The 62,627-nt window shown below is 41.0% G+C and overlaps 1 protein-coding gene across 1 annotated transcript; it reads left to right on the forward strand.

Annotated features, from left to right (window-relative positions):
- The first annotated feature begins 9,548 nt into the window (after nucleotides 1-9,548).
- LOC139467391 (uncharacterized) lies at nucleotides 9,549-45,096 on the forward strand. The gene is made up of 29 exons (XM_071248932.1): nucleotides 9,549-9,644; nucleotides 10,895-10,960; nucleotides 11,798-12,025; nucleotides 12,507-12,621; nucleotides 12,836-12,983; nucleotides 14,378-14,498; nucleotides 15,130-15,322; nucleotides 15,493-15,637; nucleotides 15,830-16,055; nucleotides 16,412-16,573; nucleotides 17,816-17,958; nucleotides 19,286-19,402; nucleotides 22,668-22,737; nucleotides 23,260-23,315; nucleotides 23,443-23,592; nucleotides 27,838-27,946; nucleotides 30,047-30,100; nucleotides 31,824-32,371; nucleotides 32,843-33,020; nucleotides 33,344-33,484; nucleotides 33,789-34,717; nucleotides 35,063-35,281; nucleotides 35,999-36,078; nucleotides 38,099-38,204; nucleotides 39,066-39,219; nucleotides 39,762-39,977; nucleotides 40,973-41,120; nucleotides 42,620-42,820; nucleotides 43,232-45,096. The coding sequence occupies exons 1-29, from the start codon at nucleotides 9,549-9,551 to the stop codon at nucleotides 45,094-45,096; spliced, it is 6,984 nt and encodes a 2,327-aa protein (XP_071105033.1).
- The last annotated feature ends 17,531 nt before the right edge of the window (nucleotides 45,097-62,627 follow it).

Raw genomic sequence — 62,627 nt, forward strand, 5'->3', positions numbered from 1 at the left:
GCGTCATTGTGATATAATTATATTTTCAATGATTTGTGAACATAGTCAGTTTGACTAAGACTTTAATTATAGAAATGTAAACGAACCACTACCCGTGCTTGCCGTCATGTATATAATTTTGACACAATTGACAGATGGTTTTTTAAAGTATTGCATCGCTTGAAACACACACTGAAAAATATCCTCTTAACCTGTCTGATTGATCGTCGTCGATTTTGTGCGACATGAAACACAGTTGTGATCTCCGTAACAATCACTGAACGATGTATAACATATTCTGAATACTTCTGTTTACACCAGGCCTAACCTTGAGGTACCAAATGAAATGGGTGTTTCTACGTAGAAACAAAACGGTTTCAGTAAAAATAAAGATACAACTTTCAAATATGTATGGTTCATCATCCAATATATCGAAATGTACAATTAAGTGTGTATTGAACACTCTGCGCCAAGTTTAGATAATTGATTTTACTAACGTACTGACCAAGCACGACCTGGATAATTTCGGGTTAAAATGCCCCCTACAAATGTTGAAAATGGCTGTAAAACAAACTCATCTACTCACTCATGACAATTTGTTCATTGTTCACGATTCATACACGCCATTTTAAATAACAGGTATTATAATTACACAAGCAAATGAAATAGTTGTGGAGAGAAACAACCGCCTTGGAGAACACCATGTTAGGAATCGCTATAAATTTATATTGTGTTGTTACGGAGTATCTTCCCATTGTTGTGTCAGCGCCCCTGGTCATTCTATAACATTGATTGAGTCAACAAGTGCAAACTGTGTTTATTGGAAATCGGGCCGACATAAAGCGTCAATATATGTCCAATGATGTTTAGTATACACTCCGTACGAGGAAACAAGCTGACACAATATTTCGTAAAGCTACCTTTGTGCCCTGTTTCGTGTCAACTCAACATTTACAGTAGTCTCCCCTAATCGCGAATGTGATTCCTATCGAAAACCAAACCTACGGTCCCAAACGTGTCCTTAAATCAGTGTCATCACATTACTCGAGATTCACATTCAAACGATATGTCGAACCCAGAAATGGGTCCCAGTACACTTGAGTACTTTATACTTTGTTTTCTTGTCTTAAACCTCAATCAACATATTTTGAATGATTCACACATTTCTCATTGTACGAACAACAATTACCGAAATCACATTAATAATGAGATCAACAACCTTTGATAAACATACACATTTAATATTTGTCTTTGATGATTCTGTGAACGGTCGTCAAGCAGTTATGATCGGTCTTAACATGGATCACATGTATGTATACGGTATATTTCATTAATGTTGACTATTTGGTGATATGTCTAATATTTTCCGATAGTGCGAATAACATCCTGCGACCCGCTCTTCCACAATTAAGCAATAAACATACAAAGACATCTTTAATGAAATTTTGAATATATGTACTTCCACAATAACAATATCCAGATACCAGGGGAAATCAATACACAACATTCGTAATTAATTTGTTAGGCGTGACGTCATATTAACCTTTGACACTAATATATATGAAGCGCATGAGCGGTATCTTTTATGTAGGGCTAGGATAATCGATTACGCGATATTATGCAATATACCGGTATGAGTGCGCCACCAGGTTCAGATTGATTTATTACAAATCAGGATAACTGCTATTACATTTGATAGCAGATTTGTTACTCGTTGATATGTTTCTATTGTGTCACAGTTATGGTCGTTGTGTTTGTTAGGTATACACAGATTCAAACAAGGATGTACAGGGTTTAGTCAAAGATAATGAGAAAATTCTTTTAGAATTTTATCATGTCCTACTATTTGTGCCATGGCTCATTCATGTGCAACTAACCATTCAAACAAGGGCATGTTACTAGTCTTGCCATAAGACTGGCAGTTCTGATTGTTTTATTGTTGCCTTTGTTATTGTTTTCTCCCGTGAGTACCCGTATGATATAGCAGAAATCTAGACTAGTTCGCGACTTGTGCTGCGCCATTCGTAAGAGCATTTATCGCTCTTATTGAAAGTATACGGGCGTATTTATCAACAACATGAACTACTGTTTAGTCTTGAAAATAATAAGGAAATGTAGACATCTTTGTGGGTGGCATCGGTAATGGTGACGAAGTTTTGATAAGTCACTTGCTTGGTATTGTGCGATTTTCGTTTACGCTATTTTTACTTGCAACACAAAGTAAATATTTCACCTGAGCATTGCTTATTCTATCGTGTGCATATTTGTTTAGTCAAAATGTGTAAAACTTTCACTTAGGCAGTTTATTAAACGCCTAAATATTTCGTTATTTTACAAATTGACTTAAAAATCTGTCCTTATCATGATAACGAATTCCAAACATTATTAAATAATAATTTCATCACCCAGTGATAGGATTAAAAGAAAACGAAATTCATAGTACATGTCTATAGTTTGGGCTTCTAATCCTAGTATAATTCGTCTATTGTGATGTTTTAAGCCCCTTTGAACCTCTTAATAATTGTTAGTCAATCTGGACAGGTGTTTCAATCAATTTGTAAATTACTGAAATATTTAGACATTTTATAAATTGCCTGAGTGAATCACATTTTACACATTGACTGTAACATATACACGCCTACAAACGAAAAGGTTCGTGAAAACAACGTCTGTCTCGCATCGAAGAACTTCCCAACGAAAACGTAGAACAAGAATGATTCTATTCAATGCAACAGCAAATAAATGAAAACAAAATGCAAATATCATAATTTCACCCTATCAAAGTTATATGTATAAATTTAGGTAGCTAGTTTGTTCGAAGAATGTATCCTTGAAAATCCACATAAAGGAACAATGGCCCATACGTCTGCAGCTGTACAAATAAACGTATTCGATGTCACGAGGCTCTGTAAGAATCAAATACTTTAAAATATATATAGCGTTTCTGGATATTATAACCTTTGTTCTGATTGTGTTTAAATGACTTCCAGAATCTCCCAGTTGTGTGATATCTTTAGTTGTATAAGAGCGCTGGTATATGTGCTGCAGGGTATATACATAATCAAAGCTTACGATCAGTTCGCCTATAAAATGATAGCAAATGCATACTGTGATTTTGTTGTTTCTGAGAACGACACAGGATGAATAGAATAAATATTCAGCCATAACACAGTGCCAAATGCAATAACATTTCGGTGACAGACAACTTTAAACATAAGAAAACGCTGGCTATATCGAAATGCCAGATATGGCGTTGTCGAAGAAGCGAAATGTGGATATTAGCACGCTGTATTTTCAATGTATTGCTGCGTTGCCTGTACGTTCGATTGCTCTAGATGGAATTTGGAACCGAACGTGTGTCCTGATGTTTTACATCCTGATTTTAGACGCCTTTGTAAGATATAGATCCGGCAAAGCGCCAGATTTCAAGCAATGTGTCAGCTGAAGTCAGAGGTTTCAATCAGAAGTGGTCATTGTGGTTTGAAACCTCTTATTGACCAATGAGAATCGAGTATTTTCCAAAGTCAGGGTAGAATGTCGGATAAACGGTACTCGAATCCTAATGTGATTCCTTAAAGTTCTCATCATAAATAGGCCAACAAGGGCTCACACTTACACCAGTGCAACTCGGCCAGGGCTGTTTCTCCACATTTATCTAATGCATGAGCAGATAGCGATATTGCAACTTGTCGAATAATTACGATCTCTTACTGTTTTGATTATGTACGAATCTGCTGACAATGAATATTTAAATATCACACACACACACGCACGCACGCACGCACGCACGCACGCACACATAAACACACACACACACACACACACACACACAAACACACAAAACTCATTACTTAATCGTTTTATGCACTCTCTGGGATGAATGACAAATAACAAAAGAATCAAATATGTATACAGCAATAATAGCTCTAATAAAACTATTCCGAAGGAATTATATTTGAATTTGAATCATTAATGCATTCGCTTCTGTCCTAATCTGGGTTCTACACTCCCTCACTCCCACACTTCACATCGCTTGGTCGAACTGGGCGCTTGACTTCCTTAAGCTTGTTACAGTACTTAAACAGGATGCATCTTTTTAAAGATTGCGATGTGTCATTCAGTTTGGTGAGAAAATTGATAGTTAAAGATAAATATTTTAAGACCAACTGTGTAGAAGTTGAACATATCCTCCTCAAGCTGTCCTGCGGGATATAACAAACGGGTTGTATCAGTGTATACTGGGTGCAGAAGGACACAATCAGATAAGGACATGCATCTGCTCAGTTTCAGGGAGGATTTGTCTTGATGTTAGAGGCAAAGCCATGTAATTCTATTTCTTTGTGGATTTGCATCTTTCAACGAAAGCTACGGTAAGAGTAATGTTCTGCGAATACGCCACGTACACAACAACGCACAGTACCTGTACATTTTGTAACAATTCACATGCCTATATAAATCAGATGTAAAACCAAAAACACATTATGCGTTGTTGTGATGACTACATTTCTTGACATTTTTTTTAATAATTCATTTACATTTTTATTATTTTTGTTTATATATTAATTACTTCTTATAATTTTCATGGTATAACAATGACAGTGAGTAAATAAAGTGAGAGGGAATCTTGAACCCGGTGTTTACATCTTGTCATCAGTCATTCGTTTCCACATACAATCATCAATGGACACGGCCTTTGACCCCCGTGAACCAAGTAACTAGTAAGGATCAACAACATGACGAGTATGTGTTCACATGCATCACTGTCAATTGAGGTCATCGAGTTTCTGGCCTGGGAATCTAGCTGACCGATGGTGGTCATCTGGTTCATGTGTTTACACCGGAGAGAACATGCCGGTGGAACATCTCAGCATAAGAAATGGCATTAGCGAAATAGAAAATGGAACAAATACAGTACAAGATACATTAATTTGGGCAAAACCTTCTGAAGAGTAATCGTCCTTCTGAATAAACTTACAGATCGTAATAAACTAACATCCAAGGCCTCAGCAAAGCTTTCAAAAAACATTGTGGAGGACATCCAGATTTGACGTGTCAGTGACAAAGGTGAGGTCCGATGCAATTCCTTATATGACTTGTACCATATGTTACCCATTTTTTTTTCAAGTGAACAATTGACTTGCCTTTGCATGTATTTGTTACGGGTTGTCAGGACTAACAGGGTTTTACTGTATGTGTGTCAGTGAATTGGCTATGTCAAAGCAATTGTATGAATACACACTACCATTTAGAAAGTGGTCAAATGTAACAACTTAATGTTTGAGATAACACTTCCTAGTAAAGCACAAATTATAGTACTTGTTTTACTCCAATCAGGGATTCGACCCCGCACTCTCAGAGTGAGGCACCTAATCGCCAGCACACATAGTCAGCGTTCTAAACCACTCAGCCACCAAGGCGTCCACAAAAATGAAAGTCTGACAACTGGTAGCCAAGATTATGTACTTTGTGTACCCCTCTGATAAATGTAAGTTGACATGGCCGAAATCTATGATTAGAAAGTTGGATTAGAAAGTTGTCAAATGTAACAAATGTTATATTTGGGATAACACTTCTTAAGTAAAGCACAGTTTGGTACACCACTCTGATAGTGGTGGTTGGAATCCCGGACGGGACTCAACCCCAACAGTACTGGAATTTGTACTTTACTAAGACAGTGCATATGTATTGGATGACCATCCGATAAATACCCCATAAACTGAAATGTATGTGCGTAACTCGGCTAGTTGTGCATGGTGTTCACTAAGCAGGAACAATGATTTACTTAATTATGATAATCGCCGGGCTGACTGGTCTGACAACACACATTTGTTCATCTATGTCACCTCAGACGGTGTTCTGATTGTCGATCCTATTTCTAGGAAAACATAAGGAAGAGAATCGATCATACCCTGAAAAGTTGAATCAAATTATCTCCCGAGATATCATGGTTCAACTTGTGAGATTGGAAGAAAACATATTTTATAAAAATAAGTTTTGAGTGAACATTATTTGATTTGATTTACCCTTGTATACTAACAACATTACGTGCACTCTTCCATCATAACGAGATCAGAAATACCTTGGCATTTAGGGGTGTATTTTCAGTGCCACTTTTATATGTAATCAGATACTGAAGCTGACAATTACGTTGTCATGGCTCCTTAGGATAGGAAAGAAAATTCGTGGTTTTCTAAGATCAAATCTGGTTTGTTTCCGTTTATTCCCCACCTGTATGTAACTCTGTGTGTATTAACGCGAGTACGTCAGTATGTACAGATAGATATGACGACAAGGCGGCAAATCGGTAGAAGATGGCCTTTCTACTGAGACAGCTTCAGTTGGCAGATTTATGACTCTATAAAAGTATGCTATATGAGAAGTGGCATAATGCAAAAACTTGTTATTTGTGTAATTTTGTTTTCGAACCCACCTTACATTCTTTGTGCTGTTTTGGTTAGTTTATATGGTCTTTCTTTTTGAATACTGGAAACATTAAATGGAAAACAATTAGCAAGCAACATAGTTTCTTGTGTCGATATCAGACAACGTACGTGACGCTACTTCATGCAGATTCCGAAGAGGTAAGTAGTTTTTGACGGTTTCACTAATAGTGAACGTACATCAATCATTACTTCTTGACATGTGTCCCTTCGTGTGAAGTAATTTGTCATCATTATTTGTCGTAATCACAGTCACAACACATATCACCGAAAACCTCCCCGAGTGTCTGAATTAGCTTGCTTAGAAGGACTAAATATGTTTTTTCCTCACACATTATCAAAGAAAGATGTAGTATATTTATCTGATTTCGACTGCAATTTCTACTACCACGAAGTTTATATACAGACAATGCTGTCAAATAGAAATTGATATTGCACAATAATCAAGTTTGGAACTTCAAATTCGAGTACGAGATTGACCTTATCTTAAACAATAAATTAGATGACCCTTCCATCAGCCTGGCAAAATAGATGTCAGTCGAACAATTGTCTAGAACTGACATAGCACTCACATAATTACCACAAATTGAACTGTATATCCTTGTTACATTTCACTTAACCAGTTACAAAATAAATAGTCGTCGACAGTCTGACGAAATGTCAGATGTCAATCATACCTTGGCAGTCGAACATCAGTCTACCACTGTTACAAGACGCAGAAATAATTTCCACTAACTCTAATGTATATCAGTGGTAGATGACACTAAAACAATAGCCACAAACTGAAGTGAATTAAATAATTGTTAGATGATACTGAAACTATAACCACAACTGAAGTGAATATATGTTAGATGGCACTGAAACAATAACCACAAACTGAACTGAATATAATTGTTTGATCACACTTAAACAAGTATGACAATCAGACATTTACTAAAACCTGCAATTTACACAACTTTACATGATATTCATACAGCAGGTACAAACTCAAAAGTAACATTGTTTCATTGCACTTAATCTGTTACCACAAACTGAAATATTCATCATTGTTTATGGATGCAGCGACAAAAAAAATTGTTCTGTCTGATAATACTTTTGCAACTTTCGAAAAGGAATTAATTGTTATTCAACCATATATACGTATTAGGAAGCGTATACTAGTCCTTCAAACACATCCTGGTGTTTTCGCATTTTATGATAAAACAAAAATACATATATCTATGATAACATTGTTCATTATTTCAGCGATATGTTTTGACGTGATGACTCATATGTCATATAATGACAAATTATTCTGTCTTAAACAAAAACGATCGATCGTCATGTGAAAGTCTTCAGCAATTCCAGACAATCCCATAGATGTTCAAAACGCCATGTAACTTATATAAACCTCTGTGCTTCCGCATAACTCGGCATGTAGTGGCCTCTCTATTGACGTCTGACGTCACGCTCCTGGGAGGCAACAGACAGGGACTGGCGCTGCAATGACGCGTGGTTTTAGGCGAACCTGGGAAAAAATAGAAAACAATTATAAATCATAAATAAAATCTTTGTATTAGCATATTTTAAACATGTACCAGGATGTCTGTCATAAGTTTGAACGTGGATGGTATTTATTAACACATTAACATGGAATATGTCTAACTGTATCTAAATCTGTACGTGTGTGTGTGCACGCATCAAACATGTTAGTCATTCCTCTTATCCTGACGCATTTCCAGTAAAACACTTTATTTTAAATATTTATAGTTTGCATACTATATTTCTCGACGTATAAAAAGCTTCGTTCTCAGTTATTCTCTTTAAATAGAAACTCGTCCAGGTTACAATGGTAGAAGTAATTCCAAGAAGACAAAAATAATTTGTTGATAGGGCGTTTGACGTGTTATGACATACATAATATAGTAACTGTATGACAACATATACGAAAAATGACATGAGATGTCTCAATGTTCGTATACTTTCAGAAGCGGCGTTAAACCCAATTCATCCACTCGCTTACTCACTCGTATACTTTAAGACAAGTTTCAAGGAAAGGGTGAACTATTTGACAAGTTTTTTTTTTAGTTTGATGGATTGGCGGTCAGTGTATTTGCTGAGGTTACAAAGTGCATACCGTCAGATGCAACTGACTGAACGTCTCGACACACGCGCCTAAGCGGATACACAACATCTGATACGTACATCGGTTAAATAGGATGGACAAAGCAAAGACATATATGATGTCATTAACATTGTGACGTCACAATTTTGATAGATCATGCGATTGCTGCACAACCCAAACACACGCCTACATGTATAAATTAATTGACATTCCATTTGAACAATACTAACCTTATTCCTTAAGTCGCGATCGTTGTGTTCATTCATGGTTTAATTTTGCTTTCATTTTTTACAATATGTTATTAATATACTTATTTAAGGCCAAAAAAGGTTGTTTAAAGAACCGCTTCAATTACAAATGCAAACGAAGAACAAAAACACAAGTAGTAGTAAACCCGCATCTCGTCGACAGCCCTTACTTGCCCCATGGAGCAGTTCAAAGTTCGATTTAGTTAAAACTAATTCTGTCAGTTTTTAGTCTCCACTCCACCCCGTCCCTATACACACATATTGTTAAAGCTAACTGTGAACATGTTTACGTCCTCAAAAAGATGTTTTTGTGAAGCCATTCCATGTTCGCAATCATTTATATAGGTGGTGATGCGGCAGAGCCTTGGAGTATGATTGCTTCTTCACTCGTTATTATACCTAAGACGATGGAGAAGATGTTTATAAGAACTGTTACTTATTAAAGTAAACTGTAAATGGCCTCAAAGTATATTTTCGGATAAAAAAAATGGTGACAGGCTAATCCACCCACTCTATCCCAAACTTACGAAATTAGTTTTTTCACTCCACATTGAACTTATCAGCACGAAATAAAGTTTTTCGTAACAATTGTTTCTTTTTACTGACTGTCTTTGAAGAAACATATTGTATATCATCAAACTGACATGCATATTAAAAGACTTATATTATTTATGTATGCCATACAAATATTATTACGTAATGGCAGACAATACTTATCCTCTATCAACAGTTTTTAATAATGACATGTCTACTATTTCAGCCCGATGACCTAGTAATATGCCCTACACAGATGACCTCTGCTCCTTGGAGGTACTAGATGAAGAAACGATTCTTGAAACCCTCAGACACAGATATGAAAAGGATAGATACTATGTAAGTAAAATGTAGTTTGCATTTTAATGATTAGAAGTCCTCTCATGTAACGATATAGGAGAATAAGGATCAATACTGCCAAACACCATAAAGAAAGATAGTCATTATTTGCGTAATGAAGGCACTTCTACTTACAAAATGCATTACATTCTAAGACTTATGGACCAACCATTTGATATTCTGGTGGGAGGAATGGGATTTTATCCAAAAAAATAAATTGTCCCCGAAAATGCCTGAAAAACATAATTATGCTTCAGACGGCTAAAAAAAGAAAAGAAATTGCCTGCCACAAAAATACATAGTCGAAAGGGGTTTTTCTTTAAAAAATCATGCTCAAAGTTTTAAAAATAATATATCTGGTCTAGTTACTGAAGCTGAAAAAAATATCCAATCTCGATACAACAATCCTAGCCCCTCCGCCTTCCCCCATATCAAATTGTCGGTCCCTTTGAGGCGAGGGACTAATCTCCCATCGCTTCTTTATGCTCTAGCCTCGTGTGCCTCAGCATGTGTATTCTCTTATCTTGTGAATGAACCTGTTTTTGGAGATAACTGCTCGAGCGTCTGTCAGATACCATTTATCTAACGAGCTGTAAGATAAATGGCATTTGACAAGCACTAATGCAGTAATGTATCTCACACACCTAAAACAGCCCCATTTTAGCATCGAATCGATGCCTATTTTGTATATTCTCATGATCACAGTGGCGTATTAATACATTATACAACTGATGTCATCCGGCTTACTGCTTACTAACCGTAGTGTGACCCTCCACACGAAAAACGTTTCAGCAATATCTGTGGATTATCAAGGCTATTAGATCAAAGGACATTTATCAAACATTGCGAAACCATATCGTTTCAAAACAGACGTAAGTGAATTCGACTGAGAAAATTATCAACGAATTTCAATCAGGAACGTAGCCCGTCATAATCTGGTGTTAGGTCATCACCATGGTGTAGCCAATCACGGACCTGGAAATCGATCTCACACATGTTTGATACTAGTTACTTTATAATCACTCACAAGATGTGTAAGAAGGTTTTAGGTGGGAGTCATGTCCAGAAACACACAGGTCGTAGATGTTGAACACTTTGGTAATACCCACACCACCCAGGGATCATAACCGAGGGGAATATGTGAGTCTGTCCTTGACAATCCGTATAACACATCTAAATAACGAGTTATTATGTTGTCTTTCCTATCACACATATTCGCATTCAGTAGCTTCTTTTTTGTTCATTTCCAGACATACATCGGGGATATTCTTATTGCCTTCAACCCTTGCAAGCCTCTGAATGTATTCAGCGAAAAGGTAATTATTCTCCACGAGAGTGTAACAAGTACGCCCTTGACACGAAAACACAACATTCTTATTTTTGTTGATGTTTTATGTCCATGGTTTATGAATAAAGTTGACAAATATAAATGTTGTCACAGAGACGTTTTCAGTTTGAAGACATCAGAGAGGAAATGACAAACATTTGTGTGATGTTTAAAGGGGCATTCCTCATGTGTGGACTATATGTATAGCGGCGTTAAACAACAAACAAACAAACAAAACTGTGTATATTTACGGTACGGATAATCAGTTCGGTGAGTAAATCGTGCGTGACATCGCCAATGTTCATGTTAAGCTCAGGACTCCCAGAGACTCCATCATGCCATTGACTTTGAGGACCAATGTGACGTCATCAGTTACCATCACGTCACAATGAAATGATTTCATTAACCTCTCTGCCATTGAAGCTGGTTAGCTATACTTTGTACACTCAAGAACCTGCTTATTACAGTTTATGAACTGAAAATGATTGATTGAAAGATTGATTTTGGAGGATAAATAGAATCTCACCGTCATGTCTTCATGTCTCAACACGAGTCGATAAGTTGGTTCCTGAGGAGTTCAAAACTTTTATCGTCTCGTGTTGATCTATTTGATATCAAAGACACGAGGGTAAGTTTCTACTATAAAGACTGTGAAGTCCTTCTGTTTAAGAACATGAAACCCTATAGTTCTCTACTGAATCCTTTTCGACAGTGGGAGCACATATCTGCACACCACTTGTTTCGAAGTATGGACAACAAGTGGAGAATTAGTATTTGACTCTTTGTGTATTATGCCCAGACTAACACACCATTCCTTTCTCAACAGCACCACAATAACTACAAAAATGTTCTGTCATGCATGTCCAAACCACCTCACCTGTTCTGGGTGGCTGACCGGGCCTACAGAAACATGGTGGACTCTGGTCAAAACCAGTGCATCCTGGTCAGTGGGGAGTCCGGTGCTGGGAAGACGGAGTCCACTAAATACGTCATCCGGCACCTGATGCACGTCAGCCCAAGTGTAGACAAACAACTCCTGGACAAGATAGTGAAGGTTTGTATAACACTCATTACCATTACTAGCATTGCAAGAAACCAGAAGTTGATATCCATAACGTCGTAAGCTTTCTTACAGTTTCTTACATGCGAAGAAAGTAAAACGAGGTCCGTGTTTAACACCCAGAAAAACCCTTGGATCTTGTGTCTGTGAAGGGAATGTAACAATGCGCTTATGAACCCATTAACCATCGACACTTTCATCAAAGCCTTTGTATGTGACAGATACAAGAATACTAGTAGCACATCAGAACTCCCAGCAAAACTACCAATATATTTTTGGGTATAACGCCGCTTTTATCGGTGTTCCAGTTACATCACGGCGTGACAGGTTTATGTGCCAGCATTACTTAGAAACAACCGTTTAATGTGAATATGACAATATCGGTTTGTTATTTTCTTATATATCGGAATAATGCTCCTTTTATTAAAGTTCTGTCTAGATTATATATGTGACCAGATCTTGACCACAATTGCAGGTGAATCCACTTCTGGAGGCTTTTGGGAACGCTGCCACAAAGATGAACAACAACTCCAGCCGCTTCGGGAAATTCATCGAGCTGCATTACAATGATCATGGAACTCTACTCGGAGGTAAATTGTACAACCTCGGGATCATACGGTTGGCCCAGTGGTCTATGCGCAGTGTTATCGTCACCGGCCAGGATTTTTTGTTGTAAACGTCTACAATCCTGCTCCCGTCTCTCCTTCATGGCTAGAGTACCAACATGTCGACCAAATGTGTCTTTCACTATTGAACTTCACTAGCTTTGGAATGTCTGACATCGCTATCGTTATTTTTTCCCAGCTAAAATAGATGACTACATTCTGGAGAAGTCCCGAGTTGTACACCGCTCTGCGGGTGAGAAGAACTTCCACATCTTCTACGCTCTGTTTGCCGGGATGTCCCGGGACCGCCTCCTGTACTACTTCCTGGAGGATCCAGACTCCCACAGGTGACCACACCCAGTCCTACATCACACCTACACCCACACAGGTGACCACACCCAGTCCTACATCACACCCACACCCACACAGGTGACCACACCCAGTCCTACATCACACCCACACTCACACAAGTGACCACACCCAGTCCTACATCACACCCACACCCACACAGGTGACCACACCCAGTCCTACATCACACCCACACTCACACAAGTGACCACACCCAGTCCTACATCACACCCACACTCACCCAGGTGACCACACCCAGTCCTACATCACACCCACACTCACACAGGTGACCACACCCAGTCCAACATCACACCAACACTCACACAGGTGACCACACCCAGTCCTACAGCATACCCACACTCACACAGGTGACCACACCCAGTCCTACATCACACCCACACTCACACAGGTGACCACACCCAGTCCTACATCACACCAACACTCACACAGGTGATCACACCCAGTGACCACACCCAATCCTACATCACACCCAGCTCAAACATATTTAATATATTTCATTATTCCGAGATATAGTTCTCCGCATGAGTACCTAAGGTTATATTCTTCATTACACAAATCACACACTTCACGATATAAATACTTTCTTTGAAATCCAAGAAAGAATCATGACCTTACATTTCGCATTGCCTCTACACATTACACCATACACGTACATGTGCCCGAATAACTAAATAATGCATGGTACTTTCATACTGACATTTTAGAAAATATATTTACTTCGAAAGAAAGAATTATAATATTTGTCACTATTGTTTCTGAATATGCCACCGCATGTGCCTAAATCACTTGATAATGCATGATACCTAAAGGTTGACTTCCATACAATTTAACCCGTGAAGATCCGGGGTAGAATATGTCTTAAGCTACCCATACTTGCCATAAAAGGCGACTGCCCTTGTCGTAAGAGGCGAGTAACGGGATCGGGTGGTCAGACTCACAGACTTGATTGATGCATGTCATCGTATCCCAATTGCATGGATCGATGCTTATGATATCAATCACTGGATTGTCTGGTCCTGACTCGATTATTAACAGACCGCAGTCATATATCTGGAATATTGCTGAGTGCAGCGTTAAACAACAAACAAACAAACAAACAAACCATACAATTTACCTCGTAGCAAGCATAATAATACTTGATACAATTGATTTAATTGAAATTGTCCGGATAAATTACTGAATGATACATGAGGCTTACTTATTTTACCATACACCTTCATTGGCATTCACACAAATGATCCTAAACACTATGTTCTCGTTGAGTATATTATCGTTCACGGTTACAAGGAAACCCACCTTCACTTGTTGTGCCTTGTGATTGACACAATGTATGATGAACAGAGTAAACCAGTTCCACCTTCTTGACCTCCAGAATCATGCGAGACGCTGACCCCACCAAGAGTGTGTACGAGACTCCCGAGGAGTTCCAGCACTACCAGAGGATGTTCGGGGATCTCACCTGCCTCATGTTCCAGATCGGATTCACAGAAGAGGTAGAGACATTCAGTTGTTTTGTCGCACGCATTGTCAAATCAACAAACCAATCAATGCTTATGATGCTCTTATACTTCAACGGCAAATGTGGATTTTGTTTGCTGGGAACAGTCGGTGGTATAGTCTAGTCAAGCGGAAATATCTGCTCCTCTAAATGGTATAACTTGTTTATTCTTCGTTTCCTACGTCGTAATAGGGCGGTCGGGTAGCCTACTGGTTAAAGCGTTCGCTCGTCACTCCGAAGACCCGAGTTCAATTCCCAACATGTGTACAATGTGTGAAGCTCATTTCTGGTGTCCCTCGCCGTGATATTGCTGGAATATTGCTGAAAGCGGCGTAACACCATACCAACTCACCCACACACTCAGTCGTAATATTGCTGTAATGTTGCGAAAAGCTAAAAGTAGTGAACGTCCACAAAACAACATTTTAGAACACAGAGAGTTTTGTTGGTGTATTTGATACTGATTCCAAGGCAAAACACGAAACCCTACGGTAGTCTTTCAAGGTGACGTGCTTGATGCTTCATGTGACAAACGTTACACGATTAGTCCCTTGATGTGTGTCGAAAAGGATCAAATTGGGATTATTCGATTCAATAAAACATTTTGAAATTCTAATCTGTGACAGCATTTGACGGTGATCTACATCATCCTGGCTTCCATCTTGCACTTGGCCAACATCGTCTTCCTTCCCTGTGAGGACACGGATGGCGTAACAGTAGCGGATGAGTACCCACTTGCGGCAGTCGTAAAACTACTCGGCATCGAAAACGAAATGTCCCTCACTGAAGCTCTTATCTCTAACGTCAACACCATCAAAGGTAATTTCCAGTTTCTTGTTTCGATTAAGTGTGTATGGGGAGAGAGGGTGTCTGTTATTCCAACGAACATATATTGACCTATCAACAAGATGTGTTTATTTGATAAATGTTTCTTTTTTGTGGTCATGTCGACCTAGACCGTTTTTAACACTTACAGTCCTGGTTTCCAGGCGAAAGAATCCAAAGCTGGAAAACTCTGAGGGAAGCTAACGACGGGCGGGATGCACTTTCCAAGGAATTGTATGCCAGGCTGTTTGGCTGGATTGTCGGTCAAGTCAACAGGAATCTGTGGCCAGAAGACTCGGAAGAACTAAAGTAAGTTACTTAATGAAATCATATTTTGCATTTACAATTGGACATTAAACGTATATCAAGTAACTTCATGCATATTGAAACAAAATATCTATACTTACGTATCATTACCCCTGAATGCACGTTTTACATATAGCAATGCCATTTTCATACTTACAGTTTGAACAACGTGCTATAAATGTGTATCACTTTCAGACTTGTCCGTGGGCCCTCCATCGGTCTGCTAGACATGTCAGGGTTTGAGAACTTCCACAGTAACTGTTTCGACCAGTTCCTCATCAACATCTCCAACGAGCGTCTGCAGCAGTACTTCATGGACTACATCTTCCCCCGTGAACAGAAGGAGTATGAGCTGGAGGGCGTGGAGTGGGCAGACATAAACTACAGGTCCAACGATGGGGTGCTGGACCTCGTCTTTTCGGTACGTGCCTTCTACATGCTGCTCTCAACTCTCTGAGTACTGAACTATACCCATACAAAACGAACATGTGTTGGTTCAAAATTTGTTATTAGCTATCACTGTCCCTTATCGTTACATGTCATTTAGAAGCTGTAGTGCCAATGAAGACACAGTTGACATCAATGCATTCAGTACAGATGATGGTACCTTTATCAATCAGGTCACTGGCACTTGTACCGAAACGGGACTTTGTTCTTGTCTCGATAAGGAACGTAACCAACACTCATTGATGTTTGTATATGGTCTCTGCAGCTCTGAACTTAAATCATCAAACCATCTAAGCTCTTCTGTTCATACTTTCTACTATTCATTTACAGCGCCCTCATGGCATTTTGTCTCTACTGGACGAGGAGTCGCACTTCCCCCAGTCAACAGACTCAACGTTTGTCCACAAACTCAACAAGTACTGCTCCAAGAGTGACCGCTACCTACCCTTAAGGTCACAAGTTGGGTTCAGTATACAGCATTACGCAGAGAAGGTACATTCATGTGATAGTGTGTAGTTGTATTACCGTGATATGCCATTGGACTGTAATATGATGCTTTGTTTAGAGACTGTACGATCGCACGGATGGGCTGATCGAATCCTCAGTGGCATCTTATATTTGACATAATAAAAGCATAAACTTCACAAAATAAGAGTAAAAAATTCACAGAACTCATTCACCGCACCAGGGCCTCGTTTCATTATTTACAAAAGCAATCACAGCAACTTAAAATCCGATAGTTTAACGCAGGACAGTCGTAACGCTACGATCGGTCTATGAAACATGGCCCAAATGTGAAGTCATATTCATATATATCTCATTTGAAGAATAAACATAATCTAAACTACACGGGCAATTTACAGAAATGTCGAATAATGTAAACGTAAAAGTTAACAACAGGTGTTCTTTATACGGACAATGATGTCCTGCCTCACAGGTAGCGTCTTAAAGAACCGCCAACGTCACACAACAGTATTTGACAATTGAGCAGATTTTGATGTGTCACGTGCTATCTCATAAATACCACATGCTTTCTTCCGTTTTAGTATTTGCTTCACGTATAATTTTCACATAGCTTTCATTTCAGGACATAAAATTGTTTTTAAAAGTAGGTTAACGCCCTAATGCAAACGTTTATCCACGGCTTCAGCAGGGTATGTTCTATATACCTGAAGCAACCATTTTGTTGTTGCTGTTGTGGATACATAAGACAGCCTCGGTCAGCACTCTTACAATTTGGTCATCTTTGCTTTACAACTTTGCTTTAAATTCGTTGTTTTTAAAAAAAATGTTCATTACATTGCTTATGTTACACAGAGAACACAAACGTCGAGAATCCTCAGTTGGTTGTTGTGCACTATTCAGGAAAATTGTTTTTATTCGTTATTAATTTTGCGTACATAATCATTTTCTATTCCAAGTAGGATTGACGTTTGAAGAACTAAGATTAACGGGATAGCATGTTTACTGACGACATTCATGTAGTTTATGTGGAAACTATTTTGTCATGCGGAAACTTTTTCTTGCTCATTTGAAACATTTTATGTTTCTGACCAGAGCACCATGTCATAATTGGACTACAAGATACTGTCATCTAACACTATCTATGTAGAGGTTTTACGTAATTGTTTTCATCGAAATCGTGTTTTCAGGTGGTATGAATAGTAACTTCTTTTATCTATGTTGTATTTTCAGGTAGTAAAATAATAACTGGTTTCATCTGTGTATTTCCAGGTGATGTACGACGCAAATGGTTTTCTTGAACGTAACCGTGACAACCTAAGCCAGGACCTGATGCTGTGCCTTCAGCAGAGCAACAACGACTTTGTCAAGGACCTCTTCATGGCGTCTCTCTCTGCCACAGGGACCATCTCACAGTAAGATACAGTATACATAATGTCTTTCCTGTCAGGGACCGTCTCACAGTAAGATACAGTATACATAATGTCTTATCTGTCAGGGACCGTCTCACAGTAAGATACAGTATACATAATGTCTTCCCTGTCAGGGACCGTCTCTAAATAAGTTACATTTTACATAATGTCTTTCCTGTCAGGGACCGTCTCAGAGTAAGCCACATTTTACATAATGTCTTTCCCGTTAGGGACCATCTCAGAGTAAGCCACATTATACATAATGTCTTTCCTGTAAGGGACCCTCTCTAAATAAGTTACAGTGTACATAATGTCTTCCCCGTCAGGGACCATCCCAGAGTCAGCCACAGTATACATAATGTCTTCCCTGTCAGGAACCGTCTCTAAATAAGTTACATTTTACATAATATCTTTCATGTCAGGGACCGTCTCAGAGTAAGCCACATTATACATAATGTCTTTTCCGTCAGGGACCGTCTCAGAGTAAGCCACATTGCACATACTGTCTTCCCTGTCAGGGACCGTCTCTAAATAAGTTACATTTTACATAATGTCTTTCCTGTCAGGGACCGTCTCACAGTAAACTACAGTATACATAATGTCTTCCCTGTCAGAGACCGTCTCTAAATAAGTTACATTTTACATAATATCTTTCCTGTCAGGGACCGTCTCAGAGTAAGCCACATTACACATACTGTCTTTCCCGTCAGGGACCATCTGAGGGTAGATTACAATCTACACACTGTCTTTCCTGTCAGAGACCATCTCAGAGAAAGTTACAAAAAATGTAGGCGTTATATAATTTATATGTCATATTTTGGTTTTCTGGTTTTTATAAATCACACATTGTATTCACCACGTGTTGTGAACATAACGACAGGCAAGTATGCCAGGTGCCCGCTTGATTCGTACCCAGATGTCCCTCCTCAAGACAAAGAGAAGATCATGGTGCTGCAATTAAAACGTTTCAATACATCATCCACGGCGACTGAGCTCCTACTGACACATTTCCACATTCGACTGCTGTACTCGGCCATAAAACTGTCACGCCAGGGCGGGGAGACAGTGGCAGCCTCGAGACTGCTCGCCTGACTGCCGGACTAACATACACCCCAAGGGATTAGAATTATAGATGAATATCAAAATGACTTTAATATTTTCACACATATCACGTACACTGATCTAGGTCCTTGTACCAAGGAGAACTCGGGGGAAATGCTCGGTCTCTTATGGAGGTCTATATAATGTGGCATTTAGTCCCTGGCTGTTTCAAGTTTATAACGCCTTTATATCATCATCATAATACGCTTATGATTTCATGTCTTATTAGTTTCGCCAGCAAGTACTCTGGTCGTCCAAAACTGCCTTTAGCATGGCCCGTGATGATCGAGGCAGATCGACTGAAGGTCAAACTATCAAGAGAGGCCTCTCTCAAAATAAAAAGAAGGTATGAACTATTTTTAAACTGTAAGTAAACTGTTCGATTTGTAACATACATATACAGTTCATGTAATATGAGGTCCTGTGTGCGAGGAATCAGTCACCACACAGCATAGAGCTCCCATGTCCTGAGACTACATTTGCATGAAAGGAGTGTTTCAATCTACAGCTGCCTGTTTCTGTACCAACTGGTGTCAGTTATGTCAGGTGGCTCCGTAGAATCCTGTCATTATTATAAAAGTCTTTGTAACAAAACTAGGACAAGAATATTTACAAGCAGTTATTCTGAGAATAAGCACCCATAACGTCCCTTATCAGGTACGTGATTCTTATAATGATATCGCCATGAATATATTACCTTCAAGAACAAACGGTCCTTAACCTGAGACAAGAATGAGCCGACTTATTCCATATATTTCCATGACTGTACCTAGTCATAGTGATGCTGACTTGACTATTATTGGTTCAACTTCCTATGGTATTCTGGACATGGATGTCCAGTAGTTCTGGGTAGCACTACTGCTAAGATAGGTGGCACTACTGCTAGGATAGGTGGCACTACTGCTAGGATGGGTGGCACTACTGCTAGGATAGGTGGCACTACTGCTAGGATGGGTGGCACTACTGCTAGGATGGGTGGCACTACTGCTAGGATAGGTGGCACTACTGCTAGGATGGGTGGCACTACTGCTAGGATGGGTGGCACTACTGCTAGGATGGGTGGCACTACTGCTAGGATAGGTAGCACTACTGCTAGGATGGGTGGCACTACTGCTAGGATGGGTGGCACTACTGCTAGGATAGGTGGCACTACTGCTAGGATGGGTTGCACTACTGCTAGGATGGGTGGCACTACTGCTAGGATAGGTGGCACTACTGCTAGGATGGGTGGCACTACTGCTAGGATGGGTGGCACTACTGCTAGGATGGGTGGCACTACTGCTAGGATGGGATGGGTGGCACTACTGCTAGATGGGTAGGACTACTGCTAGGATGTGTAGCATTACTGCTAGGATGGGTGTCACTACTGCTGGGATGGGTGGCACTTCTGCTAGGATGGGTGGCACTACTGCTAGGATGGGATGGGTGGCACTACTGCTAGGATGGGTGTCACTACTGCTAGGACGGGTACACTACTGCCAGGATGGGTAGCACTACTGCTAGGATGGGATGGGTGGCACTACTGCTAGGATGGGATGGGTGGCACTGCTGCTTGGATGGGATGGGTGGCACTACTGCTAGGATGGGATGGGTGGCACTACTGCTAGGATGGGTAGCACTACTGCTAGGATGGGATGGGTGGCACTACTGCTGGGATGGGATGATTGGCACTACTGCTAGGATGGGTGGCACTACTGCTAGGATGGGATGGGTGGAACTACTGCTGGGATGGGATGATTGGCACTACTGCTAGGATGGGTGGCACTACTGCTAGGACGGGTGTCACTATTGCTAGGATGGGTAGCACTACTGCTAGGATGGATGACACTACTGCTAGGATGGGTGTCACTACTACTAGGATGGGTAGCACTACTGCCAGGATGGGTGGCACTACTGCTGGGTTGGGTGTCACTACTGCTAGGATGGGTGTCACTACTGCTGTGATGGGTGGCACTTCTGCTAGGATGGGTGGCACTACTGCTAGGATGGGATGGGTGGCACTACTGCTGGGATGGGATGATTGGCACTACTGCTAGGATGGGTGGCACTACTGCTAGGACGGGTGTCACTATTGCTAGGATGGGTAGCACTACTGCTAGGATGGATGACACTACTGCTAGGATGGATGACACTACTGCTAGGATGGGTAGCACTACTGCCAGGATGGGTGGCACTACTGCTGGGTTGGGTGGCACTACTGCTAGGATGGGTGTCACTACTGCTAGGATGGCTGACACTACTGCTAGGATGGATGACACTACTGCTAGGATGGGTGGCACTACTGCTAGGATGGGTGGCATTACTGCTAGGATGGATGACACTACTGCTAGGATGGATGACACTACTGCTAGGATGGGTAGCACTACTGCTAGGATGGATGACACTACTGCTAGGATGGATGACACTACTGCTAGGATGGATGACACTACTGCTAGGATGGGTGGCACTACTGCTAGGATGGATGACACTACTGCTAGGATGGGTGGCATTACTGCTAGGATGGCTGGCACTACTGCCAAGATGGATGACACTACTGCTAGGATGGATGACACTACTGCTAGGATGGATGACACTACTGCTAGGATGGATGACACTACTGCTAGGATGGGTGGCATTACTGCTAGGATGGGTGGCACTACTGCTAGGATGGATGACACTACTGCTAGGATGGATGACACTACTGCTAGGATGGATGACACTACTGCTAGGATGGGTGGCATTACTGCTAGGATGGATGACACTACTGCTAGGATGGATGACACTACTGCTAGGATGGATGACACTACTGCTAGGATGGATGACACTACTGCTAGGATGGGTGGCACTACTGCTAGGATGGGTGGCACTACTGCTAGGATGGATGACACTACTGCTAGGATGGGTGGCATTACTGCTAGGATGGCTGGCACTACTGCCAGGATGGGTGGCATTACTGCTAGGATGGGTGGCACTACTGCTAGGATGGATGACACTACTGCTAGGATGGATGACACTACTGCTAGGATGGGTGTCACTACTACTAGGATGGGTAGCACTACTGCTAGAATGGGTGGCACTACTGCTGGGATGGGTGGCACTACTGCTAGGATGGATGTCACTACTGCTGTGATGGGTGGCACTTCTGCTAAGATGGGTGGCACTAAGATCTACTTTGAGGGTGGGTCCGAATCCAAGAAGTATGATCTTGCAACACGAGGCAAAAATGGTTGAAACGATGTCTCTGAGAAATGCTGTAATAACCCGACTGGAAGTTAATCAGAGGTTTCAATTCATTGATTGGTCGACCGTTTACTTTGTATGCAGATATTTATCTTTTGTTGCGTTTTCACCGTCACTCATTTTTAAAGCTGTATTTGAGAAAAAAAGATCAGAATTACACACCGTGGGTTTCAAATACAGTTTAACACTTTCAAATATATCGGTAATGTAGCTTGCTACAGTTGGATTATCTCCATATTTCACATTTACTTATACTGTTGCCGCAATAATTTTGTACATCAAATTTTGTCACAAACTGTATTTTCTGCATAGGTTGTATATATAGCATCATTAGAAGCTGATTTGAAGAATATATGTATTTATCCCAGTTGTGCTTGTGTCTTCTAATTCAGAGGTCTGTCCGGCGACAGTTTTCCAAGTATGTCATGCCGAGCGTCTCCAACAGTCAACAAACATCTCAAGGTCGGTTACTCAAGTTTCATGGAAATCTGTGTCTTTTGATTAGTGCTTGTGGGAGGGCATTCAGCTGTTAAAGCTTTCATTTGTCACCCCGAGGGCGGGCTTTAATTCTCTTCATGGACAGTGTGGAAAGCTCAGTTATAATCTGTACTCATTTTAACTTGAAGTAAAATGGAAACTGGAATGTTGGTTGGTTTGTTTGTTGTTTTTCACCGCACTCAGCAATATTCCAGCTCCATGGACCAGATAATCCAGTGATTGAAATCATGAGCATCGATCCACGCAATTAGGATCGACGACATGCTTCAGCCAAGTCAGCGAGCTTTACCACCCTATCCCGTTAGTCTCCTCTTACGACAAGTATAGTCGCCTTTTACCGCAAGCATGGAATTATGACCAAAAACATCCAGAAATGGATTTTTATTATGTTGTGACAACTGATGTGATAGTTAATTATATGTGCATGTATACTTTATATATTAATATCGTATCAAATGAAATGTCATTTATTACTTCTATTTGCAGAGGTCCTTGTCAGATTTGATGGCTAAACTGTCTCAAGCCCAGCCGCTGTTTGTCAGGTAAAACATAACTAGTTGCATATTTTCTGAAAATACCCTTTTTAATAAACTTCAATAGACGTATGTACCGTCGCATGACATGCATTGTGTGACATACAAACCATTAAATTAAATGTTAAATCTACAGATGCCTCAAGCCCAACAAAAACCTCTCTCCAGCCAAGTTTGACATAACACTGGTCCGTAGACAGTTGCTATGCAACGGTTTGATGGAGATTGCACAGCTTCGTAGGGACGGCTATCCAATCAGAGTTCGATATGAGGATTTCGCCGAAAGGTAAGTGTCATTTATTCTAACAAAGATTCATTGTAATGGATGTACATAGGATGTCATCAACCTTCACTAACTTCATGACCTTCACAAATGTCATACACATATACACACAACAACACATCACACGGAAGATCCGGGTTAGAACTGGTCTTCAGCAACCCACGCTTGTCATTAAAGGCGACTAACGGGATTGGGTGATCAGACTCACTGACTTGGTTGACCCATGTTAACCATTCCCAATTGCGAGGACAGATATGCTCATGATATCAATCACTGGATTATCTGGTCTATACACTAGTATTTACATCGGTTTCTGATGTGTACCTGCATATTATCTTAGTATAGTTCAGCGTCTTCTTTCTTTTCTAAATGAAGTATCTTATATGTGAATGAGAACGCAGTCCTTGAAATACATCCGATATTAGTTATTTATATGAATGTAATATCAATGTTAAAGCCATTTTGTAATTGACCGTGTTCTATAATATATATCACGGTATCAAACTTTTTTGTATTCGAAGTTGAAACAAAACTTAATTCAGGGTCAGAGGTTTAAACAAATGTACGAAATGTTCCGTGTAAACGTCAGTCACCCAAAGCTATTTATCTTATGCTTTGGATGAATAATTGCATTGGGATTGACTAAGTGACGAATGAATTTGTTCATGCATAAAAATGTGTGGAATATATTACATGCCCACATTTACATGAAGATCTTACGGAAGCTTAGTAGGGCCACGGTGAAATGTTTTTTGTCTAATTATCTTCTACGTAGGACTTAGTATCTCCTACTTAGATCTTACTAACTCCTACGTAGGACTTAGTATCTCCTACGTAGGACTTAGTATCTCCTACGAAGGACTTACCATGTCCTGCGTAGGATTTACTATCTCCTACGTAGGACTTAGAATCTCCAACGTAGGAGATAGGCAGTTTTAAGTGGGAGATAATAAGTCCTACGTAGGAGATACTAAGTCGTACGTAGGAGATAGTGATTCTAGGGCCATACTAAGTCCTACGTAAGAGATAGTAAGTCCTAAGTATGAGATAGTAAGTCCTAAGTACGAGATAGCAAGTCCTAAGTATGAGATAGTAAGTCCTACGTAGGAGATAATAGGTCCTACGTAGGAGATAGTAAGTCCTACGTAGGAGATAATAAGTCCTACGTAGGAGATACTTACCCAAAAAAAATCACCGTGGCCCCTTTTTCGCTTCCGTAAGATCTTGCCCTGGAAGATTGTCTGGAAATGTTTAAGTTAAAGACCCCTATTCCCCGACTTCTGTTCAGTTTCATCATAACCAGCTGGTGCATGTCACATTTGACTAAAGGGTTGTTCAAATTTAATCTAAATATTAGTATTACAATCATCACAATCATGCTTGTAAATGTAAATTCTCTATTGAATGTATCGCATCTTCAAAACTCACCGATACACAATTATTATTATTAATACATTTATACATACAAACGTTATACGTTTAAGTTATGTGCTGCTATGCAAATGAGAATATGACCAAAATAACTTTAACGTTTGTACAGGGAAACAACGTAACATATTTGTTGATTTGTGTGAGTCACTCTACAATTGTGTGGGTTGGAAAATCTGAAATGTCCTGTACTGGACGTAAGGTATAGTCGGATGATGATGTAGCTGGTCCTCATATCCGTAAAGGATACAATGAGGGTTTAAATAGTACCCCCGGGGCGGCCCAGGCACTAGGCGTGTGTGGTCTGTCACATACACGGACACAGGGACGTGATTCATGGAGTGTCCACAAAACAAAAGTAACAAACCATTATTTAAGTGAGTATTCATATGTGGAGGGTGTTGGCATCGTGCTGAATATCTTGTTATCCGTTATTTTTATAGTCAGTGAAGTTTCACTTTATAGATGTCATAGTTTTCTGAAAATGGTTTAACACGCGACCTAATTCCAATCAAATATTAAGAAATAATGTATGCTTAAGTTGCGCTCATCTCATTAAAAATACAATAAACTACGTTTATAACGAACACGCCTATAACGAACTGAGTCTTTTTGCCCTATCCATTTGCTGTTTATATGCTGTGTGTATGCATATAACGAACTACGAATATAACGAACTAAAATTAGTGGTCCCTTTGAGTTCGTTATAACCGTAGTTTACTGTATATTGATAAGAGAAACATTTGTAACATTCTCTGGACAAAGATCTCAACTGATTATCGCAGGCTTACCTGTAGCACCTTTTGTTAAATATATTAGCAGATATTTATATATGTACGGTACTAAAGCACCGAGAAAAAGAAAGTAGACACCCGTGTTTGATGGTGGCTAAAATGACACAAACAAGAAATATTTATTCGGTGGTGATGTATCTGATACGGGTATCATAGTTGTGTTTTGGACTTGCAGTGTTTCAGCGTGTAGTCTGCAGCCACGACGCATATCGATATAACGCAACGTACCTCGAGTACTTAAGATCACATCAAAAAGACGAAGCTGATAGTTCATTTAAAATATTCACATAAAGCATGGAATTAATGCAATACTGCAATATAAATAAGGCATTTTGATCAAGCACATGTTCATAAGTTTCTGCCAAGTATTGTCAGAAAGTTTTTCGTTTTTTTCTGAAGTCATATCTAGATCTGTATCAAATACCGTAACGTGTTTACGTCCAAAATGAACCAAAACGCCCTTTGTTTATATTTGGTCAACATACATTTAAATGTATATCCTAATGTAAAACGTAAACGTTTCGCTCGTCTTAATATATTATAAACCCAAAATGTGTAAAACTATGACGTGTAACAAGATAATCGTGGGTAACCTACGTCATAACGGCCCATCTGGACACTGACCCACCACAGACGTCACGTGACGCGCCTAACCATAGCTACAGATGGCGAAAAGTGTACATCTTTCACCATTTTTGTCTGTTATCGTTTATCAACAAAAAGCGTGACTCTCGCTACAAGACACCCACGGTAACAGGGCGCATGGTCGCTCCCATGTGTTAAAGAAAATAAATACTACTCTTTTGAGTGACGATGTCCTAGCATTGTTCTTTGTAGCGGTGAGTTTATTGGCGGATATTAAGGATCGTACACATTCCGGTAGATGAGTCATACAAAACGAAACACTCAACATTTGCACTCATGTTCTAGGCAATATGTTTATATGTTTATATATAACTGGCGGGGGTGGTGTTAGGACATGTTACCTCACCTTAGAATACCTTTGGTAAAATCTTTTTGTGTCTGTATGACGTCGAGTGGGCGATGAACAATGATCGTCACTGCTGATATAATGCTCTTACATATGGTACGACTATCATATACAGCATATGTCGCCGGTAGCAGTATATAACAGCTCACTGAGAGGTAAAGCCATTGATCCAATATGATTCTATCTTGATAGTGCAGACAAACTGACTGACCCCGATAACTGGACCTCGCTAACCCGGACTTTCTGCCTTCCGGGCGATGACTGTCGTGATCATTTACATGTACGACAAGGAACATTGCTCTGTTAATCCGTGATTTGTCAATACGGACAAATTCAGTTGAACGATACGGTCCGGGTAATCGAGGTTTCAGAGTATATTACAAGTATGGTCAGACGTATTAATTAAACAATCCATAGTGAGTGAGTATGGTTTTACGCCGCTTTTAGCAATATTCCAGCAATATCACGGCGGGGGACACCAGAAATGGGCTTCACACATTGTACCCATGTCGGGAATCGAACCCGGGTCTTCGGCGTGACGAGCGAACGCTTTAACCACTAGGCTACCCGACCGCCCCAAACAATCCATAATCTAGATGTATAACAGGTGACGATAAATATACAAAGCAAAGATATATTACATTAAATAATAATCATATTATTTTCTCAACTTAAATGCCACCATCCCTCTGTAGGCGTGGGTGCTCTCGATATTTTATATTTAGTTCTATTTTACACAATTTGACAATATAATGTATGTTAACTACACCAAGTCTTCATGTCAAACCTCATTTAGCACTGAATAAATCATGAAACGCTGACTACATATTTAGGTATTGGTTGTTGGCATATGTCTGACGTGGAACAGTCAATGTTCTCCATGACAGAATTTGGCCACTTGACTAATTGTAATTTAAGGGAGTAGTCAGATAACCACCATGTACATATCAGTATAAGTAGACCACTCCGCTGTCTGTGCGGGTAGTAGTTGTATGCATGTCTCTGATGGAAGGTGTACATTTCGCTGCATGACAGGTTCTCTGGTATATGTGATGAAGTGAACTACGATGCTGATTTCCCATCTCGCTGTAAGGACATACTGAGAGCCGTGCATGTGCGTGACTACAGACAAGGAAGGTCGAAGGTAGGTACGGCCAATTTGGCGTTCCTACTTTGTTTCATGTGACAGAGAAACAGAGTATAATTACCTTGAAGGTAAAGTAAATAGTTTTCATTAGTAACCTGTGTGTGATCCATTCAAATAATTTTCACCACTATTTTTCCTTTTACCCCCAAAGGAATCTGTTTGGGCGGATAATCGATAATGGTTTATCTCTGGAGGTGCGGTTTTATATTTAATAAGCCCCGATTCATATATTTATAAAGTTCTACAGTTGGGGAGTAAACGTTAACGTCGACGTCACATTGGCAATGTCACACAGTGCAAACATTGAGTTGACTATGCAAGCGGTTACTTTATGTATATTTCACACTCGTGAATATTGAATATTGGAAGAGTTCGATTTAAGTTAAATTAGTTAATCATTATTAAAAAGTCGAATATAAGTAAAATTGTTATAAATACGGCTCACTTTAATTTGAATTGCTACATATTTATGGTACATGTAATAACTGGTGTGTAAATGTTTTAGGACTGTTTTTAGACATAGCCACGTATTAAATGTGGACATTATTTGTAAACAGCAATTACATACTTTACCTGCAATTAGTTTCTCTTAAATATGTAATGTATAAAAATACGCTCAGAGCATTTTACATAGTCTTCTTTTTAAATAATGGGACAATTCAAATATATAAATTTGATAAACTTGAAATAATCGATTCTGATTTAGTTCATAATTGTTACGCTACAAAAGCCCTCTTCAATATATTTGAAAAAAATCCTTAACTGCTATGTTTCATCTGTGGTGACAAATATTCAGTTTCATTTCTAAACACACACTGAAAGGTACATATCTTTTATTAAATGTCTCCGTTCAGTTTCTATATGCTTATTCCTCTCATTTTATGACACATGATTCTACACATTTGTTAAATACGCACACAATTTTAAGTGGCCCTTATATGTGATCACGTTTCTTGGTTTGTCAGCACCATACTCGTGGTTGATGGTTTCACCTAAGCGGTAAACATTTAAACATGCACCACTTCGGACTGACACACCGTGACATAATACATGGTTGGAACTGGAGACAAGATTGACATGGAGTTCAAAGTATATTTTTTTTCTTATTGCAACGGTTTGGTACATGTACAAGTACCTTTAGGATACCCTGCTTGAATGATGTACTTGTGTCTGTACCGTCAGGCATTTCATTGACCAACTTTTTGTCAATGAAAACATTTCTTCAAAATAATTATATTTGTTTTCTTCGAAAGAACCATTCCTCTTCTTCTGTTGTGGAATCAAGGAAACTAGACTTGGTTTAGTTTGATCTAGACTTGATAAATAAATTCCACACTGATGGCACAGGACACGGCATTTCAGTACTCATTAAACATTCAGATATGATGGTTCACGGGTACATGTACATTCCGAGACAGACATCGGCTTGAGCCACTGTCCATTATCAATTAGTGGTGCACCGAGACGGAACGGACATGTTAATGACTCGAGTGTATGACTGATCATCCTACATACTACCACTGGACATAAACATGGACTGACCTGACATCCCGGTCAAACCGACTGACCCAGTCTTTGATGACATCATACAATCAGAACATTACGTATTATATAGTGTAGCCACAAGTCTCGGAACCCACTCGTTATGCCTTGATGCAATGACAATTGTTATTAGGTAAATGGATTTGTCCGAAGATCAGAGAATGATACGTAACTGAATTAGTAGAAGTATCCCATTAACGTGTGTAATCATTTATCATTGAACATGATTATGATCACTGAAAGTTCTAATCATCGTATATATGAATGTCATTATTGTGATGTCTTAAATGGGTTTGGTGTTTACATGCCTACATGAATATAAAACGTCAACGCCAGAGACTAACCAATCTCGATTATCCGATGAAACAGATTCCTAGATAACAGATAACTATATGAATGGATCACTGAAAATCAGTGATGACACAAGCTGTTTCCGAAAAGCACTAAATCAGTATCTTGTTATGATCAGAACCATTCACAACCGAGACACGGGTAAAGGTTATAGGATGGAAGGATGCTTTTCCAAAAGCTTCAGTTGTCTTTTATTTCTTGCAGCTTTTCCTGAAAATGTGGCATAAGGAACAGCTTGAGGCTGCTCTCAAGGAAAAGGTAGGTCACGTGGGGTAATTCATTACTGTCAGTTGTCTGCAACACTTACAAGTTTTCACAAACTTTTTTATGCATCAGCGTCGTTAAATTGCCATGAAACCTTCACGTCACTGTTAAATCAAAAAGGACTGAAGGTGTAAACGGACTTCCTTATCACGTTGATGTATATTTCAGAATATTTCTTAAGGTATGTAATTTGTTTTATCCTTAATTAATATTAATTGACAATTCGTTTAGCTCTATGTGGGTAAATTTTCGATTTTAACACCTATGACAATATTTTTTCTTATGCCTATCTTGGACATAGTTTCACTTTTTCAGTTTCAGGAATATAAAATGAAAACCGTTTATTGGTTTGTTAGCCAATGAGATACAGTATACCCATTATTTTACTTTTTGAAAAGTATTGTTAAACGTCAAATTAAGTTTACTAAAAATGACATTATTTAACCTACAGCTATTATATTTAATATAAACAGTTGTAACACATTGTTACAGTACGTATTGTTTAACCAATAGAGAGCCACAACGAATGTGGTAATATATAGCTGTCGCAGCCAATCACACTCATACCCCCTAGATATATAAGGGAATGTAGACTTCAGCACCATGTATTCGTCATTTGATTTATGCTCGCTTCGTGTCAACATAACCCGCGAATTTCCGTGATTTCCATGACGCATTACTTTCTATCTTATTTCATATACAGAAATAATTTTGACACCCTTACAATGAGAAAATCAGAGTAATCAAACATCGTTAAACGATAGACAATAATTGTACAGTATTTGTAACATTGTCATATTGTCATGACATTGCACGCCATCTATAGGTGTGCCCCTTGCTCATATATATGGGTTATTCGTGTAGCGCTTATGGCTAAATACATTTGACTACGACAGAATGCATGGTTTCTTTCCATCGCCTGGGGGACATATCAGTCAGGACTAACTTTTGTCCATAAAATCCACATCGACAAATACTTTTTCTCTGAATGTGTTGCCGAGAGGAGTGAAATGTATCACGGAGTTTACATGAGAATTTGGGCCCTGCGTTTCGTTGAACCATAGTAAGTAAAGGGTTATTTAATTCCGCTTATTTCTGCAGTGCGATGGGGAATATTCTTTGTGTTAGTGGCATACAATGGATGTAATCATATTGATGACCCGTACCAAGTGTGTACGTTTACTGCGTGGAGTAACATGAGTAGGTCTTTTAACAGTATTCCAGTTATAACACGGCGTGTCAGCTTAATGTGGGAGGAACGCCCGAAGTGATGCAGGTCTCAGACGTTTACCACTTCTGTGAAACCCACGAGCACGGGTATGGTGCTAACAAACCTAGAAACATAATCGTGGCGAACCGGGATTCGAACCAGCAATCGTAGGTTTCTGGCGTACCCAAGAGACGCAACTCTTCACAGCGAATCGCGGCGCCTTAGACGACTGGGCCACCCGGGCACCCTTGGAGTATCATGGTTACAGATGTTGTTCCCTTCATAACCTTTCCCAGTATGTGTCTATTGGCTGGCTGGGTGACGAGCGGAGTATAATCATAGGGGTAATAATACATGGCGGGTCCAGGTTTAAATACGATACGATTTTTGATTGATCAAACCGAATGTGACGAGGAGTTATTAAGCGGAAATAAGTGCCACTCGAGTTCATTTTAATTAATCTTCATCTTACTGGATACAACATAATTTTGTTTTTGGATTCACCAGATCAAAGAGCGAGAGTTTCGCCGACAGTCCCAAGCATCCTTGCTGACGGTGATGAGCGAAGGCACAACCGAGCCAGACTACTATCACTCCACCCTCGGCTCGTTGGACAGCGGTAATGCCTCCTCGGACACCATTCACACCATCATGGAGGCTAACCGAGGGAAGAGGATGTCCGTTCCAAATCTTCTCAATGTTTATCCCACTCCGGAATTCTCCAAACGGAGGATGACAATGGCCAACATCTCGGGAGATCTCGTTGGGGGCTCCCTAGACCGTAAATTGTTCCCCGACAATCTGTCTGCATGTGACACAGACAGTAGACGACTCTCTGTGACCGAGACCCTGGAACAGGAGCTGAGTGAAAGCGTGTCCATGGTGGGGACGGATGCGCAGAGTCTGTACAACAGTATCGGGGAGGTGAAGAGTGCAACTGATGGGGAACACAGGATCGGGGAAGATGGGAACGCCAAGGAACCTCTCCCTGACCCAGAGGTTACATGTGAAGACGAGTCTGTGGAGTCTGAAAAGGAGGACGAGGATGATCTCTGGTGAGACTCTGATCTTGTTGTTGTTAGCGTGTATCTGATTGGATTACATACTGTGGTCAGCACTGCCCAACGGGTACTGCCACGAACCCGGGTGAACCTAAACGTGGGGAAACCCAAGGACCCGTGCATTATTTGGAGCTTGGGCCCTTCTCGCTGTCCCGAGTGATCTCAGGGGCAAATGTACCAACGTTGGTCACAGAAACTGACCATAATGGAATCGAGTGTCCGCTGGTTATGGGTCAAAGTGACCCGACGGCGTGGATCGTTGCGCATTCTGTTGTTCAGTTTGCTGATCCGGCATTATATCCGAATATTGCTGACTGTGGCGTAAAACAACATTCTCACTCAATCTATATTCACCATGATGAAAACATGAAAATTAAGAAGTAGTGGTACTTTCGCGCGGTCTTTTTATACAGATGACATATATATGTTCCCGATATTTATTGTCCTCTTACGTTTCCACTTCAGGCGACCGTATGACGTCTTCCAGGTATCAGAACGAGATTTCGAGGACAATGACTCCATATTCAATAACATCCTGAAGGTGATCCGGTTATTCCTGTACCTCCTTCTGGTGACATGCATCCTGGGAGGGACAGTGTCCAGTAGATTGTCCCTGCTCCTCATCACATCCGGCATCAGAGATGTAGGTCACCTGGCAACTGTCGCTCCATTCTGTAGTTATAACATAAACCGCATCATCTACCTAAAGTGGTGCATTTGATGATATTAAATTGCCTATTGTTCCTCGGCGGATGGTTTTCAAGAAGAAACATTTCACACTGCCAGTCTCATGATATATTGGTTTATGTAGAAGTTACAAACCGTGTGAAATAGGTTTCAAAAATGAATTTAATCAAACTTTAAGAAAGCGTTTAATGGTAAATGAAGCTTATTATGATATCTAAAATCTGAAATGCGTTGAACTATCTGCGTTGATGTTTACAAATATATGGCGTGTGTTCACAGAAAGACATGGATCGGCGAGGGGAAAGCATGGTCATCCTCCTCTTCTGCATGTGTGTTCCTATAGCCTGGAACTGGTTCATGGCGTTCATGAAGATACTTTTTGGAGGAAAGGACTGGCCCTCGATAAAAACTGTCTTCATTGTAAGTCAGCATCTGCTTTATGGATTTGAGAGTTGTCACAAGCCACTGAAGTCCAATTGCAACTAACTGATATAAAGAAAGTGAAGAAGTCACTCTGTAATTTAATTTGAAAATTTTGATTGAATCTTCTTTGAATTAAGCCATTGTTCGAGTTGGTGTTTCCAGTTTGTTTGGATTCTTTTTCACTCGTTTCGTTTGGCAGAAATGAATGGTCGAAAATCTTGACATTTAATTATGGAAGTTTAGGACATAATGAAGACTTTCTGTGTTAATGGTTTCATCATAACATATTTTTTATTTTAAGGTCACAATACTAGAGCTTCTACAGACCTATGGCTACAGCTTGTTTGTGTTCAAAGTACTTCCCAACACAAACTTCTTTTGGGGGATTATCCTGACGTTCGCCATGTTCCAGATTCCGAGTCTTCTTAATGTCATAATAACAGAGAAAAAACTCAAGCCTGAAGTATGGGACTGTCTGAAAATTTTCTGTGCCGTAATAGCCTTTGTGACACAATTCGGAGCAGTGTGTTTCTTCACGATGACTACCTTTATAAACGATGGCAAAAACATTGAAATAAACGGCGATAATGATGAAGACAGCAAACAAACTGAGGTCATATTCACACAATTTGACTGGCAACTTCCTGTGAGCCTCGTGTTGGTGTCAATTGGATGGTGGGAAAACTTTCTTTGTGGTGACTGGTCAATATTTGGAAAGGTCAAGGTCTCCTTCAAACAATGGCGATCTGTGCTTCATGAGGTTCGTGAGACAACCTATTTCCTTGTGGGCCCTCTGAAGATCGGTCTCGCTATTCTTCTGGCTAGATTCCTAACGAAAGGCAACTTTGTTCTCCCAATAACTGAAGAGGATGTGGAGGACAAATCTATTCACCACCTGACTTCCTACAGCTTGATGTATCTTCAGATTGGTTCTGGCATCGTCGTCACGTATCTGGCTGGGATGGCGTGCAAGTTGCACATGCAGAAGACGGCGTTCGCTCTTCCTCTTCTTCTCTCGACGCCTATAAGCCTGATGCTAGTGTATCTCCAGTACCGCTTTCACTTCCTCCCAAGTAACTGGCACGTTGGCGCGTGGTGTTTCCCGGAGGAGTTTAAGGACATGGCACTTTACATTCCTTTAGGATGTGCAGGACTACTGTGGATTTCCTACTGTTTCATCGTCTCTCATGTCTGGTTCCCCGAATGTGAAAGAATGGCTAAGATTGAAAAGTAAGTACGTGTGAGTTGTGATTTACGCTTTGAGGAATATTTCAGTCACATCACGGCGTGTCAGCTTGATGTTGGAATAAAGGCCGAAGTTATGCGGGATTAAGGTGTTTACCAACTTGGTGAAACCTAGAAACTGGCACGCCTAAGGGAAACAACTCTGCACAGAAAATTGCTGTGCACGTGTTTCCAAGTAATCACTGTGCTTACGGTTTAACATATGTGTATGCATGTTGCAGTGTAGTAAGAATTCATGATGCAGCATGACAATGGCGAATATACATAAAAGTAGTGATGTACATGTATTTTACTAAATAGAACGTGATGTTTTGCATTCTTTTATGACAGGCTCTTTGTTACACCCCACTACGACGGAATTTTCCCCGATTTCAACCTCACGATGCGACGACGCTGCAACGACAAAGAGGTTCGCAGCAGTCAGCGTCTTGCAGGGGAGGGTGGGAAGGTGGACGTGGACGACTACGTTACGCCGATGGTGTATGTCTGTGCTACGATGTGGCATGAGACGCGACAGGAGATGACCCAGCTGCTGAAATCTCTGTTTCGGTAGGTGTAGTGTTGAACCCCAGCATGTGAGGCAGTATGGTTTTACGCCGCTTTTAGCAATATCACGGAGGAGGACACTAGTAATAGGCTTCACATATCATACCCATCTGGGGAATCGAAGCCAGGTCTTCGGCACCGCCCAGCACTTCATGACAAAAAACAGGGTCACTTATATTATGTTGGCCTTTTTATCTGGAATTCTATATAAACAATGACTTTCGAGGCCTCGATGATAGAATGAATTTGTTTCATTATCGAAGTGTCGTTATATCCGACTTCGCATTAACTATGCAACATCAGAATTAATGTTGAGTTTGTGAGAGTTCTTATGTTAAGGATTGAGCGTGGGTGAGTGGAGAATAATGCTTAATGCAGCATTAAAACGTATATCGGTAACGGTAACATCAAAGTACCTTTTAGTAGACTTTTACCACTTTGATCAAACCTAAGGACGCGGGGAAGGTGCTGACAGGCCAAGGGTCAATATCTTGGACTCGAACACACGTCCAGCTGATGCTGGCAGCCACAGCGTGTTACGGTGCTTTGGCTACATGTAACCCTTTTAGATGGTCAGATCTTTAATCGCCCTGCTGGTTTTAATTATGTATGTTATGATTCTGGATATTCATTGGCAGTGCTGACACTAATATTCACGTATGTGTTCCAGACTTGACTACATGCACTGTGCTGACACTAATATTCACGTATGTCTTCCAGACTTGACTACATGCACTGTGCCAGCAAACTCGCCCAGCAACAGTTCCATATTCGAGACCCGGATTACTTCGACCTCGAGAGTGAGTAGAAAGTAGTTCGGCTTCCGACGTACATACAATACCCCGAGCAGAACGCAGTTGTGATATATAATTACACAGCGTTCCCTACACCGCCAGATCATGCCGCACGTTGTGACATGGCGGCCAATTTTGAAAATGTCTTTCGTACTCTCATTGGAGAAAAAATGGAAACCTTTTTCCACGTCTTTTACGATAGTTTACCAGACCAAGTATTGCTTCCTCTGTGTATGGATCTGAGAGCATCTGGAGGATTGAGGCGAGTGTAGATCTTTTGTGGGTAACTGACACGACATGTCCAGCGCTCTGTAGTGGAAAAAACCGTGAAAATATATGTGAAAATAATTATTTGAGTGAGTAGGATTCTCCACCGCTCTAAACAGGATTCTAGAAATATCTCGTCGCGATATAAAGTGGTTATCTTTGCATCTTACATCCATAGTTGAACGAACACATCGATACAATTGGACGGGTGAACCCAGCAGCCTTCAAAACTGAAATATTTGCTGTCAACAGTAATTCTGTAATACTTCACCGTTGCTCTCTTTTAACTAAGAATCACAGAATAATTTGACCGTGAGTCGTGCTTAATTCTTCACAAAGTTGTATGACGGGCGACTAAAACTAATAACTAACTAGGTTTGTGTTCAGCCAGCTTGATACTGACTTCGCCCTTGCTATCTCCTATGGATATAAATAGCTCATAACAAGGCTGTAGTTAACTTTAACAAATATTTGTACAAGTATCACTTGTCCCCAACTTGTATTTTCATGATTCAAATAAAGCTGTCATCTATTAACCCCCCCCCCCCCCCCCCCCCACACACACACACACACACACCACCCGCCCGGCTGGCTACGGCACTGAATAACCATTATATTCTTAAGTGCCTAATAGCGTGCAGGATCTTGGTATACTCTATGTAAATGGCTTTATATATAAACTGATTTTTTTTTTTACACATGGAAGTGACGACGTCAAATATTAATAACAATTTGGGATAATAGAGTGCTCCTAGGCATAAATGAGCGTATTTCATCTACGACGGACAAGATATTTTTGGTGGGGAAAGCTCACAGTATCAAACGATTGTATATGACATTGAGTGCTCTTTTTATATTAATTATGCGGTTACACGGTTAAAGGGTAAAAAAACGTTGTTATGTGTGTCTAACACACCTGTATTTATGTATGTATCACGCACACTGATGTATATAGCTGTCAATTATACATGAGCATCCAGTGATTGATGGAAAGGTCTAGGTTTCTCAAACAAAGGCTCAGTTGGTGCACCTTTCTTAAATAGGATACCTGCCAATCATAATATTAGTCCGGAGGACGGTGTATTCTAATCGCTTAAACCACGCGATGTCAAACTAAATTTTAAAGTTGTTTTGTGTGCCTCACGCTGTCGTGCCAAGATAACTTTGTATTTTTAACATATTCTTGACCAGTTACCACTGGTCTTCACAAACATAATGCCAGTCAAGAAATTAAATTTGTTTCCCATGAATTTATTTTGCCAAACTAACTGGGTAGGGAAGGCGATGTTATTACTTACAGTAAACTACGGTTATAACGAACACGCTTATAACGAACTGACGGATAGAACGAACTTACTTTTTGGTCCCGACTGTTTGCTGTAGTTATGCTGTATATATGCTTATAACGAACTACGGTTATAACGAACTAAAATTAGTAGTCCCTTTGAGTTCGTTATGACCGTACTTTACTGTATTTTATAAAAGGTTTCAAATCTATAACAGTAAACTTGATTCGATGTACCGCGTGACCCCTGTTTGAGGAAAAGATTTATATCTGGTGCAAAAACACATGTATAACATGAAAAAACAAATTGTTCATTAACAGTGCCTAAAATACACTAAAAGTTAGAATATTTAGCAGAGTCGATTGTACGCCTCTGACTTTATCATGTAAGCCATGATACGTCATTATTCCTCACTGTGATGGGATTCTAACATATTGTGCTTGGAAAGGTGAACATGTGTTGTACGTTTGCAGTTCACGTCATCTTTGATGATTCCTTCGAGCTGGATGAGGAGAAGGACAAATTTGTGCCCAACAGTTTCGTGTGTCAGTTGATGGAGGTCATGGAGGATGCGGCAAGGTCAGTTGGAAGAAAGGGCGGAGTAAGCATGGTGCAGGGTGGCAGGGGGCAGGGTGGCATGTTGCAGGGGAGCAGGGAGCAGGGTGACATGCTGCAGGGTGGCAGGGGGCAGGGTGACATGTTGCAGGGGGGCAGGGGGCAGTGGGACATGTTGCAGGTGGCATGTTGCAGGGGGGCAGGGTGACATGGTGCAGGGGGGCAGGGTGACGTGTTGCAGGGTGGCATGTTGCAGGGGGGCAGGGGTCAGGGTGACATGTTGCAGGGGGGCAGGGGGGCATGTTGTAGGGGGGAACAGGGAGGAGGGTGGCATGTTGCATGGGGGAAGGGAGAAGGTTGGCATGTTGCAGGGGGTCAGGGGGGCATGTTGCAGGGGGTAGGGGGCAGTGGGCAGGGAGCAGGGTGGCATGTTGCAGGGGGGGCAGGGTAACATGTTTTAGGGGGGCAGGGAGCAGGGTGGCATGTTGCAGGGGCGCGGGGAGCAGGGTGGCAGGGTGGCATGTTGCGGGGGGGGGGGGGGCAGGGAGCAGAGTAACATGTTGCAGGGGGCAGGGGCAGGGTGGCATGTTGCAGGGGGGCAGGGTAACATGTTGCAGGGGGGCATGTTGCAGGGGGGCAGGGTAACATGTTGCAGGGTAACATGTTGCAGGGGGGCAGGGAGCAGGGGGTGGGGGAGTGTGTTTGTAAATGGGTGTGACGCACTAAGTAGGAAGGTATGTGGCTCGATTAATTCGTGTGGAATCCAATCTAGCTTGTGTCACCAAAAGCGAGCCTATTGAATGTTTAAACGCTAGATATACCCCCATCAACGCTAACAGTCTGACAGTGACAGAACCCATATACCTATATTTCCCTCTGTTCCAGGTCTGTAGTGAAGGGTCCGATCACCATTCCGTCCCCCGAGAAGGTCAACACTCCCTATGGCGGGCGTCTTGTGTGGACAATGCCTGGACAGACCAAGCTGATTGTCCACTGCAAGAACAAGAACAAAATCAGGCACAGGAAGAGATGGTCACAGGTAAGACATAATGGACGCATTGCGTGCTTTGAAATAAACACAAAACACTGCATGAACCTGTGTCATACAAAAAGACGTTAAACGATGATACTTACCCTGCCTGGCACTCGACATTAAAGGGCTAAAACATAAAACATTGACTGGTCGTAATACAAACGGTATTATTCAAGCAAAACACACACACACACACACACACACACACACACACACACACACACACACACACACACACACACGCACGCATGCATGCACGTCGCTATATAAGTACAATAATCTTTGACGCGACGATAAGCCCCATTTCACCTCACCTCACCTTCTTTATAGCCAATGATGTGACAGTTTGTTGATAACTTAATTCCTATGTCAAAATGACAGATTACAAGAGAACTAATAACTCATAATTATATGACTTTTAATAATTTTCGAAACTATTTCGAAGCTTTTTAAGTTTCAGGATGACAGTTTACATGTTAGGCCAAACTTTGTTTGCCAGAAATATATTAGTAGTGTTTGATTTCACCTGCGTCTCCTGGTTGTTCCAGTGCATGTATCTGTACTACCTGCTGGGCTTCCGCCTCCTCGGGGGGAAGGGGGCCAACAAACAGATGGAGGAAGAACACATGGAGGAAGAGAGAAAACAGGAGGAAGGTCACGTGAGGAACAGGAAGAAGAACAACAAGAAGAAGTCGAAGAAGAAGCCAAAGGGAGTCCCACTGAAGACTCTGCTCATGCGCATGCCCCCAGATAAATACGAGAAGGTCAGTTACACTGCGTGAAAACATAAACGTACACGTGGGATTTCTGCGACGACTTTGTTTTGCTAATATTATTGTAATCAGTGTTATTATGCGTAAGATATTGGATACATGTTGATTGTTTTCCGCATGTTTATAGTAGAGGGTCGTCTATTGCTGCAAATGTATGGCGGTATAAAATAGAACCCAAAAAATAATGTATGTAAAGGGATGTGACGTGGTTAAGTCCCTTCTAGACTCTTTACATTAACACACTCTCTGTACATAGCGTATAAATCATTCAGTTATTGAACATCAATACGTTGTCCTCACCTTTTTGTGATGTATTTTTCGTGACGTAAATTCTTTGAATCCGTTTTGGTAAATATAAACGTCACCGCCAGAGAATAATAATTCTCGAGTATCTGCCGAAACAGATACAATTGGGCGTAAAGGGCCAAATAGTGATGAAAATAGATATGGAGGGACACTGAGTTGTAACAATTTCCAGAAGGCGAAATATATCACAGTCGGCCAACAAGAAATCACTGTTAACGATCGGATCCTGGCATCACCCCTTACACCGACGTGTTTGGTTTCTCGTTGAGACACAGACGAAAGCAGTTATCTGCGTTACCAGCCAATGTAAATCCTAAGTTTCCAAGATACCGAAAGTGTCATATCTTATCTCCGTTTGTCTGTCTTATGTATTACCGGTCCAATCATGATTGCTGCTTTTACCTACAATTGTACTTTATATATTGCTACTATTATTTTGTTTTTAACTCTAACTGCACATTTGAACGTATGTCCGACAGAATGATACTCGTCATGATACAGTAAAACCTCGTTAATCAGAATACCTCCTCACGACCGATTACTGTTGAAGTGCCTCATATACAGAGGAACGTGATTCCTTACCGAAGAGTCGTTTATCCAAGAACATGTTAATAGTGAAGATTTCACGGTCTGTCCGGTTTAACGGGGTTTGACTGTACAGTAAACCATGTGTATTTCAGATTCTACAGAAGGCGGAGAGCACGTACATCCTTACTCTGGACGGGGATGTCGATTTCAGACCCGGAGCTGTCAAACTTTTGATTGACAGAATGAAGAAAAACAGGAAAGTGGGTGCAGTCTGCGGACGGATTCACCCCATCGGATCAGGTAGTTAATCTCACATCAGATTTTTAATTCACTAAGTGTTTCAATTACATAGAATTTATGACACGAAATAACTCTTACTAAATTTTATTTATTTTATTATGGTGTAATGGATCACATAATGATAATTGCTCTCGTCTAGACCTATTGCAACACATTCATATCGTGACTAACATATCACAATTACTGCGGTCGAATGGATGGATCTGTCCGGAGAACGGAAGGTCAGTGGATCGATCGTCATGCCCGCGTCATACCAAACAAGTTAAAAGATGATAGTCGTTGACTCCCTGCGTCCTATATTCAGGGGATAAAACAAGGATGGATTCATGTTAAACTGTGGCATGGTATCTCAGTGGACTAGCACTATAAAACCGGCAGTAGTGCAAACCAGTGAAAACGACCACACACACTTGCATCATCTTCCCTAGGCAAGAGAGTTAACTGACTTTAAAAGTCCAGTTTCCACCCTTGCCGAGCTAGGCTGGAATTCCTGGGCTCGATCGTAGCGCCACCAGTGGGTATAACCAGTTATGTCCATTCTAATCCTCTCCTGTGGACCAATCAGATTCCATGACTTGCATTTATTTCAAACAAGACGATGGCGCCTAGTCAAGATGATCTGATCGAGAATCAAGATCTATGTTGTGATAAAACGGGTCTTACATCGCTAAGTGCATCAAATCACGCGAGCACCTTTATTAAAAACATAAAAATGTTTGGAAAATATCTGTATTTGTTGGCGTTGCACATGCTTTGCAAATCCTGCAGTTTACGAACCGGATTTCGATTTCGTTGCGCGATTTTAATTGGACTATGCATAGACTCGTTAGTCCAGCCAGAATTTAACTCCATAATACCAGCCTAGTTCGGCAAGGGTGGAAACTTACTTTTATAGTCAGTTAACTCTCTTGCCTCGGGAAGATGACTTGCATGCACGTCGCAATATAAGTGCAATATCTTCAGCGCGAGGTTTTGCCCCATTCCACCTCAACTCACTGTACTGAACGAGTGCGTGAGTAGGGGTTAACGTCGTTTAGAACAGTCTTCCAGTTATATCACGGCATATCAGTTCAATGTGGTAGGTAAGCCCAGATCGATACAAGTTGTAAACGTGTGCCTTTAAAATGAGATCCACGAGCACTGCATGGCATGGTGATCCACCCAGATCCCTAGAAGATCCGGGGTAGAACAGGTCTTCAGCAACCCATGCCTGCCGTAAAAGGCGACTATGCTTGTCGTAAGAGGCGACTAACGGGATCGGGTGATCAGGCTCGCTGATTTGGTTGATTATTTACAGACCGCCCGCATATAGCTTGAATATTGCTTAGTGCAGCGTTAAACAACATACAAACAAAGCATGCGTGGTGTTGTCCGCCGAAGCATCCTTATCGGGGTAAATCCGGGATTCGAACCAGCTGGCCCGGACACGACAAGTCGGCCAGCTGTAACTCTCACATAATGTTACATATCGTGTACTAACCACCCCGTCTTCTCCCCAGGCCCTATGGTGTGGTATCAACAGTTCGAGTACGCTATTGGTCATTGGCTCCAGAAGGCGGCTGAACACGTGTTTGGGTGTGTTCTGTGTTGTCCTGGGTGCTTCAGTCTGTTCCGTGGATCTGCCCTCATGGATGACAACGTGATGAAGATGTACACTACTAAACCTACCGAGGCTCGACACTACATACAGTTTGAACAAGGTATAATTCTATTTACTGACTGAAATTATGTGTTAGATTAGGGCAGTGTAATTGTTCTTATGGGCAGAGATGGAAACAAATTACAAACAAATGAATGAAATTTCCAGTAGCTGAGAAATGGACGTTTCTTTATGTGCTTCCTATTTACAACATCTGGATGGATTTGGGCCTGTTCAAGTAAGAAAAACATTTTATCTTTGCGATGCAATATATGCACAAGTATATTCGGACAAAGGGAACCCAAATATAGTGAAAATATACTTTTATATGATGAAGGAGCTTCGTCAGTGACGAAGCATAATGCTGATATGTATATATGATTGTGCTAGAATAATATCACAGAGACAACACGTACACTTGCGTTCGTATACATGGTTCAAGATAAAGTAATACAACATATTATACCCACAGGTGAAGACCGATGGCTCTGTACCCTCCTTCTCCAACAAGGTCACCGTATTGACTACTGCGCAGGCGCTGACGCCTTGACCTTTGCCCCGGAAACGTTCAACGAGTTTTTCAACCAGCGCAGACGATGGTCTCCTTCCACTTTGGCCAACATGATGGACCTGCTGTCTTCCTGGAAGGACACAGTGAGACTCAATGACAACATCAGCCGTCCCTACATCCTGTACCAGTTCATCCTAATGGCCTCGACCATCCTGGCACCCTCCACTGTCATCCTGATGATCACCGGATCCTACCACTCTGTGCTGGGTATCGGGGTCTGGTGGTCATATCTTCTGTCCATGGCACCAGTGGCGTTGTACATCTTCATATGCATGACACAAAAGAGCAATATTCAGATTGGTTCTGCTGCAGTCCTGACGGCTATATACACAGTAGTCATGATGATAGCTACAGTTGGAACTATCATCAGTATTGCTACGGAGAACTTCAACAGTCCGAATGTTGTGTTTCTGAGTGGATTAACTGCCATCTTTATCATAGCCGGTTTGCTTCATCCTCAAGAGTTCTTCTGTCTGGTGTACGGCGCACTCTACTTCATGGTGGTCCCCTCAACCTTCATTCTTCTAACAGTGTTCTATCTGTGCAACTTGAACAACGTGTCCTGGGGAACTCGCGAAGTTCCGAAGAAGTTGACGCCGGAGGAGGCTGAAATTGCAGCCAAGGCAGAAGAGGAGAAACAGAGGAAAAAGAGTAAGAGCTTCTTCAGCATCCTCGGACTCATGACCTTGGTTCAGGAGCTGAGAGATGTCATCAAAGGTTTAATGGGTCTTAGGAACGAGATGGAAAATGCCAACAAAGACGAAGAAAAACAAGAGGAAAAGAACACAGATAAAACAAAATCGGACAGACAAGACAGTGTAAGGGCTGAGAAGGTCCCGAAACATCCATCCGGCTGGGAACCCGACCCTGACAACCCCTACTGGCTGAAGTATGAGAAGCTTGGCAATGGTGGCGTTGATCACATTGATGAAGATGAAACGGAGTTTTGGAAATACATCCTAAAGAAATATCTCCACCCCTTAGACGAGGACAAATCGCACAAACAGAAGATCAAGGATGATTTGTTGTCCTTGAGGAACAATGTTGTCTTCATCTACCTAATGCTGAACTTCCTCTGGACCATCATAACTCTGCAGCTGCAGACAATGGAGGCACAGCTCAAGACGTTCTACATCATCAGCAAGTATGAACCTCTGTCCCTTATCTTCCTGTCAGTGTTCGCTATCGCCCTTGCACTCCAGTTCTCTAGTATGTTCATACACAGATGGGGGACCTTCCTTCATCTCATGTCAAGTACGAGAATAGATTGGCTGAAGAAGACTCACACGGAAGAAGACTTTGCCAGGTTTGTGATCAACGAAACACGACGGCTGCAGACACTGGAGCCGGATCTTGAACCTGACCCCGATTACGGTGATGATGACGACGACAACGAAGATGCGTTTACGTCAACGTTTAGCGACACGAACATTACAGGAGATGAGCTTTCTCTTCCTGATCAGGATTATTATGAGACCGTGCACCACGTGCGTGATCAGACAATACGCAGGCTGCGTAATCCTTCCCGTACCTCTGTCCCACTGTTACAGACAATCTTTGAGCAGAATTTGAAAACTATGCAAAACCTCCATAAATATAAACACGGGACTCTCGCCGCCAGGAACAGTGGGAACAGGTTGAGCAGGAGCGAGAGTCACAATCGCCGTGTTTGGCCGAGAGCGCAAGAATTCCGAGACAGGCTTTACAGCAGAAACAACAGAAATGACTATGATGATGACAGGTTCACGGGCGTTCGCATTGTCTAATGAAACTGTCAGTACTAAGTCGTCCGTAAATATATTTATGTTCTCCTGCTTCAAAATACGTGTTAATGACATCAGAAATACGTTTATATAGAGCATGTGGACAAGTTCGGCATTATATCAAACACGCTTAAAACGAACTGACAGATATAACGTACTAGTCTTTTGGCCCCGGCCATTTGCTGTATGAATGCTGTATATATGCCTATAACGAACTACGATCACTACTACCACTAAGATAAAGTGGTCCCTTTGAGTTATAACCATAGTGTACACTACCACCATTGAAAATTGGAACAACCACACACAAAAACTGGTATTTGCAATGATGGTGAAACGAAATAATGTTATGTGTTTTTGGTAAAGTTGACGGATCACTTTTACCTTTTTATTTCATCATCATTATTTTGATTATCATTCACAATCATGTTTTAATATAATACTGATGCATGGAACATTCTTAAATAGGATTGGGTGAAAAATTAGCATCCAGAAATCAACCGTTTAGGAATAGGTCTGCGAGAACGTTAGTGTCGGGTGGTGAGGGGACACAATGCTATTTTATGTGGTCCAACAAAAATCGAAAATCTTTTAAAATTTTGGTAATCGTAATTTTACGTAACTTGTTTGTTCAGACTGTCACATTGTGTGATTCATGTATACTGCTAAAAGGTTAAACAACTTTCAATATATGTACACAGTTCTCTGTCAATCATTCCACAGTCTTGTTATGTAGACCTTTCATGTAGATTTCATCCAGAAATATCGACCCCAAATCCTTTGTACGATATTCTGCTATCGTAACATTGAATGTTTATTAATTTATCAGAGGTTGATAGTTTATTGTATCATAAAATATCAAAGTTAATATATATGATGTGTATATGATACGGGTTAACAACAATCTCACCCAAGTGTACTATATCACTCGTTTAACTGCCGCTATAGTCCATGATAACAACGTATGTAATGCATGCCTTGCACAGTCCATGACTCGCAACGTGCGACGAATAGCTAAGATTATTCATTCCGATTTCTGACATTTCACGACATAGTACGGCCCGGGCTGGTGGTGAATGTAAGTCGTACCTTGTTAAATGCATTCTAGTGCTAAACTGTAAAATAAACTGCTATATATAACTGAATCTGTCTGTTATGTGTTCTAGTGCAAAAGACTTCTCTATTGTGCTTGTCAGTTTGAGAGATGAAATACGGAACATGTCCATATTGTTTCAGACCATAAATTATTTCTCTTTTCGGGCCATTTAGTCGTATACTTTCTTGTTTAACGCCTGACTCAGCAATATTCCAGCTATATGACGGCGGTCTGTAAATAATCGAGTCTGGGCCAGACAATCCAGTGAATGACATCATGAACATAGATCCACGCATTTGGAATACTAGTAGATGCCATCATCAACAAAGTCAGCGAGCCTAACTACCGGATCCCATTGGTCGCCTCTTACTGTCATATACATTGTTGTGTATTAGAGTATGGTCTTACGCCGTTTCCGGCAATGTTGATGTCATGAATGGATGCCAACAGTTGGCTTCATATACTGTACGGGAATCAAAGCCTGGTTTTGATTTTGTAGTGATCCATGCATCTATTTGTCACAGCTGTTTTGCCTTTGACGTCCAATGGAATCTGCTTCGGCAGATAATCGAGACTGAATATTCTCTTGCGCTAGCGTTATATATTTCATGCAAACTTGTGAACATTGGCATTGATTGTCATTGTGATGAATGTTTGTCGGGTTAGTTTACGTATTTTGTTGTTATAATGTCATTAAAAATCAAATTGAGATTTGCCAAAATATATACGTTCTCCGTGACACTTTAAAGGGGGAACACACAAACGCCTCCATGATTTCATAAACTTGGTCTATTATAGATTATAATTATAGATTATGAGTGAGTGAGTTGGGTTTAACGCCGCTTTTACCAGTATTCCAGTTATATCGCGGCGTGTCAGCTTAATGTGGGATGAAAGCCCGAAGTTTACCACTACCACTTTTACCACTTCGGTGAAACCCACGAGCACTGGTATGGTGTTGACAAGCCTAGAACCATAATCGCAGCGAACCGGGATTCGAACCCATAATCATAGTTTTCTGGCGTGCCCAAGGGAGGTAACTCTGCACAGCGAATCGCGGCGCCTTAGACGACTGGGCCACATTAATAGATTATGAGATAACAGGAACATCATTACAACAGTAATTCGGTTGTTCTTTGAAGCGGCCGTACAATATCGACCAATGCCTTCAGAGGTATTCGCGGCACGATATAAAACGTCAACGTCAGAGAATTACCGTTATCCGACGAAACAGATTCCATTTGGCGTAAACGGCAAAATATAACCTGATAATAAAAGACGTCGAGTATGCACCAGTGAAGTGGCAGGTTAGATATTTAAGGCGTTACAAAGGCCAACCCTAAGTGAAATAGACAATGTTCACATGGAAACAGTGAGTGCGGAAGGTGGTACTATTGCAAGGATTTTACTGGTCGGCGATTGTCCCTGAAGAATAGTATCATGGATTTACCTCACTGGTGTCCAATCGGGATCACTCGGCTTATTCCGTTAACCACATAGTACCTCGGGCAGCCATGGCGTAGGGATATTGCGTGGTGTCACTGTAAACTACATATACTGACCGACCCATCCGTTCTTGGATGATGGCGGGTTTTGAGAACAACTTTTCTGTGGTTGATAAAAATTGTGTTTATACATAATATCCAGTAACGTTTATGTAAAGGTCACGACTGCAGCCAGGTTGTTACGTTCTGTGACAGTCACCTGAACTAGTGAAACTGGAAGATCGAGTTTCAATATGGACTCCTTCCAACGCTGACCGAGATTACCTTTTGGACATGGATGGGCTATAAGGCCAGATTTCTTACTGTTTTGGTTTACGGATTTTGGTAGGGAAACGTTTGGTTGGTAGGTCGAACAAAATGCATTCAAAAACATGTAAGGCCTTTATCGGATTATTATGACTGGAGCAGTTTCCTCAACTTAACAAGCTAAATTCATACAACTGTTCGCAGACATCGGTTTATTTTATTCATTCGGTGGCATTATGAATGGTTTTGGAAGTTTTCCAATAGTTGCTATGAACCCGTTCTTGGATTATACCGACATACATTTGCCATAACGGTCCTTCGGGTAATGTTTGGGATCAAGGTCATCGGAAGGAGCACACTTTAGTCCTGGCCCACAAGGACACAGGCCGTGGTAATTTGGGGCAGCGTCGGAGTACTGCAGCCTGAGTGAGCACCATGGGGCGTCGATAGTTTTGTAGGACAAACAGTAGTTGACCTCAAGAGGGAACAGTTGGCGACGTCGCCCCAGTGCAGGCGTGATGGAGCAACACAGGGCGGTGTTGTTACAGTCGGCGTTTGTCCGGCATTGTTCCCATGACGTTGGCTTCCAGTCGTCTGTCTGTAAATAGAGTGCAAGAAGATGTTGATGCTTCCAAATCAGCAAGTCTTTCTCATGAATGGAGTGAGAGAGTGAACTTAACGTCGCTTTGAACTGTATTTTCATCAGTTATATCACAGTGCGTCAGCTTGATGCGGGAAAAGAAGCCCGAAAAGTCCCCACTCAGCAATATTCCAGTTATATGGCGACGGTCTGTAAATAATCGAATCTGGACCAGACAATCCAGAGATTGATATCATGAGCATCGATCCACGCAATTTGGATACGATGACATGCATCAACAAAGTTAGCGAGCCTGACCACCCGATCCAGTTAGTCGCCTCTTACGACAAGCATAGTCACCTTTAACGGCAAGCACGTGTTGCTGAAGATCTATTCTACCCCGGATCTTCACGGGTTAAATTGTACAGAAGTCAACCTTTAGGTATCATGCATTATTAAGTGATTTCGGCACATATGGTGGCATATTCAGAAACAATAGTGAGAAATATTATAATTCTTCTCGGTTGCTGAAGACCCTTTTCTATCCCGGATCTTCACGGGTGTGTCCGAAGTGAAGCAGATCTTAGATGTTTGCTACAGTAACTTTAGTCAACTCACGAACACGGGTATGCTGCTGGACCTAGAAGCATCAGGGCAAATCTAGGATTCGAACCCACGATCGTAGCATGGAAGCATGGGGTACAGGGGGGGTGGCGCCGCATCCCGTTACACCTCCATGGGTTCCAGGATCCGCACTCCGTGAGTTTGAATCCTAGAATCGGCCCGAATGATATTTGGTCTGTCGGCATCATACATAAATGTTAGTTTCACTGAAGTGCCAAACCGACCGATATTACTGAACGACTGTTTAAAACTGCGTAACATCCAGTGCACTCACTTAGACAAAATGTCAACCTTTGTTTGACGTTTCTGTACAAATTTTAACGCTTACGTCATCAGATGGATGTATTATACCTATTTCTGAAGCGTCATGAGATAAAAAAGATCTCTTTTCGAGAAACATTAATTCTTTCACGATAAAAACCATCAATTAGTTCAAGCTCCATTATATATATATATTATATATGTCCTATGAACACGTGATTGCTTTGCATCAAAAGAAAAACTGAAAAAAATATTTATAACATGACATTAGAAACAATCGATAAATACTCGCACTTACAATGGTTCTCGGATTTTATGTCCGGGAATCACTTGACAATAACTCTGTGATATTTATATCTCGTTGTAATAGCAACGCACAAGGGGAAACAAACACAGCATTATTTTTTTTATAAAACCCGCACAATAATTAAAGCCTGTAATTAAAATGATGTTACCTTGGCAACAGACAACAATGTTAAAACTCCAAGGAAATCTGTTTTGTTGAGCATTACGTGTTAAATACGTATTTCCAAGTATCTACAGAACTTATCTGAGTGCGTACACAATCTTTGTCATCAACTGGCTCCGTTCACAAACACTCCCTGAAGTGTCACAGTGAGGTCAAATTTGCTTTGTTATCTTGGAACCAAAATCCCGTTTACGTAAACGTGGATTAAAATTAACATAAGTCATAAATCAGTGAGGTTCGTTTCACACCACCTTGAACCGTATTTCGGTTACATCACGGCGTGGCGGCTTGTTGTCAGATAAAAGGTTTTGTAAACGGTAACGACGCAGATGACGTCAACGTTGCCGGACTACTTTCCACTTTTTGACTCCAGGGAATACTGTAGAAAACAAACGGTAGTGCCGTCGTGAATGTAATGATATTTGAGATTCTTATTTCTTGAAATCAGTATTTGCATAGGAATGGAGAATCGTGTATGACAAAATATTTTTCCAGTGGACAAAACAAATATATGCTGAAACCTTCGAGTCTGTGTCACAGAAATATGATCCTTCTGTTGTGGGTCTTTTATTTGTGTTCAGCACGTATCCGATACCGCTATATAATCACCTTTAAATGATAGACCTCGGTTCGGCAACGGTGATTAACAGCTAAACGACACACGTTAGGAAACAAGAAGTAGGCCAATTCGCCCGTCCAGTTTATCGTGTCAGCCATTTTGACTCCGTTTCCTTACAGTCATTGTATCATTGACTATTTGTTTGGTAGTTTCTTGACGAATCTATAGATCCCTTTGCTCAAATATCTAACCTGACTTACAAATTGTTGATGCAGGGAGCATTTGAAACGTATCAACCACAAAACTACGTCACAGCACCCTTTGGAGCCTGAACGTCATAGAGTAAGGCCCAAATTTGGAACACTCTAACCGGTACGCTCTGAATTTTCTCATGTCTATATTCCAATATAAGATAGCGACGCGATAAATTGGTCGGTCGGATCCTATTCAGGGTGTCATCATTATCAAAATTTGGGTAAATTTGTTTAAAGCTTGTACATTTTATCAACGTCATTAAAGAGGCTGTACATAATGTTAATATATCATATAAGAAATAAACTTATTTCTTAAATGTGGCGTCTTAATCTTCTATGTACATAGTCATAGTTGTTTTTTTTGTCACACAGGCCTGTATATTTACAAAGGTATACAATAATGGTCGTAGAAACGCTTTTACGCATACAATTATGAATATTGCTCACTAGGTTAATTTGCACGATGTAAGCAGGAGATGCATGAATGCATATTTGTTTCAGGTGTACTCTTGGTCATATCAACGCTTAACATTCACACATGCCTATATCATCAATTACATCTCAAAGACGAAGGGACCCGTGAAGATCCGGGGTAGAATAGGTCTTCAGCAAAAAATGCTTGCCGTAAAAGGCGACTACACTTGTCGTAAGAAGCGACTAACGGGATCGGGTGGTCAGGCCCGATGACTTGGTTGAAGCATGTCATCGATCTCAATTGCGTGGTTCGATGCTCATGATGTTTGGCCCAGACTCGATTATTTTAAAGACCGTCGTCATAGAGCTGCGGCGTTAAACAACAAACAAACAAACAAAAATCAAAGACGAAGGACATCAACTATAGAAGGAGGAGGAACGTTTTTATTCAAAACACATCTGTTCAGGACATCTGACATTTATCAAAATGTCAAGGGCTTCACGAAATAAAGACATGAGGCTACAGTTAAACCATGTATGTAAAAATAGAGAGGGCAAGGCCCAATCGTCTACGGCGCCGGAATTCGCTGTGCAGACCTGTGTCTCTAGGCGTGACAGAAACCTATGATCGTTGGTTCGAATCCCATTCGCACTTTTGGTGTGTTTAAGCTTGTCAGCACCATACCGTGGTCATGGGTTCAAAGAAAATGGTACACGTCTATGGCCTACATTACTTCGGGTTTTCCTCCCGCACCTGACACTTCTTGACACAATTAAAGTACTGTTCAAAGCAGCGTTAAATCAACCCTCTCGCTCCAAATCCTTAACAACGCTACAAACACCATAGCCACTGTACTACAACCCAGTCTTCACAGTATACATTACACAACAGTTCCTGGTTATTTTACACACTGAATGCAACAAAATGATGTAAAGCGTAAAGGCATGTGTCAAAGAACAGACGATTTCGTACTTTCCTAGGCCAGAAATGTCACTAATCAGAGGAAATAAGTGTCATTATTTATATTTATTGTGATTAAATGTCCACGTAGCCCGAACACCTCATTAACGTTAACCGGAAAGCACACACACAAAATAGCTGAAGCCGTGGGAAGATGTATTGGATGGTCACACGCCTCGCCTCCTCGCAGTGGTAGGCTTTGATCGTAGTAGCAAGTAAACTCACTAATCAGCCGATATTATGCCTGACATCAAGGCAGGTAGTTTGCGAAATGTCTTCCTCACGAAGATAATGTTGCCATGGTTACGAAATGAACAATGCGTTAGAGAATGTAACCTCCGAACATTAATGAACCAGCTTAATCCACCTGAATGCATATACATGGGTAATCGATTGGTAATTACCACATTATCATTGGAAACAGTGATGCACAGAGAGTTCAAACGGACGCTAATACAGAAAAAAATATTGTCAGAGAACAAAGAAAAACTGTTGAACTGACTCGGGCTACCCTCAAGCTCTAAGTAAATAAGGCCTTGTTAATGTGACACGGTGTAAACACAGACTATTTGTTAAGGTTGTATTTGACGAGGGAAGGTTTTCGACCCGTTTATATTAATCATCAATAATGTATGTTCTTGTCTTACATTTTCTTATCAATTCCACCAGAGGTCATGAAGCTGTATACATTCGGGATGCACTATAATGAAGACATTAGATTACAACAGTGCTTATTGTGATATATTCAATATATAAACAATAAACACGTGTGACATATATCTATTTTCACGTGTGCACCTAAGTAAATGTAAGTGCTGATTGGACAACTGAAGCCGGGGGCGGTGGGGTAGCCTTGTGGTTAAAGCATAGTCCGGGTTCGAATCCCAACATAGGTGCAATGGTTGAAGCCCATTTCTGGTGTCCCCTGCCGTGACATTGCTGGAAAATTGCTAAAAGCGGCGAAAAACCATACTCACTCACTCAACAACAGCTGTTTATTTATTCTCCTATTCTGTCTCTTTCACGGCGAGCGAACGGAAGTGAACTGCTGACTGAATGGGTAGTCCAGCCTTTTCGTGGTGAACGTGGGTGAATTGTGCACCTCTATAAAACGTATTAAACTTGGTATGTCGGTCATCGGATGTTACAGCTCCCAGATCAGCAGGATTGCGCATCAGTTATGGCTTCACGTCAGCTGTCGTGATCTCAGAGGGAATCTGGACGTAGGTGCGCATGTACTGGCGGAAAGATTCCACAGCCATGGACCGTGACACGAGGATCTTGCTCATTTCTTGATGTTTGTCGGGCAGTGTGGCGTAGGAGTTGACGGAAGCAACGTTTTTGTGTCCAAACATTTGCATAATGTGTGTAGGTGCGAGGTTGTTGTCATTGAGCGTTTGAAGCATGGTCTGACGTGCACTACAGTTAGTCAGACGTCGGTCAGCGAACAAGTTTGCACAAGTTTGTGGACAAGTTTATTTTTTCCCGCCGGCTGACGCTGACACCATGCTTCACCACCCCGGGGAAGCCCCTTAGTGTACGAAGCCAAATAGAAGGGGTGTTCAGAAGAGGAGAAATTCGTCGGGCGTCAGATTATGTACTTCTTGTAGGGTGCAATGGAATATCAGTTGGACTCACTGATTGCAGGCCATACGCGAGAAGAACGTCAGATGGATTGCAAACTGTTCGTGTCCTTAGTCTGTCTCTCATTGTCCTGCAGATATTTATGACAATCACTATCGGTCTTTAGTGCAACATCCCCTCCCCCCAGTTCATATTTCTATGAGGACGGACAGAACGAATGACAAAACCAATGCCACCACAAAGCGTTAAGAATGCAGTCGGGAGTCTCTCAAACGAGTTGACCAGTACATTTATTACAGTTTCTGTCAGAGCTTCAGCAAGATTTCCGTAAGTCCCCACAACCTGTTAACAGCAGATCTGGGCATTATTGTCAAAATGGTAACCGTGTAAACGATGTGTCATTTCGGGCTTTTCTCCAACATCAAGCTGTCACGCCGTGGTATAATTCATACATGTTCAAAGCGGCATTTCGCTTTTTCAGGTTCATCATCAAACGTTCAAATTAACCCCGGGGTTAAAGTGTGTCATGTAAATGGTGCTTAAGTTGTTTACTACTAATTGTAAAAAATACATATTTAATATAAAAAATTTATTAAAAAACTATTTTACGATTGGTTTTCCATGGTCAAACATCATTTAATCTTCAAATTAGTTTTTAATCTTCACAAAGTTTCCGTCAGCACATGGCATACTTTCTCGTGAAATCGAAAAACACGTTCTTTTTAATTACATGCTCAAGATACCTTTTTGAAAAAAAATATTAAATCAAATTAAATTTGATCCACATGGAATGTCAATCGATTTTGCTACATTTATTAACAAACCAGGCAGACTTGCCCTCAAGGGAAGCAGCAGCAGAGAATCAAAGCAGCTCTCCAGCTGCCGGTGTTTAGCCATCTAACATGGGTTTGTTCTCGTCGTTGCCTTTACCATCAACAGTGCAAGAAAGTGACATTTTATAACTCTTAAATTCTAATGTTAGCAGCGTAGCCACATTAAACCCCATGATGGAGGCGGAGAAGTATATGTGTAATTGTGAGGGTACGTACTAAAGTGCATGTGGGATTCTAAACAGGACCATATTACAGGAAATCTGTATTTCATATTTCACATTTAGGGATTAAGAAACGGTTTCGAAGAGCGTGGAGTTAAGTGTTCTTTAAAAGGCACCTCAGCGCTGTCCAGAGGAATTGACCAAATACGACACTTCGCCGATCAACATGCGGCGTGATGCCATCCCATACCATGATCTTTACATTGGATTTCACACATCCTTACTCCCTTACACCCTTACAATGACAGTTGTGTGAGTGGCAGAAGATGCCGGTAGAGCAAGATATTACACTTTTCGAACATCTGGTGTCATAACTTATTTTCAGTTATCTGTTTATATAAGTTAAATCAACCAGTGCAAGAAAGTGACATTTCATAACTCTTAAATCCTACAAAGTAATGTTAGCAGCATAGCCTCATTAAACCCCAAGATGGAGGTGTTTACGCCCTACAGAGTCTGTTTCGGTGGATATGACAGCCTTATCATTCCCTGGCGTTGGTGAGGTGATGTGAGATGAGGTGAGGTGAGGTAAGGTAAGGTGAAATGGGGTTTAACGTCGCGTCCATGATAATTGCACTTATATAGTGTGGCTGTGTGGCTGCTTGTACTAGTCCGGACTTATGCCGATTTATAGTGCTAGCTCACTGAGATACCATGCCGCAGTTTAACATGGGTGAGTGAGTGTGTTGGGTTTAACGCCGCTTTTAACAGTATTCCAGTTATATCACGGCGTGTCAGCTTAATGTGGGAGGAGAGCCCCAAGTGATGCAGGTCCTAGACGTTTACCACTTCGGTGAAACCCACGAGCACGGGTATTGTGCTGACAAACCTAGAAACATAATCGGGGCGAACCGGGATTCGAACCCACAATCATAGGTTCTGGCGTGCCCAAGGGACGCAACTCTGCACAGCGAATCGCGGCGCCTTAGACGACTGGGCCACCCGTGCCCCCTCAGACACAGTATACTGATTCCGAGCCGACCAGTCCTTGTTTTATCCCGTGAATGCCGAGCGCCATACAACGTAACAAGAAGAAGAATCTTTTAACGTCTTTTGGTATGACGCCACCGGGGATCGAACCCCGACCTTCCGCTTTCCGTGCGGACGCTCCACCACTAGACCACAGGGGCGGTCCTCTGGCGTTGGCGTTATGAATCAGCAAATTCAATATCCTGAAAGCCTCTGTCCTCTCCAGTGATTGGATGGATCATTGTTTAACGCAGAGTAAATCCATATTTACCCACTTATTGTAAGAAAAATATCAGAAGCAGTTCTAATTAATAAATACAGATACAGATACTTACAACTAAATGTTGTTTTAGATAAATTGTCAATTCAGTCCAAACAAGATATAAGGTTTGTTAATTTTAAATTATAGTTGAAACATAATTGAACCATGACTTGATGTCGGACTTTTCGATAGTATCCGTTACACCACTCTTTTTCAAAGCCCACCGTCTTCATTGCGGATTGGCTAAAGGTAGGCGGGAGACTAAAACACCATGACATTTTAATCTTGAGCACAAATTTATTGAAAAATAACAGTTAGAAGGAAAGTTTTAAACGGTCATCGTCCTAAAAATTTCCAAAGTACTATGGGATAACGTAATGTCATCCACGTCATCCTCCGAAAACAGTATCACACATCGCTGACATGTTGCATGTACGTATTTGCTATCCAGAAGGGGAATTATGTGATATCATAACTGAACGTAGGTTGTGACGTCATATACGACGTCACTACTGAATCATCGATCGCGAGGAGGCGTAGTACAAATATATTACCTTCTCCATCACTCAATAGATTTCTTGACTTGCACCTCGGCTTTGGAAGCTGACTGACAGGTGATTGACATCTCGGTCTCTGCAATGAAAACCGTTATTTTAGTGGAGAAATTCCTGTTCCTGATGATATAACTGCAACACCTTTACAGCAGTTATAACTGTTTCGTTGCCGAGCGCGTTGCTAATAGCGCTAAGACCAAGGAGTGTACATGCAGGTACCTGATCATGTATCTTTGTATATTTCCGCTGTCCTGATACAATTCCGTGGACGTTACCATGGTGACGATTGTTTCTCTCTCTGTATTCTACCGGTGTATATCACATGTACAGTACATCAATTTGAGTAGCCTTAAGATGCCCAGTCAAATGCCAACGCATTTAATTTCTTTTGCTGATGTTTAACCCGTGGCATTTCCAAAGAAGTCATTTGAAATTAAATATTTTTTTTATATGGAAATGGGAACGTCATCGTACATGTATATGTGATGCAAATTGTTACAGCACATCTCGTCCCAGTTGACGTTCGGACAAGGTGAGGGTTCGACGGTAGGTTCTGGGATTCAATGTGACCTTTATCTTCAGCTGACTGCATCAGAAATGCCATCACGATGCCTAATATATAGGCTATATATTATTGTCCAATTTCATATTATTGAACACAATAACAATTGAGAAGGTTGTATAATCTATCAGCTGTCGTGCCCAGTAAAACACACAGGTTGTTGTTAAGGCTAACAAATGATCTGCTGAGTAAACAATGAGGCTGTTGTTAAGGTTATCAGCTGACATGCCCAGTAAAACACTAAGGTTGTTGTGAAGGCTATCAGCTGACCTGCTCAGTAAGACGGACGTTGTTGTTAAGGCTATCAGCTGACTTGCCCAGTAAAACACTGAGGTTGTTATCAAGGTTATCAGTTGATCTGCTCAGTAAAATACTGAGGTTGTTGTTAAGGCTATCAGCTGACCTGCTCAGTAAAACACTGAGGTTGTTATCAAGGCTATCAGCTGACCTGCTCAGTAAAACACTGAGGTTGTTAAGGCTATCAGATGACCTGCTCAGTAAAACACTGAGGTTGTTGTTAAGGCTATCAGATGACCTGCTCAGTAAAACACTAAGGTTGTTGTTAAGGCTATCAGCTGACCTGCTCAGTAAACACTAAGGTTGCTGTAAAGGCTATCAGCTGTCCTGCCCAGTAAAACACTAAGGTTGTTGTTAAGGCTATCAGCTGTCCTGCCCAGTAAAACATTAAGGTTGTTGTTAAGGCTATCAGCTGTCCTGCCCAGTAAAACATTAAGGTTGTTGTTAAGGCTATCAGCTGTCCTGCTCAGTAAAACACTAAGGTTGTTGTTAAGGCTATCAGCTGACCTGTTCAGTAAACACTAAGGTTGTTGTTAAGGCTATCAGCTGTCCTGCCCAGTAAAACATTAAGGTTGTTGTTAAGGTTATCAGCTGACCTGCTCAGTAAAACATTAAGGTTGTTGTTAAGGCTATCAGCTGACCTGCTCAGTAAGACGGACGTTGTTGTTAAGGCTATCACGCCGAAGACGAGGGCTTCGATTCCCGACATGGGTACAATGTGTGAAGCCCATTTCTTGTGTCCCCCGCTGTGATATTGATGGAATATTGCTAAAAGCGGCGTAAAACCATATTCACTCACTCACTCCCAACCTCACTATGAATCAAATGGATGCTCTCTCAATCCACAGTTATTGTATTTAGTGACTTATTTATGTTGTACATAACATGTGGCTTCAAATAAATCATCTGTATTCTTCTTTTTACCCATGCCCATTAAAAGCAACAACCTATACCGACCATACCACCCCTAATTTCCATTAGCTTTCTGTCAGATCGGATACATATGGCCAATATACACATACTGACAGAACATCCCTGATCAAACCTCACGGTAAAATATATTTGATATTTTCAACCTTCTTTGATTTCATGAAGTCTCATATCCCCCGAGAACAATTTAACTGATTAAACCGAACTCACATTCCTCAAACCATTAGATTTGCAAGTTCATAACCTGATATCAAAACATCTCGCATCGCCTTCAGCAATAACATTGTTGGCATGTACATTCATGATTTATTCAATATCGCCATTGGAGACCACCTAATTCACCAGCTGGCTGTTTCACTTGGAGGCACGAGATTCACAAAACAGAAAGCTTTGATAAGAGCTAGTCGAACCAGCAAACACGGATAGCATACGTCATAGCATGATAAGAGAAACGAACTTACAATGAAAAACACAGATAAAAGGGTTGAAAAACTATCCGATTTCTACCGTCTTAGATGTTGACGATTTCTTTGGTATGTCAAGACTTTTAATATTGATTAAATCCTCGCATTTGTCCATTGAGCGGAATAGGGTTACACGATTAAGAAATTTGTATAATATGATTTCAATTTCTCTTTGAAAATTGGGCTTTATCAAAGTGGCTGCTAATACAGTTAATTTTGGGAAATGACGTTAGTAAAGGGTTAAAAAGAACGGATATAGTAATTAAGTTGTTTATCTGTTATGTTTGGATGTGATGTTTTAATGTTCAAATGCTTCCGGCAAGATTAAAAAGATGGATTCGAAGCTCCTTAGCGGGTAAAGCGGCTTTAAATCTCTCTGCAAATCATTTACAGATTACAGATTACGAACACTTTAGATGTTTTGTATCAGTTTGAATCTGACTGCTTTTGGGCGATGTTGGGGGCTAATCTAAGCATGAACTACACTCATGTGCCATATCAAAGTTCACAAAGGGCCATAGTTAAGCTGGGGTTTATCAATGACAGAGAAAAACGTTAGGTGCAATATTGCCATATGACCTCCTATTTACGAGCTATGACGTCTGTTTCAGTGATATGGGGGCAAGAGGCAAAGATCTGAACCCTTTCCAGCAACATCTGTCATATATTTGGAATCTGAAGGGCAAAGTGTTTGTTAAATTGGTAAAATTTCTGAGATATGGGTTTGCCGTTTGTAAATTAATTTTAGAGATGTTCAAAAGGAGGGGATACTGAAAACCCTCCACAAAGTAGGAGATGAGGAAAATTAACACATCGAGACACACGGTGTCACTTTACACTTGTACAGGATATTACCTTACTATTAAACCAGTCATCACAAGTATCACTACAAAGACGTTTACATGAAAATTGTTACCGTAAACTGGTAGTTAAAACGAAAACAACCGCCTCCTCTCAATATCGGTTCAAGAGGAGGGCCTTTGCCAGATGCCATGTAAACTGGACAGTCATTCAACAGTAGTCCAAAGTTTTATTTTCAGATACTCAGGTTGTAGGAGGTAAGGATCAGAAAGTTAATGTTTGGAGAACTAATGGATAAATGTGGACGCCAAGATGTCTTGCAGTGTACAAAGACAAACACGCACCCCTTCTGGTGTTGGTACCCTTGTAGATGTGGATGGTCACATAAACTCTACAAAGTATATAGATATATTAGAAGCCAACTTATGACCAGTTTTTGCCAAACTTCCAGCTGACAGAGAATACATTTCTGAAGAGGATACTTGCCCTTTACATGTTTCTAGACATACAATCCAGTGGAAACATGACAATGATATTCAGACTAGGTTTTGGCACCAACAGTCACCAGACTGTAATATCAGAGACAATGTGTGGAAGAAATATTGTTTGTTTGTCGTTTAACGCCGCACACAGCAATATTCCAGCTATATGACGGTGGTCTGTAAATAATCCAGACAATCCAGTGATTGACACCATGAGCATCGATCCATGCAATTTGGATCGATGACATGCATCGACAAAGTCAGCGAGCCTGACCTACCGATCCCATTAGTCGCCTCTTACGACAAGCATAGTCGCCTTTTACGGCAAGCATGGGTTGCTGAAGACCATTCTACCCCGGGTCTGCAAGAAATAGGCTGCAGGGACAGTTACATGAAATCAGAACCAAACAGGACCTCATTGACCAGGTTATGGGCATCTGGATTTCATTGACTCACCAGTACATAAAAGCAAAAGCATGCGACTTGACCAAAGAGAATGAGACATGTACTTTTGGCAAATGGCTGCATTACAAAATGATTAAAATTTCAGGCAAGTAATAAACTTCATTTTCATGATATATAGGTTTGTTCCTTTGCGCTCACATTCAATCCAGTTTATACGGCGGTCACATTGTGAACGTTGATATAGAACATGAATGTACTTTCAGTTTGCCAAGCAACGTGCATGTTTAGAATCTCTCTCTCTCCATACCTTCAGCATAGCCTTTGGCGACACAACTCGCTTTTCAAAATCTTTAGGCGGTGGACTTGAATACCAAATTCGCCCGATTATGATCTGTAGGCACGACACCGTGGTTTAAATAGGTTGTCAACATCTAGTACATGAGCATTCGGTTCATATTAATGTGACAAGCCCTGAGGTAGCTGAAACATTTTTCAAGTCAGCGTTTAATCTAACTCACTCATTTACATAGGCCACAAGCTGCATTCCAAACTGTATACCCTACCGTTATAATACAGCACAGGTGTGACATTAAAGGTGAGGTGAAATGGGGTTTAACGTCGCGTCCAAGATTATTGCACTTATATAGCGAAGTGCAAGCACGTGTGTGTGTGTGTGGCTGCTTGTACTAGTCCGGAATGATGCCGATTTATATTGCTAGCTCACTGAGATACCATGCCGCAGTTTAACATGAATACCCCACCCAGACACAGAATACTGACTCCGAGCCGACCAGTCCTTGTTTTAGTCCCTTAATGTCGAGCGCCAGACAAGGTAACAACAAGTGCCATCTTTTAACGTCTTTTGGTATGATGCGGCCACGGAGGCGGTCTGTGGCATTAAAAATGAGTGAGTGAGAGGACTGGTTGCTGGGCATGTGAGTGAGTGAGCTTTGAGCAGTATATCAGTTATGTCACAAATAGCCATGAAACTCAAAGAGAGAAGAGCTAGGGTGTTGACAAAACTAAAACCATAATCAGGACAACCGGGATTCGAACCCTCTATCATAAATTCCTGGCACGCCTAAGGAACGCAACTCTGCGCAACGACTGCCGTTTCCCCAGGCGACTTGGTCATTCATATTCCTGTGTGTAACCCAGAAGGAAAGATATGTTTTTACGAGCGTAAATTACCATATGGCATTCTCAGAACAAAATTGATTGAATGAAATAACACGGTATGCTCTCTTAGCCATAATAGGCAAACGTAATGGTACCTAGAATGAACATCTTGAAATTGTATACAATATGACGATTACACTTGTATTCAAACCCAGAATGGACACATTCTATGCATCTATTCACGTCTTTTTCGCTGTTTACCATTAACCTTTTTCATGTAACTGCGACATCTCATATGTCACGTTACCAATAAAAGAGCACAGTACCGAATGTTCATGAGATGCAAAGCTGATTTTTGCGTGATATATATAAGCAAGTAAGTAAATGTCAATCTCCAGCTAGAAAATCTATGACGCTGCTTGATGTCATTTTGGGTGTTTAATTTCAAATTGACGTCATGCCACAGTGACTGTAAATTGTAGTGATAGTGTCGAATTCATGCCTAGATTAGAAATATATATGAATTACATACTGGTGTCTGATTTTTGTCTTGTTCTTCTCTATGTTTAAACGTTTTCTTTTTTCTCACACCTAGCAATTTCCTCAATAATTTGAACATCTTGGTATTTTAGCACCAGATTAATTTACATACTCGAGTACAAATCGCTTTACCATCCATAATTAAAACAGACTTGTCAAGTAGCAATTTGGTAAAGACGTGTCGAGATGTCGAACTCAAGTATTGAAATGACTTCAACAATGATAGTGTATGACGTCATCATCTGACGTTTCTAATTGATAGGTCACCAATATCATAATATTACCATTTTTGTAATGAAAGGTTTTTCAGACTGAAAGGAAGGATAAAGACATGAAGTTGTGCAGTACACCCATCTTGATTCAGCTTGTTGGTTGGTTGGTTGGTTGTTTCACGCCGCACTCAGCAATATTCCAGCAATATGACGGCGGTCTGTAAATCATCGAATCACGACCAGACAATCCTCTGATTAATGTCATAAGCATCGATCCACGTATTTGGGATCGATTACCTGCATCAACCAAATCAGCGAGTCTGATCACCC

Source organism: Haliotis cracherodii, unplaced genomic scaffold (genome assembly GCF_022045235.1).
Source record: "Haliotis cracherodii isolate W230 unplaced genomic scaffold, xgHalCrac1.p SCAF_1, whole genome shotgun sequence".
Taxonomy (NCBI): Eukaryota; Metazoa; Mollusca; class Gastropoda; order Lepetellida; family Haliotidae; genus Haliotis; species Haliotis cracherodii.

Coding starts and splice junctions, on each gene's coding strand:
- LOC139467391 (XM_071248932.1), top strand. CDS start 9,549: ATGCCCTACACAGATGACCTCTGCTCCTTGGAGGTACTAGATGAAGAA. Junction 27,947..30,046: donor ACAGACAAGGAAGGTCGAAG/GTAGGTACGGCC, acceptor TATTTCTTGCAG/CTTTTCCTGAAAATGTGGCA. Junction 42,821..43,231: donor CTACATACAGTTTGAACAAG/GTATAATTCTAT, acceptor TTATACCCACAG/GTGAAGACCGATGGCTCTGT.